The following is a 72089-nucleotide window of genomic DNA, read 5'->3' as shown; positions in this document are numbered from 1 at the left end:
CACGCCATCGTCTACGTCCGCTTCGGTCTCGTACGGAGCGCCATAAGGCTCGTGGCCGTCTTCTCCGTCGATTCCCGACCGGAGCACGGTGCCGGAGGGCCAGGAACATCGCCAAGTTCGTCGTACTCGTCGCGCTCCCACCACAGTGACCACCTGCTCATCTTCTTCCCGGGGTCTGCACGCAACCCTGAGCCGGGCCCTTCCCCAGCAACCCCACGGTGAGCGAAGCTTCCGTTCAACCCCTTCCCCCATCCGCTTCCATAAGTGTGTCGTCTTTGTTTCTGTCCGCCGCGTCCTTGTTCCAGGCCCGCGCTGGCGATGCATCAAAGGGCCGCGCGCGTCGGTGCGTGTAACCATCCAAAACCCAGCTAGCTAGTTGTTAATGTTTTGATCCAGCAGCTTTCTTGCTTCCACAGCTATCTAGATCCACTTGCTAGTCTCGCTTGGTTTAACTAGCTAGGCACGATGCCAGCGATCAATCGATCCAGCACCCTGCTTGCTAGCTTGACGTACTAGCCAGTTGATCTATGTAGTTTACTAAAACCGTTTTGCACCCAATTCTAATCAAAAACAGAACCTTGGCCGAAGTGATTCCTTCATGTGTCCTCATTCAACAAATCCATCAATCAAAATCCAGGGAAGACAAAAGGCCCTGTTTCTCTCTGTCTCACTTCCAGATTCACAGTTGTCTGTGTTCAAGTTTCAGTGAACCTGTGCTCCTTTTTCGTTAGCTAAAATTCAGTAAACTGGGCTATCGCCTTACCTTGTTCTCTCGCTTATTTTAGAAAACCATCGATCAGCTCCACTTGGCTAGCCACTTGATCCATGCCCAATAGACCCCAGTTCCAAAATTCCAGGTGTTCACACGCCCCATCTTTATTTTTCCTTCTACACTGTCGTTGTATATGTCTCGGTATTCGGAACGGTTGCAGTTTCTGCTGTTCAATCTTGCATGTTACTCTATTTTAACATGAACACAATCAGTTTGCTGGCTGTGACATTGTTCCTCATTCTATTCCCAGCATACACTAGACTATATCCCATCCTTCTGTAGTTACAAACTTTCATATCTTTTGGTATCTAAATCTGTTTTATACAAATGTGGTATATTTTTGAATTAGAAAATAATGCGAGTAATTTGAATAGTCCATCCATATACTTGTTTGCATCTAGCATCATGTATTGACGTTGTAGTTTGCATCGCGCCAAATAATTAAATACGGAGTATTTTGGGCACCGACTAAGGTTCCCCGCTCCGTTTAATATTGAAGTAGCTCACCCTTGCTTTGTTTTGCCATGCTAATCAACATTTAAGTTTGTCGGTAGAAATGCAACTCCAACCTTAATTTGTTTGTCCGGGGTTCCGACTCCGATTAATTTGGATAAGTTGCATTGCATCATCTTTGCCATGTCATGCATATCATCTTGATCATGCCGGTTCTTATCCGTAGTAGTAAGACTTGCACCGTTGTTTGTCCAGCATTTGCTTCTTCCCGGTTAGGATCACGAAGTTCTGCGGTGAGCTACGCCAAGTTCTCCGGATGTCCCTCGGCAAGCTTTAACAGGTAAGCATTTTCCCTTATACTCCTGCCCCTGCAGAAGTCGCTCACCTATTTTATTTTGCCTTCTCCCTGATGCTATCTTTGAGTTGCGTTCTTGTCACGTGTCCCTTCCACTTGTTACCTCAAGCAGCCTATATTGCCTCCACCAACCACCTACAGCTATTGTTTGGTTATCGGGTCTGCCTTGCGAGTCGTAGTGCATGCTAGTGCTGTTATATCTCGTTACCGCTACCGCTATCTTATCGGTTATCTGTTGGGAATCATGACACATGCTACATGGTTATATCTGTTGAGGGAATCATGATTACTTGTTAATAGTTGTTAGCGGAGGCATCGGTGGGTCAGCTGATCATTTTGTGATGGCTCACTTGTGTTTCCTAAATATCTTAGGACCCCGAGTTCTTGTTATCTGTTCCGAGACTGAGCGCTCTAACCACACGTGGGTATGTTTCTGGGTCTCCCCTCGACCACTGCCGAATCTACAGCTTTGTCCAAGTGGCCACAACTAGTTTACGATGTTTTACCATTTGTTGTTGCGTTCATGCCGCCTTGTTACTTCTTTATCTTTGGGAAGCCCCTGGGTGCCTTGTATCCCTTGTTCCTGGTAAGCACGTATAGGTGCGGCACGTGCGTTTATCGCATGCTGAAGCGGGTCATTTGCCCCAGTGTGTGTTTTGACCCTCTGAAGCAGTCCTCGCAACAGCTAGGTCCGCTTCGGAGATTCGGCCAGACTTCGATACGGGTTCAACTTAGTTAGGTGGCTTCCTGGACATTGTTGTCGTGAAGGAGAGTGTGAGTCGTGACACTCCACATTTTTGCCATTGCCTTTGGAGTTGATCGTGCGTGTGGGTACATTTGGGCAACCCCTGCAGGGTGTACATCTTATCGATAAGCCGTGTCCGCGGTTATGGACGACTTGGAGCTATATGACTTGACCATAGACAACTTACACTTGTTGTTTATTAATAATAACTTTCGTAGTAAGTTAGTACAACTTCAATAATAAATGTTTAAAACTTGACAACCGTGTGGGTGCCTTTGTAAGTACTTCCTTGCGAGGGGGGAATGCATCGGCTGTGTTATGTTTGTAGAGTATAGAACTGTTAGTTTATGCGCTCTCTCATCTTCTCTGATTAGACGACTGTTGTAGAGTGTCTCTATAGGTTTTTTAGTGCTTGTGCGCTGCCGCTTAACCCCACCATATTGCCTATGACGTTCCTCTTGCGTCCTCTAAGTCCCCTGCGTGCCTCAAGTACAAAAGACGACTGGTTGACGAATGCTTATACGTCTTGAAGTCTTGTTAAGTACGAACCCGTACTTATTGCTGCTTCTACGGGATATAATCGGGCAGGTATGAAGATATGTTCGATGAAGACGACGCTAGCAAGGTTACCCTTCCGGCTTGGCCTGGGCAGGGTTATGGACGCCACTGGTTATCTTCAGGACTCTTAGTCCAAATTTGTATCTTGTCCGTACTCGGATATATTTGATCTTCTGTATGATTTGGATCTTATGTTGTATCTATTTGTATCTTGACTCGTTGGAGTCGTTGTTGTAATATATCTGTTTCTTGTGGGCTCTATTGTAATCCTGTTGTAATGTTACCGCTCGTGATTGATTCCACCCGCATCGCGTGCATGCTTCGGCGTGTACGAGGCGCTTGGTGGTGCGTCTCCTAAAATCGATATCATGCGGATTTCGGCGGATTTGCTGGGATCCTCATGGTACCGGTTTTGGGGCGTCACAAGTTGGTATCAGAGCCTCAGGTTGACGGTACCCCACTAGTCCAGCCTTTAGGATAACCTTGCCAACGGTCGCTCAGTTTAGAGAGTCCAAACTATTTTCTAAAATTCGTTGATAGTTTTGATTAGCTCTGATTTTTCTCCTTACCCTATTCTTTCTCATATTACCTATGCAAGTTTTGAGTCTCCTCTCTTATCTGTGTTTCTGAGTCTTAGGTCTCTACGCGGGATGGATGATCTTTGCCCCTCACCTATTAGGTCCGATCTTTGGAAGTCCCGACGGCAGCGCTTCATCAACAGCGGAACAACGATTTCTTCTTAGTGGTGTCGCCGGTCTATTTGCAGCAAGAACTCTTGTTAGTGGTGTCGAGAAGATCAACACTGCGCCTGAAGATCCGATAGTTTCACCTCTCTTCCCCGTACCCGGACGTGGAACCTCGGGGCGAGGTTCCTTGTTAGTGGTGTCGATTGTAGCGACCCGGAAAATCCCCATATTAGACTTTGTTTGCTATTTTTTCTTTGTGCATAAACATGTCATCATGCATAATTATCCACATGTTTTGACAAAACAAAGTTATTTAAAATAAACTCTATTTTCTTTTCTTCTTGTATGGTTTATAAAACCTCCCTCACTCTTTCCTTACTTAACAAAAACCCCAAATCTAAGTATTTGGAAAAACTTTGCAACTTTCTTTAAACCAAACTGGAGTTTTACAAGTTATAAAATCTTTCCTCTTTTCACTTCAACGCTCTCTTTTTTCCTTCCTGCAAGTCTATCTCAAACTTCCTGGAAATAGTAAGGCCTGAGTCCTTATAATCTAAATATGGCCATCTCCCACTAAGCCCAAATCTTTCGGAGGCCCTTCTTAATATTTCCAGAAGATGTTCCCTGTTTGCACAAGGGAGGCCACAATCATGGCATGAGCTTACTCCCACCTGCTCCCCTCCACTCTGCCTTTCTCCCTGGACGTGGAGCTCTCCTCCCCACACACGCATCTGCATCGCCTACACTCCCTTCCTTTCCCCTTCTCCACGAAAGAAAATGGAGATGGTTTTGCCCGGCTGCAGAACGCCGGCGTCCCGTCGCCTCCGGCCTCCCCTCGCCAAGCCAAGGCCACCAAGAGCTTCCCCTCGTCACTCTGAATCTCCTCGACATACGCACGCGACGAATCGAGCTCAAAATCGTCGACTTCTTCGTCTTTGTCTTCTCCGACCGCCAAGCTCCGGCGAGGTTTCCGGCCGCCTCCCTCGTCCTCTGGACTCCCCGAAATGTTAGATCGATTCCTGGTAAGGTCCTCCTTCTTTTCCCCTCCTCCCCCGACGCTTTTGACCCCCTTTTTGCGACGCCAAAATCTGACGAAGCTGACGGGATGTTTCCTGTATGTGGTCGCCGCCATGTTCGTCTTCCCCTTCACCACGCCATCGTCTACGTCCGCTTCGGTCTCGTACGGAGCGCCATAAGGCTCGTGGCCGTCTTCTCCGTCGATTCCCGACCGGAGCACGGTGCCGGAGGGCCAGGAACATCGCCAAGTTCGTCCTACTCGTCGCGCTCCCACCACAGTGACCACCTGCTCATCTTCTTCCCGGGGTCTGCACGCAACCCTGAGCCGGGCCCTTCCCCAGCAACCCCACGGTGAGCGAAGCTTCCGTTCAACCCCTTCCCCCATCCGCTTCCATAAGTGTGTCGTCTTTGTTTCTGTCCGCCGCGTCCTTGTTCCAGGCCCGCGCTGGCGATGCATCAAAGGGCCGCGCGCGTCGGTGCGTGGAACCATCCAAAACCCAGCTAGCTAGTTGTTAATGTTTTGATCCAGCAGCTTTCTTGCTTCCACAGCTATCTAGATCCACTTGCTAGTCTGCTTGGTTTAACTAGCTAGGCACGATGCCAGCGATCAATCGATCCAGCACCCTGCTTGCTAGCTTGACGTACTAGCCAGTTGATCTATGTAGTTTACTAAAACCGTTTTGCACCCAATTCTAGTCAAAAGCAGAACCTTGGCCGAAGTGATTCCTTCATGTGTCGTCATTCAACAAATCCATCAATCAAAATCCAGGGAAGACAAAAGGCCCTGTTTCTCTCTGTCTCACTTCCAGATTCACAGTTGTCTGTGTTCAAGTTTCAGTGAACCTGTGCTCCTTTTTCGTTAGCTAAAATTCAGTAAACTGGGCTATCGCCTTACCTTGTTCTCTGCTTATTTTAGAAAACCATCGATCAGCTCCACTGGCTAGCCACTTGATCCATGCCCAATAGACCCCAGTTCCAAAATTCCAGGTGTTCACACGCCCCATCTTTATTTTTCCTTCTACACTGTCGTTGTATATGTCTCAGTATTCAGAACAGTTGCAGTTTCTGCTGTTCAATCTTGCATGTTACTCTATTTTAACATGAACACAATCAGTTTGCTGGCTGTGACATTGTTCCTCAATCTATTCCCAGCATACACTAGACTATATCCCATCCTTCTGTAGTTACAAACTTTCATATCTTTTGGTATCTAAATCTGTTTTATACAAATGTGGTATATTTTTGAATTAGAAAATAATGCGAGTAATTTGAATAGTCCATCCATATACTTGTTTGCATCTAGCATCATGTATTGACGTTGTAGTTTGCATCGCGCCAAATAATTAAATACGGAGTATTTTGGGCACCGACTAAGGTTCCCCGCTCCGTTTAATATTGAAGTAGCTCACCCTTGCTTTGTTTTGCCATGCTAATCAACATTTAAGTTTGTCGGTAGAAATGCAACTCCAACCTTAATTTGTTTGTCCGGGGTTCCAACTCCGATTAATTTGGATAAGTTGCATTGCATCATCTTTGCCATGTCATGCATATCATCTTGATCATGCCGGTTCTTATCCGTAGTAGTAAGACTTGCACCGTTGTTTGTCCAACATTTGCTTCTTCCCGGTTAGGATCACGAAGTTCTGCGGTGAGCTACGCCAAGTTCTCCGGATGTCCCTCGGCAAGCTTTAACGTGTAAGCATTTTCCCTTATACTCCTGCCCCTGCAGAAGTCGCTCACCTATTTTATTTTGCCTTCTCCCTTATGCTATCTTTGAGTTGCGTTCTTGTCACGTGTCCCTTCCACTTGTTACCTCAAGCAGCCTATATTGCCTCCACCAACCACCTACAGCTATTGTTTGGTTATCGGGTCTGCCTTGCGAGTCGTAGTGCATGCTAGTGCTGTTATATCTCGTTACCGTTACCGCTATCTTATCGGTTATCTGTTGGGAATCATGACACATGCTACATGGTTATATCTGTTGAGGGAATCATGATTACTTGTTAATAGTTGTTAGCGGAGGCATCGGTGGGTCAGCTGATCATTTTGTGATGGCTCACTTGTGTTTCCTAAATATCTTAGGACCCCGAGTTCTTGTTATCTGTTCCGAGACTGAGCGCTCTAACCACACGTGGGTATGTTTCTGGGTCTCCCCTCGACCACTGCCGGAATCTACAGCTTTGTCCAGTGGCCACAACTAGTTTACGATGTTTTACCATTTGTTGTTGCGTTCATGCCAGCTTGTTACTTCTTTATCTTTGGGAAGCCCCTGGGTGCCTTGTATCCCTTGTTCCTGGTAAGCACGTATAGGTGCGGCACGTGCGTTTATCGCATGCTGAAGCGGGTCATTTGCCCCAGTGTGTGTTTTGACCCTCTGAAGCAGTCCTCGCAACAGCTAGGTCCGCTTCGGAGATTCGGCCAGACTTCGATACGGGTTCAACTTAGTTAGGTGGCTTCCTGGACATTGTTGTCGTGAAGGAGAGTGTGAGTCGTGACACTCCACATTTTTGCCATTGCCTTTGGAGTTGATCGTGCGTGTGGGTACATTTGGGCAACCCCTGCAGGGTGTACATCTTATCGATAAGCCGTGTCCGCGGTTATGGACGACTTGGAGCTATATGACTTGACCATAGACAACTTACACTTGTTGTTTATTAATAATAACTTTCGTAGTAAGTTAGTACAACTTCAATAATAAATGTTTAAAACTTGACAACCGTGTGGGTGCCTTTGTAAGTACTTCCTTGCGAGGGGGGAATGCATCGGCTGTGTTATGTTTGTAGAGTATAGAACTGTTAGTTTATGCGCTCTCTCATCTTCTCTGATTAGACGACTGTTGTAGAGTGTCTCTATAGGTTTTTTAGTGCTTGCGCGCTGCCGCTTAACCCCACCATATTGCCTATGACGTTCCTCTTGCGTCCTCTAAGTCCCCTGCGTGCCTCAAGTACAAAGGACGACTGGTTGACGAATGCTTATACGTCTTGAAGTCTTGTTAAGTACGAACCCGTACTTATTGCTGCTTCTACGGGATATAACAGGGCAGGTATGAAGATATGTTCGATGAAGACGACGCTAGCAAGGTTACCCTTCCGGCTTGGCACAGGCAGGGTTATGGACGCCACTGGTTATCTTCAGGACTCTTAGTCCAAATTTGTATCTTGTCCGTACTCGGATATATTTGATCTTCTGTATGATTTGGATCTTATGTTGTATCTATTTGTATCTTGACTCGTTGGAGTCGTTGTTGTAATATATCTGTTTCTTGTGGGCTCTATTGTAATCCTGTTGTAATGTTACCGCTCGTGATTGATTCCACCCGCATCGCGTGCATGCTTCGGCGTGTACGAGGCGCTTGGTGGTGCGTCTCCTAAAATCGATATCATGCGGATTTCGGCGGATTTGCTGGGATCCTCATGGTACCGGTTTTGGGGCGTCACAAGTTGGTATCAGAGCCTCGAGGTTGACGGTACCCCACTAGTCCAGCCTTTAGGATAACCTTGCCAACGGTCGCTCAGTTTAGAGAGTCCAAACTATTTTCTAAAATTCGTTGATAGTTTTGATTAGCTCTGATTTTTCTCCTTACCCTATTCTTTCTCATCTTACCTATGCAAGTTTTGAGTCTCCTCTCTTATCTGTGTTTCTGAGTCTTAGGTCTCTACGCGGGATGGATGATCTTTGCCCCTCACCTATTAGGTCCGATCTTTGGAAGTCCCGACGGCAGCGCTTCATCAACGAGCGGAACAACGATTTCTTCTTAGTGGTGTCGCCGGTCTATTTGCAGCAAGAACTCTTGTTAGTGGTGTCGAGAAGATCAACACTGCGCCTGAAGATCCGATAGTTTCACCTCTCTTCCCCGTACCCGGACGTGGAACCTCGGGGCGAGGTTCCTTGTTAGTGGTGTCGATTGTAGCGACCCAGGAAAATCCCCATATTAGACTTTGTTTGTTATTTTTTCTTTGTGCATAAACATGTCATCATGCATAATTATCCACATGTTTTGACAAAACAAAGTTATTTAAAATAAACTCTATTTTCTTTTCTTCTTGTATGGTTTATAAAACCTCCCTCACTCTTTCCTTACTTAACAAAAACCCCAAATCTAAGTATTTGGAAAAACTTTGCAACTTTCTTTAAACCAAACTGGAGTTTTACAAGTTATAAAATCTTTCCTCTTTTCACTTCAACGCTCTCTTTTTCCTTCCTGCAAGTCTATCTCAAACTTCCTGGAAATAGTAAGGCTTGAGTCCTTATAATCTAAATATGGCCATCTCCCACTAAGCCCAAATCTTTCGAAGGCCCTTCTTAATATTTCCAGAAGATGTTCCCTGTTTGCACAAGGGAGGCCACAATCATGGCATGAGCTTACTCCCACCTGCTCCCCTCCACTCTGCCTTTCTCCCTGGACGTGGAGCTCTCCTCCCCACACACGCATCTGCATCGCCTACACTCCCTTCCTTTCCCCTTCTCCACGAAAGAAAATGGAGATGGTTTTGCCCGGCTGCAGAACGCCGGCGTCCCGTCGCCTCCGGCCTCCCCTCGCCAAGCCAAGGCCACCAAGAGCTTCCCCTCGTCACTCTGAATCTCCTCGACATACGCACGCGACGAATCGAGCTCAAAATCGTCGACTTCTTCGTCTTTGTCTTCTCCGACCGCCAAGCTCCGGCGAGGTTTCCGGCCGCCTCCCTCGTCCTCTCGGACTCCCCGAAATGTTAGATCGATTCCTGGTAAGGTCCTCCTTCTTTTCCCCTCCTCCCCCGACGCTTTTGACCCCCTTTTGCGACGCCAAAATCTGACGAAGCCGACGGGATGTTTCCCGTATGTGGTCGCCGCCATGTTCGTCTTCCCCTTCACCACGCCATCGTCTACGTCCGCTTCGGTCTCGTACGGAGCGCCATAAGGCTCGTGGCCGTCTTCTCCGTCGATTCCCGACCGGAGCACGGTGCCGGAGGGCCAGGAACATCGCCAAGTTCGTCGTACTCGTCGCGCTCCCACCACAGTGACCACCTGCTCATCTTCTTCCCGGGGTCTGCATGCAACCCTGAGCCGGGCCCTTCCCCAGCAACCCCACGGTGAGCGAAGCTTCCGTTCAACCCCTTCCCCCATCCGCTTCCATAAGTGTGTCGTCTTTGTTTCTGTCTGCCGCGTCCTTGTTCCAGGCCCGCGCTGGCGATGCATCAAAGGGCCGCGCGCGTCGGTGCGTGTAACCATCCAAAACCCAGCTAGCTAGTTGTTAATGTTTTGATCCAGGAGCTTTCTTGCTTCCACAGCTATCTAGATCCACTTGCTAGTCTGCTTGGTTTAACTAGCTAGGCGCGATGCCGCCGATCAATCGATCCAAGCACCCTCGCTTGCTAGCTTGACGTACTAGCCGGCTTGATCTATGTAGTTTACTAAAACCGTTTTGCACCCAATTCTAATCAAAAGCGTAACCTTGGCCGAAGTGATTCCTTCATGTGTCGTCATTCAACAAATCCATCAATCAAAATCCAGGGAAGACAAAAGGCCCCGTTTCTCTCTCGTCTCACTTCCGCATTCACAGCTTGTCCGTGTTCAAGTTTCGATGAACTCCGTGCTCCTTTTTCGTAGCTAAAATTCGATGAACCGGGCTATCGCCTTACCTTGTTCTCTCGCTTATTTTAGAAAACCATCGATCAGCTCCACCGGCTAGCCACTTGATCCATGCCCAATAGACCCCGGTTCCAAAATTCCAGGTGTTCACACGCCCCATCTTTATTTTTCCTTCTACACCGTCGTTGTATATGTCTCGTATTCGGAACAAGTTGCGGCTTCTGCTTGTTCAATCTTGCATGTTACTCTATTTTAACATGAACACAATCGGTTTGTCTGGCTGTGACATTGTTCCTCAATCTATTCCCAAGCATACACTAGACTATATCCCATCCTTCGTAGTTACAAACTTTCATATCTTTTGGTATCTAAATCTGTTTTATACAAATGTGGTATATTTTTGAATTAGAAAATAATGCGAGTAATTTGAATAGTCCATCCATATACTTGTTTGCATCTAGCATCATGTATTGACGTTGTAGTTTGCATCGCGCCAAATAATTAAATACGGAGTATTTTGGGCACCGACTAAGGTTCCCCGCTCCGTTTAATATTGAAGTAGCTCACCCTTGCTTTGTTTTGCCATGCTAATCAACATTTAACTTTGTCGGTAGAAATGCAACTCCAACCTTAATTTGTTTGTCCGGGGTTCCGACTCCGATTAATTTGGATAAGTTGCATTGCACCATCTTTGCCATGTCATGCATATCATCTTGATCATGCCGGTTCTTATCCGTAGTAGTAAGACTTGCACTGTTGTTTGTCCAGCATTTGCTTCTTCCCGGTTAGGATCACGAAGTGCTGCGGTGAGCTACGCCAAGTTCTCCGGATGTCCCTCGGCAAGCTTTAACAGGCAAGCATTTTCCCTTATACTCCTGCCCCTGCAGAAGTCGCTCACCTATTTTATTTTGCCTTCTCCCTTATGCTATCTTTGAGTTGCGTTCTTGTCACGTGTCCCTTCCACTTGTTACCTCAAGCAGCCTATATTGCCTCCACCAACCACCTACAACTATTGTTTGGTTATCGGGTCTGCCTTGCGAGTCGTAGTGCATGCTAGTGCTGTTATATCTCGTTACCGCTACCGCTATCTTATCGGTTATCTGTTGGGAATCATGACACATGCTACATGGTTATATCTGTTGAGGGAATCATGATTACTTGTTAATAGTTGTTAGCGGAGGCATCGGTGGGTCAGCTGATCGTTTTGTGACGGCTCACTTGTGTTTCCTAAATATCTTAGGACCCCGAGTTCTTGTTATCTGTTCCGAGACTGAGCGCTCTAACCACACGTGGGTATGTTTCTGGGTCTCCCCTCGACCACTGCCGGAATCTACAGCTTTGTCCAGTGGCCACAACTAGTTTACGATGTTTTACCATTTGTTGTTGCGTGTATGCCAGCTTGTTACTTCTATATCTTTGGGAAGCCCCTAGGTGCCTTGTATCCCTTGTTCCTGGTATGCACGTATAGGTGCGGCACGTGCGTTTATCGCATGCTGAAGCGGGTCATTCGCCCCAGTGTGTGTTTTGACCCTCTGAAGCCGTCCTCGCATTAGCTAGGTCCGCTTTGGAGATTCGGCCGGACTTCGATACAGGTTCAACTTAGTTAGGTGGCTTCCTGGACATTGTTATCGTGAAGGAGAGTGCGAGTCGTGACACTCCACCTTTTTGCCATTTCCTTTGGAGTTGATCGTGCGTGTGGGTACATTTGGGCAACCCCTGCAGGGTGTACATCTTATCGATAAGCCGTGTTCGCGGTTATGGACGACTTGGAGCTATATGACTTGACCATAGACAATTTACACTTGTTGTTTATTAATAATAACTTGCGTAGTAAGTTAGTACAACTTCAATAATAAATTTTTAAAACTTGACAACCGTGTGGGTGCCTTTGTAAGTACTTCCTTGCAAGGGGGGAACGCATCGGCTGTGTTATGTTTGTAGAGTATAGAACTGTTAGTTTATGCGCTCTCTCATCTTCTCTGATTAGACGACTGTTGTAGAGTGTCTCTATAGGTTTTTTAGTGCTTGCGCGCTGCCGCTTAACCCCACCATATTGCCTATGACGTTCCTCTTGCATCCTCTAAGTCCCCTGCGTGCCTCAAGTACAAAGGACGACTGGTTGACGAATGCTTATACGTCTTGAAGTCTTGTTAAGTACGAACCCGTACTTATTGTTGCTTCTACGGGATATAACCGGGCAGGTATGAAGATATGTTCGATGAAGACGACGCTAGCAAGGTTACCCTTCCGGCTTGGCCTGGGCAGGGTTATGGACGCCACTGGTTATCTTCAGGACTCTTAGTCCAAATTTGTATTTTGTCCGTACTCGGATATATTTGATCTTCTATATGATTTGGATCTTATGTTGTATCTATTTGTATCTTGACTCGTTGGAGTCGTTGTTGTAATATATCTGTTTCTTGTGGGCTCTATTGTAATCCTGTTGTAATGTTACCGCTCGTGATTGATTCCACCCACATCGCGTGCATGCTTCGGCGTGTACGAGGCGCTTGGTGGTGCATCTCCTAAAATCGATATCGTGCGGATTTCGGTGGATTCGCTGGGATCCTCATGGTACCGGTTTTGGGGCGTCACACATGACCCATTGATACGTCTTTTCCTTTGACCGGATATGCTATGAAGTTCGTTAATTGTGAAGTATTCACTCCACATGGCTGACCAAGATAGTTGAATTCAACAATCACTTTGTTATGCGGACCATGCCTGTGCCAAAACTTCTTCGTATCAGTAGGCCCTCTTCTTCTTTTCGGCTTTACTGAAACATTAAAACAGTACAGCGAGTAAGAACCTACAACAGTTATAGCACATGGAATCCAGCAAGCCAGAGCCTACAACAGTTGTAGCACATGGAATCCAGCTAGCCAGAGCCTACAACAGTTGTAGCACATGGAATCCAGCGAACTGACGACCATACCTTGTTGTGCTTCAAGCTGTCCTCTCTCTTCAGGTTGTTCAATTTCCTCCTCCTCCTCTTCTTCAGGTTCCTCCTCTTCTTGTTCCTCCTCTTCTTCACTGTCCTGTTCTTTGTTATCTACTGCTTCATCTTCGGTATTGTCACTGTCATTTTCTTTTTCCCCTTCTGAATCATATATCCTTGCAGACAACAATTTGAACAGTTTTCCAATTCAGTAATTACAGAATGCAAATTGAATGAGTTTTTCTTATCTAAAATGATGCATGAATGAGAACTTACTTCTAGCATATCGTAGTAAACTCCCTTTGCCCTAGCTTCCTTCATAAGAGCTATTCTTTCCATTTCATTGGAGATGAGTTCAGATGGTTGTACATCTCTTGTAGGCAGATTTAATTTCTTTAGTTTGTGGTTGAGCATGCTCATCCTCCTTTCTTGGCTTTCCAGCATTTTTGTTCCTGCATGAATAATAAATGGCATTGTCAACGTATATAAAAAAAATCCTTGTTGACAAAAAAATGGTGCAAAAATCACTCACATTTTTCAACATCCACACTATCCATATCAAAGAAATCTCTAATTGTTGGAGTGATTACAGCGTTCCATTCAACATCAACTGGGTCTTGCACATAGTAAACTTGTATGTCTTGGCTTGCAAGAATAAACGGTTCGCTATGTTCGTCTTGTGCATTGTAGGTATGGTTGAAATTGACTTCAGTTATTCCGAAACCATCCAACTCCCTAACTCCGTTACTTTTTACCCAATCACATTTGAATAACACTACGTGGCCTCCATTTGAGTAATTTAACTCAATTATTTGACTAATTCTACCATAGTATGTGACATACCATAAAGTAGGGTTTTTGTCCTTAGCACTTGCATAACTTGATGTTTTTGCAACATGTGAAACTCCATCACACTATGTTGCTTTTCCTACACTATATGAGTGTGTGTGATAGGTGCAGCCATTTATACTATAGCTATTATAAGATTTCACCATCCTGTATGGTCTTTGAGATAATAGAAAAACTTCATCTGGTACATCAATTCCTTGATCTTTTAGAATTTGTACCTAGTAGAGAAATGAACGAATGTGCAATTTTTATTCACACAACCAGTCTACGAATGTGATGTGGTGAGCATTACTTACATGGTTAGAAAACCAGTCTACGAATGTGCTGTGGTGAGCATTCTCAATATCTCTCTTTGACTTCCTTTTTCCTCTGGCCAATAAATTTTTATGCTCTCTACAAGATTTAAATGAGGTTAGACACTGGTGTGATATCAAAATGATGATGCAAATGGACTCACTACATGATTTTTATGGAATTAGTTTGTGAATGTACTCACTGCGCATATTTTTCAATATCTGGATAGTTCACAAGAACACATCGTTGTGCCTGCGACCAAGCAACGAAATCCAGCTGACTAGAAGCAAAACCTGATAATGGCCTGCCGATGATCCTCAAATAAGGTTGTCTAGCAGAATTAGGTTCAGTACTATCATGTCTACTAGGTCTATTAAACTTTGTAGCACAGCCATTCAGATATCTTGAGCAGAATGTCAGGCATTCATCGAACTGATAATTTTCACGCCAACGACCCTTCTGGATAAGTCATGTTCTGTACAAAGTCCTTCAGTCTTCCTACGAACCTCTCAGTAGACCACATGTCTCTGAATTGAACAGGTCCGGCAATTCTTACTTCACTTGCTAGGTGGATAGTTACATGCACCATCATGTCAAAAAATGATGGAGGAAATATCATCTCTAACTGACACAAGATTTCTGCAATCTCAGCTTCCCAGTGCTCCATCTCATCAACATCTATCACCTTACCATAAAGTACTTTGAAGTACTTGCAAAAACGTATCAGCGGCATAGCCACACTCCTAGGCAGCGACCTACATAGGGCCAACGGCATGAGATCCCGCATTATGATGTGGCAATCCCGGCTCTTGAGGCCAGTTAACCTTTTGTCTTCCAAGTTTACCTTGTGGTACAAGTTTGATGCATATCCATCTGGAAATCTTGCATACTTGATGACGGTGCAAAATATATTCTTGCCCTGAGGAAGCATCTGGTATATTGCCCTAGGTATGATAGGTTTTGGTGCCGTCATATCAGCATGGAGGGCAGTTCTAATATTCATATCCTGCAGATCCAATCTAGCATTCAAGTTGTCCTTCGATCTCTGATCAACATCCAGATTAGTATTCACTATGTTTTCAAAAACATTTTTCTGTACATGCATGATGTCTAAGTTATGTCTTACAAGGAGTGTCGGCCAGTATTCCAACTAGAAGAAGACACTTCTTTTTTTGAAAGTTTGCTCGACACTGTATGTCCTCATTTTCCTCTAATTCCGCAGCACTCCTCTTTTTTCTCCTAGGTGGCTTCTTGTGTTTCTGTAACTTGCCATAATCTGTATGTAGAGTTGCAGTCATTTGAGATATTTCTTGACCTGTAATCTTAGGTGGGGGATCTCTGAATTCATCTTTTCCATTGAAAGATGCACCACTTGTTCGGTACGGGTGACCATCAACCAAAAATCTTCTATGACCCAGGAAAACTGTTTTCTTGCAATGCTTCAACCACCTACTGCATGTGTTTGTGAGGCAATGTGCACAGACAACCAAGCTCTCACCACTTATGCAGTCTCTGCCTAGCCAATCAGTTATAGTCCATAGCAAAGTAGCACGTAGCAAGAATTTCTCACCAGTAACTGCATCATGTGTCCAGATTCCAGGTTTCCACAATTCCCGAAGATCATCTATAGCCAGCTGCATGTAAACATCCAGTTCCTTCCCTGGACCCTTCCTCCTAGGAACAATAACACTTAGGATGAAATTTGATTGTTTCATGCACACCCAAGGAGGAAGGTTAAGTGGAATCAGAATAACTGGCCAGATGCTGTATGATATGCTCATGTTTTCAAATGGATTGAACCCATCAGTAGCTAATGCAAACCTAATATTTCTTGGGTCTTCACTGAACTTGCGATGCATAAAATCAAAGTGTTTCCATGCTGGAGAGTCTGCTGGATGCCTCAATTTTGCATCCTTAGTTCCTTCATCCAACTTTTATCCATTTTAACCAGTAATAATTGTCAGCAATAGAATTTAAGCAAACAAGAATTCAAGCAGTGCCTGCATGTAGAGTAGTTTTCATACATATTAGTGACTGCAGTCAAATTATAGTGTACTTTTGTGAGGTGGGTTCAATTCAATATACTAACAACTGTTACTTGTAACAAGATTAGTAGTACCAATGAGCTGCTATGTATGGTTGCACATCATTAGAGCTAGAGCTACCAACTAGAGCTTAATCAAAAGATCAACACGACCATGTACCAACAACATGACAACACATCACTTGTTGAGGCAATCATCCCTAGTAAGCAATTCAAGCAAGCAAGCCAACAATTCAAGCAAGCAAGCCAACAATTCAAGCAAGCAATTGTACAGAAAAACAACAATTCAAGCAAGCAATTCAAGCAGTTAACATTGGTAATAGAGAGGTACTGCATTTGTGCTCACTAGAGTAGCTTGCATCGGTCTGGTTCACCATGGATGCTGTACTGAGGAAGGATTGGCGCCAATCCATTGAGGAAGTGAGGGCGACCTCGTCCTCGATCACCTCCGCCCTCACGAGCTCGATGAGCCCTCACGAGCTTCTACTGTGACGGAGATCACCTCCGTGACGTAGGGCTCGACGGAGGGCTTCACGGCGAGCTTGACGACGAGCTGGTCGGGAATCGCCTCCCCTTGATCTGCTCCGCGACGGAGATCACCTCGACGACGTAGGGCTTGACGGCGAGTTCGCCGCCGCCGAGCTTGACGGAATCTCCGCCGCGTAGCTTGACGGAGGGCTTGATGGCGAGTTCGCCGCCGCGGAGTTTGACTGAATCGCCGCCGCGGAGCTTGACGGAATCGCCGCCGCGGAGCTTGACGGAATAGCCGCCGTGGAGCTTGACGGAGGGCTTGATGGCGAGCTTGACGGCGAGCTTCACGGTGAGTTCACCACCGCGGAGCTTGACGGATTCGCCGCCGCGGAGCAGATTTCGGGATTTGGGGATTTGGGGATTTAGGGTTTCGCCACCGCGGAGCAGAATAGACGAAGCGGTTGGGGGGTAGTTTTGGAAATGAAGAGACGAAGCGGTGGAGGGACCTTTTCGTAATAACTTTCTTTCGGTGGGAGGAGTGTTTCGTAATAAATTTTGGCGGTGGGAGGAGTGTTTCGCAAAAAGGATTCCCTCCTTTTGAAAGGCAGCCGTCGCCCCTAGCCGAAAAGTTTTCCCTCATTCTCCCCCCTTCAACCAGAAACTAGGGTTCGTCCGGAGAGCATCCGTCGCTTTGTCCGGAGCCGTCACCGACAACCTTCTCCGAGAGAATCGAAGGTAGTATGCAGATCCCAATCTTTCCGTCTGTTTCTCCAGTTTCTCCGTGATCCAAATCTATTGGTTTGCAGATCCAGTGTTCTTTTGACTGTTCCGGTCTTTTCCAAGAATTGATTTGATTTGGCTTCAATAGAAAGTGTTTTCCATGCTGGATTACGGATTGCAAGATACATGCAATGTACATTTCAGTGTGCAATATTTGGTTTTTAAATAAACTAGATTCCTTGCATTTATTTCCAAGGTTTGAATGTTTGGAGGATTTGTCTTTCATTTCCAAGAAATTTGTTTGAATGTATGGAGTTTTTGGCTTAATTTCAAACTAGTTTTTCATATCTGGATTAAAGCATTAGGGTTCTGTTTGCTTTTCAATACAAACTAGAACCCTGTATTAGGGTTCTGTTTGCATGGATGAAGATAATACTAGTTATAAAATTGCATTAGAAATGGAAACCATTACTTGTATTTTTAATTTAACAAAACCAACGAACCTAGCAAATACTCCAACTTGAGTCCTACAACCAAATATTGTTTGGGAGTATTTTGTAAAGCTTGTCGAACATCCAAACAGCAAATCCAAATTCAGTCCTACTACTACAGCCAAATTTTGTAATGTTATATAAACTAGCATAGTGGCCCTCGCATATGCGAGGGCATCAACTTTTGGTGTGTTTAAAGTGACTCATAAATAGATTTTTTTAATTTTAAATCTCATGATAAAAGTAATATGTTTATAACCACCATTATGAATATACAAAGATGTTAATCTATTTTAATATCTGTCCAGTGATTATGAAGGCGCCTACAAAAACATCATACTAACTACCATATATTGCATTTATGCATATGACACATATTAGATTAGTATGTATAACCACACTTCATTCCTTGTTGGTGTTAGTTTTACAATTGAAAACAGTCTACGATGTGATCTAAAGAATAATTTTGTTCTAATGTACATGCATGAGACAACCATATAATGTCTAGATTGGATACAAATAAAAAATAATTTATTTTACAAAGAGAAACGAAAAAAATTCATTAATGGGTAGGTCAACTAAATAGTATTTTCTACTTTACTTGTGTGGATCTTTTTTTCCTCTCATTAAGTTAGAATTTGGGTTTTTTTTTATGAAATATGTGACGTTTTAGGCACGGATAGTCTAGAACACACAACTTTGACCATTGTTTAGCATATCAATGTGTTGCAAACTTTTCTAGCTAAGAACAAATTATATTATCACAGTTTAATGATATAATTTATTTTCTCTTGTTCAACAATACTTATACCAATAATCAAGGTCGGAGAGGCTGAGAAAGTTAGAAATGTCTCATGTCTATAACCGTGAAACGTATACAATATTATTTCTGCTGTATTTATTTTGCATTGCTATCTCCCTGCTTCTCGGCCACTCAATCTACCTGTTCTACACTCTCACTCATTTCCTTTAGTCGTGTCCTGTAACACAATTATGCTAGCGTGGACAACATAGTTGAGACATCTGAATCAGTTGTGGCATGGTTGTCGGTCTACTCCAAATAAAATATATATTAGAGAAAAATTAATCGGGAATTGAATTGCAGATGATTATGAAGACAGCTGGAGCATATGGAATATTGGACTGGTTATTTGTATTCGCGCTTATATAAGTAGATTAAATTAAAGGTCATACTGCTAGCTATGAGTAATCTTTGTGCGTGATATAAAATCATTGAGTACCTACTGGTGCAAACTCAAGTTTAATTTTTTTGACAATAAACTCAAGTTTAAATTAGTAAGTACTTACTGATTTAAATCAAGAAAGAGCTAGGAGTAAGATCATTTTATATAACCGGCTGAGCAGTTTATAGATCTAGCTATTTTCAGATGTATCATACGTTTTGGATTACCATCTGCTACCCCTCGTCAGTAGCGCGTGGACATTATTATCCTGCGGCGTTTCTGACGGATTGCAATTCTAATTCACTTTGGCTTCTCAGAACGGTTTAACTATCTTGTAATTGTGTCTTCACGATACAGGTTCAATCTACTAATTAAGCAACATGTTGAGCAGAAGGTGTTATATTTTCTAATTAGCAGCTGGCGGGTACGGCTATTCATATATATGGAGTCGACTAAGATTTAGAAATGCATGAAAAAGATTAGTTGCTTAGAAAAATACCTGATATGAACATGTGTGTGCCTGAGACAGAATAGGGAGTGTGAAACTATAAAAAAGAATCAATCACCGAACGTTATTTGTAAAACAGTTATTCCGTGCAAAGAGTATAGGACTTCAAAAAATATAGACAATTGGTATTTGTACGAAGCATGCATCTAACTGCTTGCCGTGGTTGAAAAAATTATCTCTCTTCTAATTGCCGACTGGCAGGTACAGCTCTTCATATATACGCAGACCATTAAGTTCTAGAAATACATGACAACAATATTCAGTTTCTTAAGAAGTTAAGATCATGGAAAAATTACCTGATACGTAGATCTGTGCTTGAGACAAAATAAGAAGCATGAAACTATAGAAGAAAACAAAGCGCCAACGTTCATAAAATAATTTTACCCTGCAAAAGATGCACCATACATTAAGACTTAAAAAATACAGGCAATGGTTACACGAAGCATACATCCAACACTTTACCGTGGTTGATTGAACTGCACGTCCATCTCTTGATCCCATGAGGGGAACCTCACAGTGGCCGTCATGGGCTGCAACCGTGCATGTCCCTGAGGGGCGCGTCCGTGAGGCGCGTCCGTGTCCCTGTATGGATTTGCTAGACTACTGAAGTGTTTGGTACATGTCGGTGTAATTTTCCAGAACGATCCCTGCCGATGGCCAGGCAGCACATCACACTCGCCACCATGATCATGGCACAACCGGATACTGCCCAGGTCTAGCTAGACCCAATCAGTACCGTGTACACCTCATCGAGCACCGCGCGCATCTGTTGTCAACAATTTTGATCCAACAATTGATCTACAACAATCTGGAGAGAGAAGCGAAGGTATCGGGATCACATCTGGGCCGCAAGAGAAAATTATACCGTATACATCTCGTCTAGGTCCGCTCATCTGTGTAGACTTTGCCGTAATACTTGGATTGGATTCATCGATCTGGTGGCGGCGGGCAATGAAGATAGAGAGCGCATCTGTCTAGATTGGCCAATCGCATCAGATTTAAAAGAGTCACGTAAAAATAACTCCATGGCATAGGTGGGTAATTATGACATGGTAAAAAGATCTAACGGCAGGTAAAAAGTGGACCACCAAATTGACGATCAGATGTTTCTGATTTTTGTGGGATTTTCTAGTATTTCTCTTTTTTTCTGGTTAACCCTTAATGTACTTTTAATATATAATAGATACTCCCTAGTTCAGATCTTATTTTAAACATGGTAGTGCATTCTTTCACCAGTTCCTGTAATATGCTGACCTAGTTAAGCACATAGTTCTGTAGGAGACATCGTACTCATTTTATGCATAACCAAACAATCAATAATCAACTAGTGAAACTCCTACTGAACCCTAGAAAATTAGAAGATAATGGTATCAACACATGGTCTAGTATTAACTGGTCAATGCTGAGCAACACAACATGTATCATGCTGTCCAATAGTCAAGTTGTTTAAGAAGTCATATGACACACAACTATTTCCACTGTTTGCTTGTGTCCCAATTTAACATGTGTGCACCACTACACAACAACATTCAGAGGATACAAAATAGTGTCGTTTAGCGAGAAAAATAGAGCATGGTAATTAAAAGAGTGGTTCAGTTTTGATGCAAATAATAAGATTGCTTCCTGTGTTTTCACCATTAAATTTATTTTAATGGTGATTCTTTTGAGCATTATATTAATTGTGTTATCATTATTTTTACATACATGTCGTGTCGTGTAATGCAAACATGATGCACTAACTATTTCTAAACTATTCGACAGATGGGGACCTGGAGGGGACCTTGTATGTTTGGGATAGAAGAATTCGACAAGCACTGCATGTTTGGCAACGACATGTACCTTACCGCTGATAACCGTTCATTTCTGAATGAATTCTGTGAGGAATCTGGTCGCAACCATATGAGATTTTATGCGCACATGATGACCTATTCAAACGTCGTCTCAAAGAGGGCCAAAATGGTAATATGCTATGTCTTACTGGAACGATAAGATGGTACGTCAACATAAATGGGAATTCATCGGTGTTAACACTTTCCAAATTTCATGTGCATAGGTTTTTGGAGCTAGGTTCAGAAAGTTGCATGTGCAAAGATACTTAGATGATGCTATCAGGGTGGAGGTTCATTGCACCAGCAGTGATGAGATTTTTGAAGTGAGGATGAAGAAGGGAATGGGAACAAACCAAGCCATCATGACAAGTGGTTGGGATGATGTAGTCAAAGGATACAACTTCGAAGAGGATGACATTGTTCTTTTCTGCTTTGATCCAAAAAGATCTGGAGGTCTTAATCTTCTACTTGTGCACATGCCTCTTGAGGAGGAGGACGACGACGAAGGCGAGCACAACATGAGTGATGACGACACTGAAGATACTGAAGAGGAAGAGGGTCATGAGATCAGTGACGATGTTGCTCAAGATGATCATGACATACATGAGATCAGTGACGATGTTGCTCAAGATGATCATGACATACATGAGATCAGTGATGATGATTCTGGTGAAGGTGAAGTTGCTGATGATGCTGGTCAAGGGGATCCATATTTTCAAGGGACGTGTGTTTTCGGAAACAAGTTCAGCATGAACAATACCCGAATCAAGCACCTTAAAGTTGTTGTTGATTACTACCCCAATGCGCCAATCCCACAATATGTCTACTGCTTGACACAGTCCTCTCTGAACAAGATGGTAAGTTTTCTACTTGGTACCTCAGTTTAATTTAATACTAAATCTCCTAACTGGTAATATTTGATATGAACATAACTTCTACACTTGTGTTTCAGGAATTTTCTGAGGATTTCACAGAGACATACCTGCTACAGTTCTTGCACAAGTCAGTCCTAGTAGTAGTTAACTGCACAACAAGTCTGCAAACTATGTATGCAGAGATGAAACTTGAAGAGAAGAAAGCAGTGATGAAGGCAAACTGGAGTGACACTGTCGAAGCCCACGAACTGCAAGTGAACGATGTCTGCGCCTTCAGTTTCAGGGATGAGAGCAAATCACGTCATAGGGACCCCAGTGCGTTTCTTAGGCTGGTGATAACCAAGCTTAAGAACTGATCCTTAGCAAGCTGAAGCACCTTAGGAACTGATCCTTAGCAAGCTGAAGTCCTTAGTTATGTGGTATTATGTGAACTTGATTATGTATTAAGTACAACCTGGTAAACCTGCAACCACTACTTTTGGTGAGATGTATGCTGAACTACTTATGTAATGTAGTACCTACTGGTGATAAGTATGCTGAATTATGTGGTTGTTTTATGTTACTGCTTCTTACAGTATTGATTGTATTCTGTTTGGAGCTGGATTGTTTCTAAAATGCAAGACATCCTAATGCAGTTGTGTTTGTTGATCACAACTGCTTGGAAAATTTCTTGCAAAAATCTTGGTTATTTCCACTTTGAAATGGCATTTAATCTTTTGCTCTTTTTCTGGAAGTTATGAACGCAAGACATCCTACTGCATTTGTGCTTGTTGATCACAAATGCTTGGAAAATTTGTTGCAACATACGTTGGTTATTTCCTGTTTGCAGTTGTGCCATATTCATCTTTGGTTGTTTTTGTTGATCACAATTGCATGTAATTATGTAATTATTCTTGCAAAATCCAAAGTTTTTCTTTATTATAGGATATTTTGTTGCCATAACAACCAATCTGGGCCGGCCTAACCAATACAGGCCGACTTATCCAATACGGGCCGACCTAACCAGTATGGGCCGGCCTCACTGTTTGGAAAGGAAGAGGCAGTTGGTCTTGAGATAGTGGAGCATTAACCCTCTCGTTGGAGAAACCGAAGAGACGGGCCACTCATTTCTCCCACCGTGTTCTCTCTAGACGGAAGAAACCGAAGAGCAGTTCTAGGTCTTCACATTTCATCTTCTCTCCATCCTTGTACTACTGATTCAACTTGTTCTTCTTCTGGTGATTATGGTAATGTTTCTTCTTCTTCTTCTTCTCATTTCACTTCATCTGTTGCTTCTTGTTGTACTTTTTCCTGAATCATCTTGATCTAGTTCTTCTAGTTCTTCTTCTTCTTCTTCCTCTTCTTCTTCCTCTTCTTCTTCTCATTTCACTTCATCTGTTGCTTCTTCTTGTACTTTTCCTGAATCATCTTGATCTAGTTTTTCTTCTTCCTCTTCCTCTTCCTCTTCCTCTTCCTCTTCTTCTTCTTCTTCTTCTTCTTCTTCTTCTTCTTCTTCTTCTTCTTCTTCTTCTTCTTCTTCTTCTTCTTCTTCTTCTTCTTCTTCTTCTTCTTCTTCTTCTTCTTCTTCTTCTTCTTCTTCTTCTTCTTCTTCTTCTTCTTCTTCTTCTTCTTCTTCTTCTTCTTCTTCTTCTTCTTCTTCTTCTTCTTCTTCTTCTTCTTCTTCTTCTTCTTCTTCTTCTTCTTCTTCTTCTTCTTCTTCTTCTTCTTCTTCTTCTTCTTCTTCTTCTTCTTCTTCTTCTTCTTCTTCTTCTTCTTCTTCTTCTTCTTCTTCTTCTTCTTCTTCTTCTTCTTCTTCTTCTTCTTCTTCTTCTTCTTCTTCTTCTTCTTCTTCTTCTTCTTCTTCTTCTTCTTCTTCTTCTTCTTCTTCTTCTTCTTCTTCTTCTTCTTCTTCTTCTTCTTCTTCTTCTTCTTCTTCTTCTTCTTCTTCTTCTTCTTCTTCTTCTTCTTCTTCTTCGAGTTCTTCGAGTCAAGTTAGATCTGTTTGATTATTCTTATCTGCATTGCCTTCGTTTTCATGCTGTTCTTGTATCTTGTGTTTTCTAGCGTCTTATTCTTCCAGAGATTTGCGGATTTGCTTCATCAAAGTCAAGGTATTTGTAAACCACCAGGGTTACTAAGTTGTGTATTTGTAAACCACCAGGGTTACTAAGCATAGCATGGTAATATGAGTTAAGTAATATATGAGTTAGTGTTACTTAGATAGTGTTTTTTACTGCCACATTAAAGCATGTTACTTAGTTAGGGTTTGGTACTCCACATGAAAGCATGTTGCAGTTGTTTACTTAGTAGGGTTCAGTTGGATTCAGTTATCATTGCATGCAGTTGTTTACTTATTAGGGTTCAGTTGCATGCAGTTGTTTACTTAGTAGGGTTCAGTTGGATTCAGTTTTCATTACATGTTTCAATTGCAAGCAAGTTTCCTACTAATGAAGTTGATATTGCAAGCAAGTATCCTACTAATAAAGCTATTCTATGTTGTTCACTAATTTTACAATGCCATGTATGTTGAAAACTAAATATGACGTTGATTCAGTTTGGAATTCCATCAAAGCCGAACTGTAAACCACCAGGGTTATAACATGGTAATATATGAGTTGTTGTTACTTAGTTAGGGTATATTCGTATTAACAAATTGAAATGCTTTGTAGGGAAATATGGAAGGAGAAGCGTGCCGTGTCTGCAAGCAGCCGATCACCAACTGTCGACGTTCTGACAGGCGTGCCTCAAGCTTCAAGATCATCGTGTCAAGTACCTACGAAGAATATGTGGTGAGTAATCACAGCAATTGTTCATGGTCATGATGCCATCTACTAGCCTAACTGTTTCTTCATTTTTGGCAGCAATTGTTTGAACTAAATTATTCTGCTTTCACATTTTTGTCAGACTATACCTTGTTATTTCAAGGAACAACTGAACAAGTACGCAGACAAGTGGTTGCATGGTTTGGTTGGAGGCCAGAGGTATGCATTTTACCTGGAGAAGAAGGAAACTTGCACTACTCTATATGGGCCATTTTGGTACTACTTTGAGAGGGCACACCATCTCGAGGTCGACGATGTTGTGACCTTTAAATTACCATCTGAGGATGAAAAAGCTGATGATACTGATGAAGAAGATTCAGAAGAAGATTATGAAGAAGAGATTACTGCAGATGTGTTTGAAGTAACTATAACCAACCCTGATGGAATAATTAAACCATATGACATGAGGGATGGTATGTTCATGCTTTCAATTTTCTACTCCTTGCATTACAACAATTGGTTCTTTTATTCTTGTATATAATTAGATCTTACTAGTCTTCAACCCGTGCGCTAGCGCACGGCTAATTATTTAACAAAATGAGAAAACATTATAATATTTTTTGAAAAGAAAATACAAATGAAGCTTTGTAATGCCTTTCTCATAAATAATGAGAAGCTTGAACAACACATACTTGATCGTTCAATCTCCGAAAGTAGTGGAAATTCCATAACAACAACCATAATTATTATTTTGATTATTTCGGTCGGTATAAAAAGCCCTGCAAAAAGCAAGATATTATACCTTGTGGTCCAACTTGCTTGTGACAGTGTTGTACGTCAGAGAGGAATATAATACAATAATAAATCTTGGCATAGAAGTTTATATGTATGGCTTATATATCCGGACTGAATTTGACAAATTATCATGTGAGTACATATGCGTGCCATGGTCTGACGCCCCGGAACCGGTACCATGAGGATCCCAACGAACCCGCCGAAATCCGCACGATATCGATTCAGAGCCGCCCTCCGACACGACGTGCGCGACGAATCACACACGTGATGCCAGAGGAATTAACACGAGCGGTAACATTACAACAGGATTACAATAGGGCCCACAAGAAACAGATATATTACAACAACGACTCCAACGAGTCAAGATACAAATATACAATACAAAGATCCAAAATCATACAGAAGATCAAATACATCCGAGTACGGACAAGATACAAATTGGACTAAGAGTCCTGAAGATAACCAGTGGCGTCCATAACCCTGTCCACGCCAAGCCGGAAGGGTAACCTTGCTAACGTCGTCTTCATTGAACATATCTTCATACCTGCCTGGTTATATCCCGTAGAAGCAGCAATAAGTACGGGTTCGTACTTAACAAGACTTCAAGACGTATAAGCATTCGTCAACCAGTCGTCCTTTGTACTTGAGGCACGCAGGGGACTTAGAGGACGCAAGAGGAACGTCATAGGCAATATGGTGGGGTTAAGCGGCAACGCGCAAGCACTAAAAAAACCTATAGAGACACTCTACAACATTCGTCTAATCAGAGAAGGTGAGAGAGCGCATAATAACAGTTCAATACTCTGCAAAAATAACACAGCCGATGCTTTCCCCCTTCGCAAAGAGGTACTTACAAAGGCACCCACACGGTTGTCAAGTTTTAACCATTTATTATTGAAGTTGTGCTAACTTACTACACAAGTTATTATGATAGAAACAACAAGTGTAAGTTGTCTATGGTCGAGTCATACAGCTCCAAGTCGTCCATAACCGCGGACGCGGCTTATCGATAAGATTGTAACCCTGCAGGGGTGCCCAAATGTGCCCACACGCACGCTCAACCCACTTGCGACAGGTGGATATCACGACTCGCACTCTCCTTCACCACAACAATGTCCAGGAAGCCACCTAACTAAGTTAACCCGTTTCAGAGCCCGATCGGAACTCTGAGGCGGACCTAGCTGTTGCGAGAACGGCTAAGAGGATCAGAGCCCACTAGAGGATGACCTCTTAACAATACGTGTCGCACCTACGGACGTGCAAGAGACAACGGGGATACAAGGCACTCACGGCTTCCCCAAAAGTAACATCATATCATCTGACCATAAAGAAACAAGCTTGCACGCCCGAGAGAAACAAAGCATTCAAACTAATTGTGGCCACTGGACAAAGCTGTAGATTCCGGCAGTGGTCAAGGGGAGACCCGGTAAGCATACCCACGTGTGGTTAGAGCGCTCAGTCTCGAAACAGATAACAAGAACTCGGGGTCCTAAGATATTTAGGAAACACAAGTGAGCCATCATAAAACGATCAACTGACCCACCGATGCCTCCGCTAAACAAATGTCAACAACTAAAGTAACCATGATTCTTCCCAACATACAACCCGATAAGATAGCAGTAACGGTAACGAGATAAAACAGCACTAGCATGCACTACGACTCGCAAGGCAGACTCGATAACCAAACAATAGCCGTGGGAGGTGATGGTGGCAATATGGCTGCTTAAGGTAACAAGTGGAAAGGACACGTGACAAGAACGTAACTTAAGGATAGCATGAGGGAGAAGGAAAAATAAAATAGGTGAGCGACTCCTGCAGGGACAGGAGTATAGGGGAAATGCTTGCCTGTTAAAGCTTGCCGAGGAACATCCGGAGAACTTGTCGTATCTCACAACACCACTTCGTGATCCTATCCGGGAAGAAGCAAATGCTGGAACACACAACGCATGCAAGTCTTACTACTACGGATAAAGAAGATCCAGCATGTTCATGATGATATGCATGACATGGCATAGATGGTGCAATGCATCTTATCCAATTTAATCGGAGTCGGAACCCCGGACACACAAATTAGATTGGAGTTGCATTTTATATCGTCAAATTTAAGGTTGGATTAGCATGGTACAACATGGCAGGGGTGCGCTACTTCAAATTTAAATGGAACCGGGACAACATTTATATAGTATCCCACATATTCCATATGTTACAAATTAGGTGATAATGCAAACTGCCATGAAATTTTATGATGCATGGTACAACAGCAAGCATGGATGGCATATTCATGTCCTCATATTTTTCTGATCAATTTTCATATATAACACTTTTTATTTCGAGTTACCAAATAAAAGATATGATTTTTAGAAGATTTTGCAAAAGGATTAGAAGCAGATGGAGACACGGGCTGGACCTGCGATGACATGGGCCAGAGCTAGGCCTGCGTTGTCGACGGGAGCTTCCTGGACGCACGGGCAACGGGCCTCGTCGGAGAATCTGGGCTGAGGCCCAGATCTAGCAGATCTGGCAAAACAGAGCAAAAATGAGCTAGGCTTAAAATTGCCACAGGTGAGAATTGAACTCAGGATCTCCACGGGTTGTAAGGGAACGAACCGGTTAGAGCCGCTTGCTGATGTTGATACTAGGAAGACTCCGTATAAAAAGAAGTATATCTCTCCAGTGGATCTGAACCAAAAGAAGAAAAAGGAAGGATTTAATTGGCCAACGTGGGGATTTGATCCATGGATCTCATGGGTTATGATTCAACCTGCTTACCACTGGGCTGCTGGTTCAGATGGTGATGGTTCTGGGTCGCCCGACAAAAAGAAGCAGATAGAGGCGGAGCTCGAGCATGGCGGCCATGGCGGACGGCCCTGGTTGGAGAAGAACTCGACGGCTGCGAGCGAAACAGGACGAGAGCGAGGGCGTCGAGGGTGCGCCTGAACATGGGGAAGCTGGAGATGTGCTCGGTTTGGCCGGAGGAGGACAAGGGCGGCCGGAATCGGAGAAGAAACATGAAGTCCGGCGCGAAGAATCGGCGACCTTGCGCTCAACTCGGGGCCTCTCGGGACGATTCCGCGCACCAGGAGGTAGAGGACGACGAGGCGCATCCGCCGGTGCCCTCAGAACGGCGGGGGATGGTCTGTGGAGGCGGAGCCATGGTGAGGACGGTGGAGGCAGTGGGGGTTTTCTCTGTACGTGAAGAAAATGGACATGGAGGGTAGAGAGGATGGCGGCGCGAGGGAAAAGAGGAGGAAGGGAGGCTAGGGTTTCCTGGGCAGCTTAAAAGGGAGGGGAGGAGCAGGTGAGAGGCGCGGCGGTGGTGCGCTGGTGAGGACCACGATGGGTTCACGCTCCTCGCGTGCTCTCTGAGCTGGACAAGACGATGATAGAGGGGATAAGATTGAAGGGGTATGCGGGCTGAGAGGAGAGAAAGGGAGGTGGGCCGAGCTGGCTTGGGCCTGTTGGTGGAGGGAAAGAAAAATAAGGTGGGCTGGGGAGAGAAAAGATAGAGAGAGATTGGGCTGAGAGGGAGAGAGGGGGCCCAGGTGGGTTTTTCTGTTTTTATTAAATGAAAAGGAGGAGGAATAGGTTTTATTAAACCACATGAGAGGAAAAACACAAAGTAGTTTAGGGTTTATAAAATAATTTTTATTTGTTAAAAACATGGATGTGATGATGCAGGATGCATGATGATGCACAAAATAAAAACAATAAACAAATCTAATAGGGGTGCTACCCGGGGCCGTTACAATCGACACCACTAACAAGGGATCGCGCCCCGAGATCCCACGTCCAGGTACGGGGGAGAGAGGTGGAACTATCGGGTCTTCAGGTGACGTGTCGAACTCCTCGACACCACTAACAAGAAGTCTTGCTCCAGCTTGATCGGCGACACCACCAACAAGAAGTCGTTGTTCCAATGACGATGATGACTCCTGAGAAACAAAGGAAGGAATAACAGTCACACGGATCCACCAATTCAGGTAACAAGAGCGAATAATAAGAGTAGTCGGTATGGTGATCAGCCCATCCCGCACTCAAAGTATTACTCTGCACATGAACAGGAGAGTCGTGTAACAGCTCCCAGAATTATGATTGACGATATCGACAAGCATTGTCAGCGAAGATTCGACAGAGCCAAAGAACAAAGAATTGTAGAAAGATCAGAGAGGCATAGATGACATCGATAGAGAAGACGAAGGTTAGCCGCCGGTGATGTTCTTCTGTCAGAAAGGTCTTAAGAGATTGGTCCTAATAGGTTCAGGCAGAGATCGTCCAACCCACGTCAGAACCTAAGACTCGGAGAAGGAGATAAGAGAAGATTCAAAACTCGCATAGATAAGAGGAGAAAGAATATAGGTAAGGAGAAAAATCAGAACTAATCAGATCTATCCAACGAATTTGCGAAATTAGTTTTGACACTAGACACAACAACGTCCGTTTGCAAGGTTATCCTACAGGCTGGACTAGTGGGGTCCGTCAACCTGAAGCTCTGATACCAACTTGTGACGCCCCGAAACCGGTACCATGAGGATCCCAACGAACCCGCCGAAATCCGCACGATATCGATTCAGAGCCGCCCTCCGACACGACGTGCGCGACGAATCACACACGTGATGCCAGAGGAATTAACACGAGCGGTAACATTACAACAGGATTACAATAGGGCCCACAAGAAACGGATATATTACAACAACGACTCCAACGAGTCAAGATACAAATATACAATACAAAGATCCAAATCATACGGAAGATCAAATACATCCGAGTACGGACAAGATACAAATTGGACTAAGAGTCCCGAAGATAACCAGATGGCGTCCATAACCCCGCCTGAGCCAAGCCGGAAGGGTAACCTTGCTAACGTCGTCTTCATCGAACATATCTTCATACCTGCCCGGTTATATCCCGTAGAAGCGAGCAATAAGTACGGGTTCGTACTTAACAAGACTTCAAGACGTATAAGCATTCGTCAACCGATCGTCCTTTGTACTTGAGGCACGCAGGGGACTTAGAGGGCGCAAGAGGAACGTCATAGGCAATATGGTGGGGTTAAGCGGCAACGCGCAAGCACTAAAAAAACCTATAGAGACACTCTACAACATTCGTCTAATCAGAGAAGGTGAGAGAGCGCATAATAACAGTTCTATACTCTGCAAACATAACACAGCCGATGCTTTCCCCCTTCGCAAAGAGGTACTTACAAAGGCACCCACACGGTTGTCAAGTTTTAACCATTTATTATTGAAGTTGTGCTAACTTACTACACAAGATATGATCGAAACAACAAGTGTAAGTTGTCTATGGTCGAGTCATACAGCTCCAAGTCGTCCATAACCGCGGACGCGGCTTATCGATAAGATTGTAACCCTGCAGGGGTGCCCAAATGTTCCCACACGCACGCTCAACCCACTTTCGACAGGTGGATATCACGACTCGCACTCTCCTTCACCACAACAATGTCCAGGAAGCCACCTAACTAAGTTAACCCGTTTCAGAGCCCGATCGGAACTCTGAGGCGAACCTAGCTGTTGCGAGAACGGCTAAGAGGATCAGAGCCCACTAGAGGATGACCTCTTAACAATACGTGCCGCACCTACGGACGTGCAAGAGACAACGGGGATACAAGGCACTCACGGCTTCCCCAAAAGTAACATCATATCATCTGACCATAAAGAAACAAGCTTGCACGTCCGAGAGAAACAAAGCATTCAAACTAATTGTGGCCACTGGACAAAGCTGTAGATTCCGGCAGTGGTCAAGGGGAGACCCGGTAAGCATACCCACGTGTGGTTAGAGCGCTCAGTCTCGGAACAGATAACAAGAACTCAGGGTCCTAAGATATTTAGGAAACACAAGTGAGCCGTCATAAAACGATCAACTGACCCACCGATGCCTCCGCTAAACAAATGTCAACAACTAAAGTAACCATGATTCTTCCCAACATACAACCCGATAAGATAGCAGTAACGGTAACGAGATAAAACAGCACTAGCATGCACTACGACTCGCAAGGCAGACTCGATAACCAAACAATAGCCGTGGGAGGTGATGGTGGCAATATGGCTGCTTAAGGTAACAAGTGGAAAGGACACGTGACAAGAACGCAACTTAAGGATAGCATGAGGGAGAAGGCAAAATAAAATAGGTGAGCGACTCCTGCAGGGACAGGAGTATAGGGGAAATGCTTGCCTGTTAAAGCTTGCCGAGGAACATCCGGAGAACTTGTCGTATCTCACAACACCACTTCGTGATCCTATCCGGGAAGAAGCAAATGCTGAAACACACAACACATGCAAGTCTTACTACTACGGATAAAGAAGACCCAGCATGTTCATGATGATATGCATGACATGGCATAGATGGTGCAATGCATCTTATCCAATTTAATCGGAGTCAGAACCCCGGACACACAAATTAGATTGGAGTTGCATTTTCTATCGTCAAATTTAAGGGTGGATTAGCATGGTACAACATGGCAGGGGTGCGCTACTTCAAATTTAAATGGAACTGGGACAACATTTATCTAGTATCCCACATATTCCATATGTTACAAATTAGGTGATAATGCAAACTGCCACAAAATTTTATGATGCATGGTACAACAGCAAGCATGGATGGCATATTCATGTTCCTCATATTTTTCTGATCAATTTTCATATATAACACTTTTTATTTCGAGTTACCAAATAAAAGATATGATTTTTAGAAGATTTTGCAAAAGGATTAGAAGCAGATGGAGACACGGGCTGGACCTGCGATGACATGGGCCAGAGCTAGGCCTGCATTGGCGACGGGAGCTTCCTGGACGCACGGGCAACGGTCCTCGTCGGAGAATCTGGGCTGAGGCCCAGATCTAGCAGATCTGGCAAAACAGAGCAAAAATGAGCTAGGCTTAAAATTGCCACCGGTGAGAATTGAACTCAGGATCTCCACGGGCTGTAAGGGAACGAACCAGTTAGGCTGCTTGCTGATGTTGATACTAGGAAGACTCCGTATAAAAAGAAGTATCTCTCTCCACGGGATCTGAACCAAAAGAAGAAAAAGGAAGGATTTAAATGGCCAGCGTGGGGATTTGATCCAGGGATCTCATGGGTTATGATTCAACCTGCTTATCACTGGGCTGCTGGTTCGGATGGTGATGGTTCTTGGTCGCCCGACAACAAGAAGCAGGTGGAGGCGGAGCTCGAGCATCGTGGCCATGGCGAACGGCCCTGGTTGGAGAAGAACTCGACGGCTGCGAGCGAAAGAGGACGAGAGCGAGGGCGTCGAGGGTGCGCCTGAACATGGGGAAGCTGGAGGTGTGCTCGGTTTGGCCGGAGGAGGACGAGGGCGGCCGGAATCGGAGAAGAAACATGAAGTCCGGCGCGAAGAATCGGCGACCTTGCGCTCAACTCGGGGCCTCTCGGGACGATTCCGCGCACCAGGAGGTAGAGGACGACGAGGTGCATCCGCCGGTGCCCTCAGAACGGCGGGGGATGGTCTGTGGAGGCGGAGCCATGGTGAGGACGGTGGAGGCAGTGGGGGTTTTCTCTGTACGTGAAGAAAATGGACATGGAGGTTAGAGAGGATGGCGGCGCGAGGGAAAAGAGGAGGAAGGGAGGCTAGGGTTTCCTGGGCAGCTTAAAAGGGAGGGGAGGAGCAGGTGAGAGGCGCGGCGGTGGTGCGCTGGTGAGAGCATCTCCACTCGTCCCCCCGACGAGGCCCCCGGCGAGCGTTTTTTCCATCCGGACGGCGTAATTCGGCCCAGTCGCGCCCCCGGTTCCTCGTTTTCGTCCGGATTTGGGCCTAAATTCATCCGGCGATCCCACGCCACCCCGGCCCCCGGGGAGCTCTCGGGGACTCCGGACGAGTGAAAAGCGGGGAAGGGCCCGATCTGTCGGTGACTCGACGCACGAACCCCACCGCCACGTCGCTCAAAATCTCCCCCACCCCTCGTATCTCTCTCGCCGCCGACACCACCCCGCCGGCTTGTTGCCCAGATTCCGCCGCCCCTCCTTCCCCACCTGCCTATATTCCGCCGTGTTTGGATGACGGCCTATCTGGCTGCTCTTCCGTCGGCCTGTTTTCCGGCCTGCTTGCTCGTCGTCGCTCGCGGCTCGGGTTGCCTCGACCACGCCCGTCAGGTGTACGTTCGTCCATTTGCCTCGCCGGCCATGGACTCGGACGAAGAGGAGGAGCAGATGTTCGTCGAGCTTATGCAAGAAGAGATGGCAGCAGCCGCCCAAGACGACGAGCACATGATGATCCTTGGTTGCTTGGCAAGCATGTACGCCGGACCGGCAACTCGTCGACGTGGTGGGTCGGCACGAGGTCGCCGGAAGTGCAAGCCGAGACAGACGAATGGAGGGCTACCGCATGTTGTACGCCGACTACTTCGCCGACAATCCATTGCACGGTGAGAGTGTTTTCCGGCGTCGTTTCAGGATGAGCGAAAGCTATTTCTGCAAATTGTGTATGCCATCCGCCGGCTTGATCCCTACTTCGGATGCAAGGCGGATTGCACTTGGTTTGGTTGGATTTTCGTCAACTGCGAAGTGCATAGTGGCTATGAGGATGCTGGCGTATGGAGCTCCCGGTGATACTGCAGATGACTATCTTCGGATGGCGGAGTCCACCGCCCTTGATTGTTTCTACCGGTTCTGCGGGGCCGTCATAGCGGTGTTCGGGGACTATTACTTGAGATCACCCACTGTCGAAGACACTCGGAGGATCCTTGCAACAAATGAAGCTAGAGGTTTTCCGGGGATGCTTGGAAGCATTGACCGCATGCATTGGCAATGGAAGAACTGTCCGTTTGCGTGGCGGGGAATGTACAAGGGTCACAAAAAGGCTGCACTTGTGATACTTGAAGAAGTGGCTACCCATGATCTCTGGATTTGGCACTCTTTCTTTGGTATGCCCGGATCCAACAATGACATCAACGTCCTAAACTGCTCCCCGGTCTTTTCCAAGCTTGTTGAGGGTCATGCTCCCCCGGTGGACTATGTGATCAATGGTCGGCACTACAACAAAGGATACTACCTTGCAGACGGTATCTATCCAAAGTGGGCAACATTTGTGAAGACTATCTCGAACCCTAGCACCCCCAAACTTTGCGAGTTTGTCAAGAAACAAGAAGCTTGCCAAAAAGACGTCGAGCGAGCATTTGGTGTCCTCCAGCAGAGATTTGCTGTCGTCCGGTTCCCGCTATGACTTGGTCCAAAGATCAGATGTGGGAGGTGATGAACTACCGTGTGTGCCTACACAACATGATTATTGAAGATGAGCGAAAGCATCCGGTTCCTCCGGGCTGAGCAAGAAGCACCATATGAGAGAGAGGGTCCTCTTGCACAGCCCTAATCACCGAGTGCCTCCATCATGGGCCGCCTTCATTGCTATGCGCCAGGAGATTCGAGACTCTACAATGCATCGGCTGCCGCAAGATAATCTGGTGGAGCACATATGGAGGCTCCGAGGCAACGCCAACGCCGACGCCAACTAGTCTTGTCTTAATTTGTTTGAAAAATTCTGTGCTTCATTTGTTTCGAGCACTTGTTAAACATTGTACTGATTATCGCCGAATTTGTTTCAGCAATTTTCGTACTCTTGTTTGCCGAACTTGTTAAATTTTATGTTGAATTTGTTTGAAATATGTCAAATGGTCGAGGTTGGGGGTTTCCTGCCGGGGGGACGGCTGGAACTTCGGCGCTCCCCACGCCAAATCTTCATCCAATCCGGACGAAAATTTCGCCGGATTTGGGCGTGGGGAGCGCCAACGAGTGGGGATGCTCTGAGGACCACGATGGGTTCACGCTCCTCGCGTGCTCTCTGAGCTGGACAAGACGACGATAGAGGGGATAAGATTGAAGGGGTATGCGGGCTGAGAGGAGAGAAAGGGAGGTGGGCCGAGCTGGCTTGGGCCTGTTGGTGGAGGGAAAGAAAAAGAAGGTGGGCTGGGGAGAGAAAAGAGAGAGAGAGATTGGGCTGAGAGGGAGAGAGGGGGCCCAAGTGGGTTTTTCTGTTTTTATTAAATGAAAAGGAGGAGGGATAGGTTTTATTAAACCATATGAGAGGGAAAACACAAAGTAGTTTAGGGTTTATAAAATAATTTTTATTTGTTAAAAACATGGATGTGATGATGCAGAATGCATGATGATGCACAAAAGAAAAACAATAAACAAATCTAATAGGGGTGCTACTCGGGGCCATTACAATCGACACCACTAACAAGGGATCGCGCCCCGAGATCCCACGTCCAGGTACGGGGGAGAGAGGTGGAACTATCGGGTCTTCAGGTGACGTGTCGAACTCCTCGACACCACTAACAAGAAGTCTTGCTCCAGCTTGATCGGCGACACCACCAACAAGAAGTCGTTGTTCCGATGACGATGATGACTCCGGAGAAAGAAAGGAAGGAATAACAGTCACACTGATCCACCAATTCAGGTAACAAGAGCGAATAATAAGAGTAGTCGGTATGGTGATCAGCCCATCCCGCACTCAAAGTATTACTACGCACATGAACAGGGAGAGTCGTGTAACAGCTCCCAGAATTATGATTGACGATATCGACAAGCATTGTCAGCGAAGATTCGACGGAGCCAAAGAACAAAGAATTGTAGAAAGATCAGAGAGGCATAGATGACATCGATAGAGAAGACGAAGGTTAGCCGCCGGTGATGTTCTTCTGTCAGAAAGGTCTTAAGAGATCGATCCTAATAGGTTCAGGCAGAGATCGTCCAACCCACGTCGGAACCTAAGACTCGGAGAAGGAGATAAGAGAAGATTCAAAACTCGCATAGATAAGAGGAGAAAGAATATAGGTAAGGAGAAAAATCAGAACTAATCAGATCTATCCAACGAATTTCCGAAATTAGTTTTGACACTAGACACAACAACGTCCGTTTGCAAGGTTATCCTACAGGCTGGACTAGTGGGGTACCGTCAACCTGAAGCTCTGATACCAACTTGTGACGCCCCAAAACCGGTACCATGAGGATCCCAACGAACCCGCCGAAATCCGCACGATATCGATTCAGAGCCGCCCTCCGACACGACGTGCGGACGAATCACACACGTGATGCCAGAAGAAATAACACGAGCGGTAACATTACAACAGGATTATAATAGGGCCCACAAGAAACAGATATATTACAACAACGACTCCAACGAGTCAAGATACAAATATACAATACAAAGATCCAAATCATACAGAAGATCAAATACATCCGAGTACGGACAAGATACAAATTGGACTAAGAGTCCTGAAGATAATCAGTGGCGTCCATAACCCCGCCTGAGCCAAGCCGGAAGGGTAACCTTGCTAACGTCGTCTTCATCGAACATATCTTCATACATGCCCGGTTATATCCCGTAGAAGCAGCAATAAGTACGGGTTCGTACTTAACAAGACTTCAAGACGTATAAGCATTCGTCAACCAGTCGTCCTTTGTACTTGAGGCACGCAGGGGACTTAGAGGACGCAAGAGGAACGTCATAGGCAATATGGTGGGGTTAAGCGGCAACGCGCAAGCACTAAAAAACCTATAGAGACACTCTACAACATTCGTCTAATCAGAGAAGGTGAGAGAGCGCATAACTAACAGTTCTATACTCTGCAAACATAACACAGCCGATGCTTTTCCCCTTCGCAAAGAGGTACTTACAAAGGCACCCACACGGTTGTCAAGTTTTAACCATTTATTATTGAAGTTGTGCTAACTTACTACACAAGTTATTATGATCGAAACAACAAGTGTAAGTTGTCTATGGTCGAGTCATACAGCTCCAAGTCGTCCATAACCGCGGACGCGGCTTATCGATAAGATTGTAACCCTGCAGGGGTGCCCAAATGTGCCCACACGCACGCTCCCCATTTGCGACAGGTGGATATCACGACTCGCACTATCCTTCACCACAACAATGTCCAGGAAGCCACCTAACTAAGTTAACCCGTTTCAGAGCCCGATCGGAACTCTGAGGCGGACCTAGCTGTTGCGAGAACGGCTAAGAGGATCAGAGCCCACTAGAGGATGACCTCTTAACAATACGTGCCGCACCTACGGACGTGCAACAGACAACGGGGATACAAGGCACTCACGGCTTCCCCAAAAGTAACATCATATCATCTGACCATAAAGAAACAAGCTTGCACGCCCGAGAGAAACAAAGCATTCAAACTAATTGTGGCCACTGGACAAAGCTGTAGATTCCGGCAGTGGTCAAGGGGAGACCCGGTAAGCATACCCACGTGTGGTTAGAGCGGTCAGTCTCGGAACAGATAACAAGAACTCGGGGTCCTAAGATATTTAGGAAACACAAGTGAGCCATCATAAAACGATCAACTGACCCACCGATGCCTCCGCTAAACAAATGTCAACAACTAAAGTAACCATGATTCTTCCCAACATACAACCCGATAAGATAGCGATAACGGTAACGAGATAAAACAAGCACTAGCATGCACTACGACTCGCAAGGCAGACTTCGATAACCGATACGTCTCCAACGTATCGATAATTTCTTATGTTCCATGCTACTTTATTGATGATACCTACATGTTTTATGCACATTATATGTCATATTTATGCATTTTCCGGAACTAACCTATTAACAAGATGCCGAAGAGCCGATTGCTGTGTTTCCGCTGTTTTTGGTTTCGTAAATCCTAGTAAAGAAATATTCTCGGAATTGGACGAAACTTTCGCCCGTGGTCCTATTTTTGCACGAAGCTTCCAGAAGACCGAAGACCTAACGAAGTGGGGCCACGAGGCGGCCGGGAGGGAGGCCGGCGCGGCCCGGGCCCCGGCCGCGCCGACCTACCTCCTGGGCCCCTCGTGTGGCCCCCGCGTTGACCCTCCGCCTACTTAAAGCTTCCGTCGCGAAACCCCCGAGTACCGAGAGCCACGATACGGAAAACCTTACGGAGACGCCTCCGCCGCGAATCCCATCTCGGGGGATTCTGGAGATCGCCTCCCGGCACCCTGCCGGAGAGGGGATTCATCTCCCGAGAGGACTCTACACCGCCATGGTCGCCTCCGGAGTGATGAGTGAGTAGTTCACCCCTGGACCATGGGTCCATAGCAGTAGCTAGATGGTCGTCTTCTCCTTGTTGTGCTTCATTGTTGGATCTTGTGAGCTGCCTAACATGATCAAGATCATCTATCTGTAATACTATATGTTGTGTTTGTCGGGATCCGATGGATAGAGAGTACTATGATTATGGTGATTATCAATCTATTGTTCATGTGTTGTTTATGATCTTGCATGCTCTCCGTTACTAGTAGAGGCTCGGCCAAGTTTTTACTCTTAACTCCAAGAGGGAGTATTTATGCTCGATAGTGGGTTCATGCCTCCATTGAATCGGGACAGATGACAGAAAGTTCTAAGGTTGTGGATGTGCTGTTGCCACTAGGGATAAAACATTGATGCTATGTCTAAGGATGTAGTTGTTGATTACATTACGCACCATACTTAATGCAATTGTCTCGTTGCTTTGCAACTTAATACTCGGAGGGGGTTCGGATGATAACCCGAAGGTGGACTTTTTAGGCATAGATGCGGTTGGATGGCGGTCTATGTACTTTGTCGTAATGCCCTGATTAAATCTCACTATATTTATCATATCATGTATATGCATTGTTATGCCTTTCTCTATTTGTCAATTGCCCGACCGTAATTTGTTCACCCAACATGCTTTATCTTATGGGAGAGACACCTCTAGTGAACTGTGGACCCCGGTCCTATTCTTTACATAGCATTCAATCTACTGCAATTGTGTTTTACTGTTTTCTTTGCAAACATCTTCCACTCGATACGTTTAATCCTTTGTTACAGCAAGCCGGTGAGATTGACAACCTCACCTGTTTCGTTGGGGCAAAGTACTTGGGTTGTGTTGTGCAGGTTCCGCGTTGGCGCCGGAATCCCGGTGTTGCGCCGCATCACATTTCGCGACCATCAACCTTCAACGTGCTTCTTGGCTCCTACTGGTTCGATTAAACCTTGGTTTCATACCGAGGGAAAACTTGCCACCGTGCGCATCATACCTTCCTCTTGGGGTTCCCAACGGACGTGTACATCTACGCGCATCAAGCACTTTTTCTGGCGCCGTTGCCGGGGAGATCAAGACACGCTGCAAGGGGAGTCTCCACTTCTCAATCTCTTTACTTTGTTTTTGTCTTGCTTTATTTTATTTACTACTTTGTTTGCTGCATCTAAACAAAACACAAAAAAATTTAGTTGCTAGTTTTACTTTATTTACTGTCTTGCTCTCTATATCAAAAACACAAAAAAATTAGTTACTTGCATTTACTTTATCTAGTTTGTTTTATTTACTGTTGCTAAAATGGCCAACCATGAAAATACTAAATTGTGTGACTTCACAAATGCAAATAATAATGATTTCCTATGCACACCTATTGCTCCACCTGCTACTACAGCAGAATTCTTTGAAATTAAACCTGCTTTACTGAATTTGGTCATGAGAGAACAATTTTCTGGTGCTAGTTCTGATGATGCTGCTTGCCCATCTCGATAATTTTGTTGAACTTTGTGAAATGCAAAAGTATAAAGATGTAGATGGTGATATTATTAAATTAAAAGTGTTTCCTTTCTCATTAAGAGGAAGAGCTAAAGATTGGTTGCTATCTTTGCCTAAGAATAGTATTGATTCATGGACTAAATGCAAGGATGCTTTTATTGGTAGATATTATCCTCCCGCTAAAATTATATCTTTGAGAAGTAGCATAATGAATTTTAAACAATTAGATACTGAACATGTTGCTCAAGCATGGGAGAGAATGAAAACTTTGGTAAAGAATTGCCCAACCCATGGACTCGACTACTTGGATGATTATCCAAACCTTCTATGCAGGACTAAATTTTTCTTCGCGGAATTTATTGGATTCAGCTGCTGGAGGTACCTTTATGTCCATCACATTGGGGCGGCTACAAAACTTCTTGATGATATGATGATAAATTACTCCGAATGGCACACTGGAAAGAGCTCCACAAGGTAAGAAGGTAAATTCTGTTGAAGAAACCTCTTCCTTGAATGATAAGATTGATGTGATTATGTCTATGCTTGTGAATGGTAGATCTAATGTTGATCCTAATAATGTTCCTTTAGCTTCATTGGTTGCTCAAGAAGAAAATGTTGATGTGAATTTCATTAAAAATAATAATTTCAACAACAATGCTTATAGGAACAACTCTGGTAATAACTATAGGACATATCCTTCTGCTAATGGTAATGGTTATGGTAATTCTTATGGGAATTCTTACAATAATAATAGGAGTGTACCCTCTGGTCTTGAAGCCATGCTTAAAGAATTTATTAGTACACAAACTGCTTTTAACAAATCTGTTGAGGAAAAGCTTGATAAAATTGATACTATTGCTTCTAGAGTTGATAGACTTGCCTCTGATGTAAATCTTTTAAAATTGAAAGTTATGCCTAATAATGATATTGATAATAAGATTACTACTACAGCAAATGCCATCCAAGTTAGAATTAATGAGAATATAAGATTAATGGCTGAACTGCGTGCTAGGTGGGATAGAGAAGAAAATGAAAAACTAGCTAAAGAGAATAATGTAGCTAAAGTTTGGACTATTACCACCACTAGTAATGCTAATTCTTCACATGTTGCTGCACCTCCTACTATCAATGGTAAAATAATTGGTGTTGGCAATGTTTCTACTCCTAGTGCAAAGCGTACAAAACCGGCCTGAAATTGCTAAAACTGCTGAAACTGATTGTGATAAAACTGCTGAAATTTTTTCCAACCTTGGGAACAATGATCCCATTGCTGTAGCTCATAATGATTTAGATTTTGATGATTGCCACATCTCTGAAGTTATAAAGTTCTTACAAAAACTTGCTAAAAGTCCTAATGCTAGTGCTATAAATTTAGCCTTTACAAAACATATTACAAATGCTCTCATAAAAGCTAGAGAAGAGAAACTAAAACTTGAAACTTCTATTCCTAGAAAGTTAGAAGATGGTTGGGAGCCCATCATTAAAATGAAATTCAATGACTTTGAATGTAATGCTTTATGTGATCTTGGTGCAAGTATTTCGTTATGCCTAAAAAGATTTATGATATGCTTGACTTGCCACCATTGAAGAATTGTTATTTGGATGTTAATCTTGCCGATAATGTTAAAAAGAAACCTTTGGGGGGATTGATAATGTGCACATTACGGTTAACAATAACCTTGTCCCCGTTGATTTTGTTGTCTTGGATATCGAATGCAATGCATCTTGTCCAATTGTGTTGGGAAGACCTTTTCTTCGAACTGTTAGTGCTGTTATTGATATGAGGGAAGGTAATATTAAATATCAATTTCCTCTCAAGAAAGGTATGGAACACTTCCCTAGAAAGAGAATGAAGTTGCCTTTTGATTCTATTATTAGAACAAGCTATGATGTTGATTCTTCTACTCTCGATGTTACTTGATTTGCACTTTCTGCGCCTAGCTGAAAGGCGTTAAAGAAAAGCGCTTATGGGAGACAACCCATGTTTTTACCTACAGAAATTTTTTGTTTTGTTGAGTCTTGGAAGTTGTTTACTACTGTAGCAACCTCTCCTTATCATGTTTTTGTGCCAAGTAAAGTTTCTATGTCAAAGTTGATGTTATATTTGGGATTGCTGCGCAGAAACAGCATTGCTGTCTGTCACGAATCTGGGCACAATTCTCTGTAGAAAATTCGAAAAAATCTGCCAATTTACGAGCGTGATCCTCAGATATGTACGCAACTTTCATTAGTTTTGAGTTTTTCCATTTGAGCAAGTCTAGTGCCAGCTTTAAATTCGTCTTTACGGACTGTTCTGTTTTTGACAGATTCTGCCTTTTATTTCGCATTGCCTCTTTTGCTGTGTTGGATTTATTTCTTTGATCCACTAATGTTCAGTAGCATTATGCAATGTCCAGAAGTGAAAATAATGATTGTGTCACCTCTGAATGAGTGAATTATTAATGATGCACTAACCCTCTAATGAGTTTGCTTGAAGTTTGGTGTGAAGGAAGTTTTCAAGGGTCAAGAGAGGAGAATGATATACTATGATCAAGAGGAGTGAAAGCTCTAAGCTTGGGGACGCCCCGTGGTTCACCCCTGCATATTTTAAGAAGACTCAAGCGTCTAAGCTTGGGGATGCCCAAGGCATCCCCTTCTTCATCAACAACATCATCAGGTTCCTCCCACGAAACTATATTTTTATTCAATCACATCTTGTGTTCTTTACTTGGAGCGTCGGTTTGTTTTCGTTTTTGTTTTTGTTTGAATAAGATGGATCCTAGCATTCACTTTATGGGAGAGAGACACGCTCCGCTGTTGCATATGGACACATGTGTCCTTAGGCTTTACTCATAATGTTCAAGGCGAAGTTTCTTCTTCGTTAAATTGTTATATGGTTGGAATTGGAAAATGCTACATGTAGTAATTCTAAACTGTCTTGGATAATGTGATACTTGGTAATTGTTGTGCTCATGTTTAAGCTCTTGCATCATATGCTTTGCACCCATTAATGAAGAAATACATAGAGCTTGCTAAAATTTGATTTGCATATTTGGTTTCTCTAAGGTCTAGATAATATCTAGTATTGAGTTTTGAACAACAAGGAAGACAGTGTAGAGTCTTATAATGTTTACAATATGTCTTTTATGTGAGTTTTGCTGCACTTGTTCATCCTTGAGTTTGCTTCAAATAACCTTGCTAGCCTAAACCTTGTATCGAGAGGGAATACTTCTCATGCATCCAAAATCCTTGAGCCAACTACTATGCCATTTGTGTCCACCATACCTACCTACTACATGGTATTTCTCCGCCATTCCAAAGTAAATTGCTTGAGTGCTACCTTTAAAATTCCATCATTCACCTTTGCAATATATAGCTCATGGGACAAAATAGCCTTAAAAACTATCGTAGTATTGAATATGTACTTATGCACTTTATATTTTATTAAGTTGCTTGTTGCGCGATAACCATGCTTCGGGGAACGCCATCAACTATTGTTGAATATCATGTGAGTTGCTATGCATGTCCGTCTTGTCCGAAGGTCTATCATTTTAGTGGTTGGAGCATGCAAAATTGTTAGAGAAGAACATTGGGCCGCTAACTAAAGCCATGAACCATGGTGGAAGTTTCAGTTTTGGACATATATCCTCAATCTCATATGAGAACAATAATCATTGCTACATGCTTATGCATTTAAGAGGAGTCCATTATCTGTTGTCCATGTTGTCCCGGTATGGATGTCTAAGTTGAGAATAATCAAAAGCGAGAAATCCGAAATGCGAGCATTCTCCTTAGACCTTTGTACGAGCGGCATGGAGGTACCCCTTTGTGACACTTGGTTGAAACATGGCATGCAAAGATCCGGTAGTCCAAGTTAAGTAGGACGAGGTGCGGGCACTATGAGTATACTATGCATGAGGCTTGCAACTTGTAAGATATAATTTTCATAACTCATATGCTTTATTACTACCGTTGACAAAATTGTTTCATGTTTTCAAAATAAAAGCTCTAGCACAAATACAGCAATCGATGCTTTCCTCTTGAAGGACCATTCTTTTACTTTTATTGTTGAGTCAGTTTACCTATCTCCTTCCACCTTAAGAAGCAAACACTTGTGTGAAGCTGTGCATTGATTCCTACATATTTGCATATTGCACTTGTTATATTACTTTATGTTGACAATATCCATGAGATATACATGTTATAAGTTGAAAGCAACCGCTGAAACTTAATCTTCCTATGTGTTGCTTCAACACCTTTACTTTGATTTATTGCTTTATGAGTTAACTCTTATGCAAGACTTATTGATGCTTGTCTTGAAGTACTATTCATGAAAAGTCTTTGCTTTATGATTCAGCTTGTTTACTCATGTCATTACCTTTGCTTTGATCGCTGCATTCATTACATATGTTTACAAATAGTATGATCAAGATTATGATGGCATGTCACTTCGAAATTATCTTTGTTATCGTTTTACCCGCTCGGGACGAGCGAGAACTAAGCTTAGGGATGCTGATACGTCTCCAACGTATCGATAATTTCTTATGTTCCATGCTACTTTATTGATGATACCTACATGTTTTATGCACATTATATGCCATATTTATGCATTTTACGGAACTAACCTATTAACAAGATGCCGAAGAGCCGATTCTTGTTTTCTCGCTGTTTTTGGTTTCGAAATCCTAGTAAAGAAATATTCTCGGAATTGGACGAAACTTTCGCCCAGGGTCCTATTTTTGCACGAAGCTTCCAGAAGACCGAAGACCTAACGAAGTGGGGCCACGAGGCGGCCAGGAGGGAGGCCGGCGCGGCCCAGGCCCTGGCCGCGCCGACCTACCTCCTGGGCCCCTCGTGTGGCCCCCCGCGTTGACCCTCCGCCTACTTAAAGCTTCCGTCGCGAAACCCCCAGTACCGAGAGCCACGATACGGAAAACCTTACAGAGACGCCGCCGCCGCGAATCCCATCTCGGGGGATTCTGGAGATCGCCCCCGGCACCCTGCCGGAGAGGGGATTCATCTCCCGGAGGACTCTACACCGCCATGGTCGCCTCCGGAGTGATGAGTGAGTAGTTCACCCCTGGACCATGGGTCCATAGCAGTAGCTAGATGGTCGTCTTCTCCTTGTTGTGCTTCATTGTTGGATCTTGTGAGCTGCCTAACATGATCAAGATCATCTATCCGTAATACTATATGTTGTGTTTGTCGGGATCCGATGGATAGAGAGTACTATGATTATGGTGATTATCAATCTATTGTTCATGTGTTGTTTATGATCTTGCATGCTCTCCGTTACTAGTAGAGGCTCTGGCCAAGTTTTTACTCTTAACTCCAAGAGGGAGTATTTATGCTCGATAGTGGGTTCATGCCTCCATTGAATCCGGGACAGTGACGAAAGTTCTAAGGTTGTGGATGTCTGTTGCCACTAGGGATAAAACATTGATGCTATGTCTAAGGATGTAGTTGTTGATTACATTACGCACCATACTTAATGCAATTGTCCGTTGCTTTGCAACTTAATACTGGAGGGGTTCGGATGATAACTCGAAGGTGGACTTTTTAGGCATAGATGCAGTTGGATGGCGGTCTATGTACTTTGTCGTAATGCCCCGATTAAATCTCACTATATTTATCATATCATGTATATGCATTGTTATGCCTTTCTCTATTTGTCAATTGCCCGACTGTAATTTGTTCACCCAACATGCTTTATCTTATGGGAGAGACACCTCTAGTGAACTGTGGACCCCGGTCCTATTCTTTACATAGCATTCAATCTACTGCAATTGTGTTTTACTGTTTTCTTTGCAAACATCTTCCACTCGATACGTTTAATCCTTTGTTACAGCAAGCCGGTGAGATTGACAACCTCACTGTTTCGTTGGGGCAAAGTACTTGGGTTGTGTTGTGCAGGTTCCGCGTTGGCGCCGGAATCCCTGGTGTTGCGCCGCATCACATTTCGCGACCATCAACCTTCAACGTGCTTCTTGGCTCCTACTGGTTCGATTAAACCTTGGTTTCATACTGAGGGAAAACTTGCCACTGTGCGCATCATACCTTCCTCTTGGGGTTCCCAACGGACGTGTACATCTACGCGCATCAATAACCAAACAATAGCCGTGGGAGGTGATGGTGGAAATATGGCTGCTTAAGGTAACAAGTGGAAAGGACACGTGACAAGAACGCAACTTAAGGATAGCATGAGGGAGAAGGCAAAATAAAATAGGTGAGCGACTCCTGCAGGGACAGGAGTATAGGGGAAATGCTTGCCTGTTAAAGCTTGCCGAGGAACATCCGGAGAACTTGTCGTATCTCACAACACCACTTCGTGATCCTATCCGGGAAGAAGCAAATGCTGAAACACACAACGCATGCAAGTCTTACTACTACGGATAAAGAAGATCCAGCATGTTCATGATGATATGCATGACATGGCATAGATGGTGCAATGCATCTTATCCAATTTAATCGGAGTCAGAACCCCGGACACACAAATTAGATTGGAGTTGCATTTTCTATCGTCAAATTTAAGGGTGGATTAGCATGGTACAACATGGCAGGGGTGCGCTACTTCAAATTTAAATGGAACCGGGACAACATTTATATAGTATCCCACATATTCCATATGTTACATATTAGGTGATAATGCAAACTACCACGAAATTTTATGATGCATGGTACAACAGCAAGCATGGATGGCATATTCATGTTCCTCATATCTTTCTGATCAATTTTCATATATAACACTTTTTATTTCGAGTTACCAGATAAAAGATACTCCCTCCGTTTCAATCTATATTGCCTATAGATTTTCTGCACGGTAATTAGCGCAAGTCATTTTTTAACACAAAACCGCCTAACGAGTCCATCCACAATCTCAGAAATAGGAGAGAAATAAGGAAAGTTAAAATAGAATCTCGGAAACCTCTCTGTCGTTAAAGAAAATCCCCTGATTTTCTCCCGATCCCTCCATCCCGCGTATCCCCGCCATACTTTTTTCTTATATTATGAAACAAATGCAAAAAATCTATAGGCATTATAGATTGAAACGGAGGGAGTATGATTTTTAGAAGATTTTGCAAAAGGATTAGAAGCAGATGGAGACACGGGCTGGACCTGCGATGACATGGGCCAGAGCTAGGCCTGCGTTGGCGACGGGAGCTTCCTGGACGCACGGGCAACGGGCTGCGTCGGAGGGTCTGGGCTGAGGCCCATTCAGCATAAGATCTAGCAGATCCGGCAAAACAGAGAAAAAATGAGCTAGGCTTAAAATTGCCACCGGTGAGAATTGAACTCGGGATCTCCACGGGCTGTAAGGGAACGAACCGGTTAGGCTGCTTGCCGATGTTGATACTAGGAAGACTCCGTATAAAAAGAAGTATATCTCTCCAGTGGATCTGAACCAAAAGAAGAAAAAGGAAGGATTTAATTGGCCAACGTGGGGATTTGATCCGAGGATCTCATGGGTTATGATTCAACCCGCTTATCACTCGGGCTGCTGGTTCGGATGGTGATGGTTCTTGGTCGCCCGACAACAAGAAGCAGGTGGAGGCGGAGCTCGAGCATCGTGGCCATGGCGAACGGCCCTGGTTGGAGAAGAACTCGATGGCTGCGAGCGAAAGAGGACGAGAGCGAGGGTGTCGAGGGTGCGCTCGAACATGGGGAAGGCCGGAGGTGTGCTCGGTTTGGCCGGAGGAGGACGAGGGCGGCCAGAATCGGAGAAGAAACATGAAGTCCGGCGCGAAGAATCGGCGACCTTGCGCTCAACTCGGGGCCTCTCGGGACGATTCCGCGCACCAGGAGGTAGAGGACGACGAGGCGCATCCGCCGGTGCCCTCATAACGGCGGGGGATGGTCTGTGGAGGCGGAGCCATGGTGAGGACGGTGGAGGCAGTGGGGGTTTTCTCTGTACGTGAAGAAAATGGACATGGAGGGTAGAGAGGATGGCGGCGCGAGGGAAAAGAGGAGGAAGGGAGGCTAGGGTTTCCTGGGCAGCTTAAAAGGGAGGGGAGGAGCAGGTGAGAGGCGTGGCGGTTGTGCGCTGGTGAGGACCACGATGGGTTCACGCTCCTCGCGTGCTCTCTGAGCTGGACAAGACGACGATAGAGGGGATAAGATTGAAGGGGTATGCGGGCTGAGAGGAGAGAAAGGGAGGTGGGCCGAGCTGGCTTGGGCCTGTTGGTGGAGGGAAATAAAAAGAAGGTGGGCTGGGGAGAGAAAAGAGAGAGAGAGAGAGATTGGGCTGAGAGGGAGAGAGGGGGCCCAGGTGGGTTTTTCTGTTTTTATTAAATGAAAAGGAGGAGGAATAGGTTTTATTAAACCATATGAGAGGAAAAACACAAAGTAGTTTAGGGTTTATAAAATAATTTTTATTTGTTAAAAACATGGATGTGATGATGCAGGATGCATGATGATGCTCAAAAGAAAAACAATAAACAAATCTAATAGGGGTGCTACCCGGGGCCGTTACAATCGACACCACTAACAAGGGATCGCGCCCCGAGATCCCACGTCCAGGTACGGGGGAGAGAGGTGGAACTATCGGGTCTTCAGGTGACGTGTCGAACTCCTCGACACCATTAACAAGAAGTCTTGCTCCAGCTTGATCGGCGACACCACCAACAAGAAGTCGTTGTTCCAATGACGATGATGACTCCGGAGAAACAAAGGAAGGAATAACAGTCACACGGATCCACCAATACAGGTAACAAGATCGAATAATAAGAGTAGTCGGTATGGTGATCAGCCCATCCCGCACTCAAAGTATTACTCTGCACATGAACAGGAGAGTCATGTAACAGCTCCCAGAATTATGATTGACGATATCGACAAGCATTGTCAGCGAAGATTCGACGGAGCCAAAGAACAAAGAATTGTAGAAAGATCAGAGAGGCATAGATGACATCGATAGAGAAGACGAAGGTTAGCCGCCGGTGATGTTCTTCTGTCAGAAAGGTCTTAAGAGATCGGTCCTAATAGGTTCAGGCAGAGATCGTCCAACCCACGTTGGAACCTAAGACTCGGAGAAGGAGATAAGAGAAGATTCAAAACTCGCATAGATAAGAGGAGAAAGAATATAGGTAAGGAGAAAAATCAGAACTAATCAGATCTATCCAACGAATTTTTGAAATTAGTTTTGACACTAGACACAACAACGTCCGTTTGCAAGGTTATCCTACATGCTGGACTAGTGGGGTACCGTCAACCTGAAGCTCTGATACCAAGTTGTGACGCCCCGAAACCGGTACCATGAGGATCCCAACGAACCCGCCGAAATCCGCACGATATCGATTCAGAGCCGCCCTCCGACACGACGTGCGCGACGAATCACACACGTGATGCCAGAGGAATTAACACGAGCGGTAACATTACAACAGGATTACAATAGGGCCCACAAGAAACAGATATATTACAACAACGACTCCAACGAGTCAAGATACAAATATATAATACAAAGATCCAAATCATACAGAAGATCAAATACATCCGAGTACGGACAAGATACAAATTGGACTAAGAGTCCTGAAGATAACCAGTGGCGTCCATAACCCTGCCCAGGCCAAGCCGGAAGGGTAACCTTCCTAACGTCGTCTTCATCGAACATATCTTCATACCTGCCCGGTTATATCCCGTAGAAGCAGGATGCATGATGATGCACAAAAGAAAAACAATAAACAAATCTAATAGGGGTGCTACCCGGGGCCGTTACACATGGTAGTTCAACAAAGAACTGGCAACCGAATAAATATGAATTATTAGTCAGCCTGCAGCAGAGTAATATGTAAACACCAGGAATATGCATCTATGAAATCTAACCTGTTAGGACATGAATGTACCAACTCCTGGCAGGTTATGGCTTGCTTTTTTTTTGGAAGATAGAGCGGATATCAATGTACGGTCGATCCAATAATTTATAATATGAACCAATCCTTGTAATTATAGATGGCCAGGATAACCACTTCATTTTGTGGCACAATTAGGATTTAAGTGGAGCCCATTAGAAGCATGCACATCGTGTTAATCCAGATCCTGGATCCTATTAATAGGCCGAGGACTCAACAAAACTACTATGGTTCTAGCTATGAAACTACCCTTCCATATAAGATACGGCCTTGTGCTCCTAATTGTTAAGTTTCTCCGTACTTACATTATTACGGAAATAAATTAGCTTGAGTATATGCATTTTTTCTTTGAAAGTGGAAGAACTTTTAAGAAATCTCATGTTGCGAATGTTACCATGACAACAATTTTTTTGAACATACTGAAAATATAATATTACACAAATACGATTTTAATTTTTGAGACATGTATATAAAACTTATTGAATTGCTTATACTCCCTCGGCCCTATGAAGATATTCAAATTTTCAGACAACCTTGGGACGGAAGAAGTAGTAATTCTTTAAAAAGAGTATAAGGCCGTTGCAATCTGAGCTTCCTCAGCGTTTGGACGGTGCCATGGGGCCCGTTGTCGGTGTATGGGCTTCTATTCGGGTCGGGTCCTCTTCTGCATGGTTGCCGCGTGTTCTCTTTGGGCTGGCTTATCTTTTCCATCGGCGTGGGCTGGGGGTTTGACCGACCCTGTTCTTTCCTCTCGCGTGGTAGATTTCGTTTCGATTCCCGTCGATTCTCCGCTGTTCTTGCCTGCTTTGGTGCCTTTGCTTTTCGATTTGGTGTTTCCTTTCTTTTGCCTGGCGGATCTTGCCTTATCCCTGTGCTAATCGCGTTGCTGTTTCGGCGATCTAGGTCTGGAGGGGCTGTTCGTGGGATCTCTTCAGCTGTTCGTTCGGCCGGCGCGGCCGGCGAGGCCGGCTGGTTTCCCTGAGGTGTCTGGAGGGGCTGTTGGTGGGATCTCTTCGGGTGTTCGTTCGCCCGGCGCGGCCAGCGCGGCCGGCTGGTTTCCCTGAGGTACGTACGTATCTTCGTTCTTCTTTAGCTTTTTCTCTTTGTTTTTTGGATGGTTTATCTGGGTGCTGCTCTCTGTGCTTTGTAATAAGATTTTTTTTCCCTCTGAGATGCTGCTACGTTTTTGCTAAAGTTTCCTGGAAAATATATTTTTGCATGATGTATCACTTAGATCTGAAACTAAATGTGTGATTGCTATCTACGAGAGATGCTTAAAGTGAGTTACTGGGGGCTTGAATTGTGAAATCTATAAAATTCATGTCTATTAATTATTTAAGGGAAATGTTATTATTCTAAGTAGGGGCTGTTTATAATACTTGATTGCACTTCACATGGATGCTTTTCGTGGGGACAATGATCATCTACTGTGGAGCTATCAACTTGCAACCTCAAAGCCGGAACACAAATCCAATAAAACCATTTTTATACTACAGCTACCTATTGCATAATAATGTCAGTAGATGGCCTAGATGCCAGGATGCTACAATTTTTTGGTAGAACCAGAATTACTAAGAGAGTATGGTGCTGCTAAATGAGATGTGATTCGTAGAATCGTAGTGCCTCATGTCATCATTGAAGCGAGGAAAGGCTGATTAAGTTACGAGTTGCACTGTAGGGCGGCACCTGTATCGATCTGGTATTAGTATTTTGGTGGCTCTCTGCCTGATGTCCTGTTGTTGACCGGCTTAGTTGGGTTTGTGTGCTGATCTGCTTGTATTTCTACCCTTAATATAATGCATGTCAGATTCGTGTTTTTGTTGTTCATCTGCTACATTCTAAGCTGTCCTAATAGAATGCACATGTGGTCAGGTATTGTGTGTTTTTATGAAAATAAATATGCTACTTTTTGTTTCAAAAAAAAATGCTACTTTTTGTTCTGCTGAATTTAGGTTGCAGGTTGGTGATTATGGTTTTGCTATGTTTATTTGGAGAGGTAGAAATTTGGTTTAGATTCAGATTCGTATCCTCATTGGTGGTTTGTTATTTTTGAAGCTATTTTAGTGCTAATTGACTTCTTATTTATTTGGGTGGGTGGCGATGTGGTTGTGTACGTTTAGTTAAAGTGGGTTGGTAATTGGAGTGCATGTTAGTGATGGTGGTTGTAGAATTTGTTGTTCCTCTCTTTGCTGGTTAGGAGAGGGATTGGATCTAGGCATGTCTTTTTGGGTTGGTTGATGGTGGGTTAGTTTTTTTTTAGTTTCTCGGGGGTAGCTGTTTTTCTGTATGCAATGGGCGACGGTGCAGGTGGGTCGCGGGCGTCGGGGAGGAAGCGTCGGGGTATGTTTCGTGTGCTGTTCTTTTTCTGTTTTATTTTGGCTCTGTCTTATTCGGTTTGTGTTCTCCGTAGCGGATTTGGGCGGTGGTACGGAGCGGCGTGTGGCTCCCCGGTTGGTTTCATCTTCTGCAAACTCGGGTGCTCCGGGTATTGTTTCTAGGTGTTCGCCGTGTAGGCGTCGGAGGGCTGTTCCTTTGGTTTCGCCTTTGCCGCACTTTTTGTTACTGTCCCTTCGTCCCGCCCTCCTGGTATTATTCTTTGATTCTTTCGTCTTTCATTTTGTTTGTTGTCTTAGTTTCTTAGGGTTTGGTGTTTGTTGTAGGGGATCCTTTTTTCCCGTATTTGTCCGTAGAGATGGCGCGTGAGAACCGAAGGCGTCGTCGTGTTCGGAGGAGGCCTCATTTTTTGGTGAATTCTGTGTTTTTCCTGTTTTGCTTTTCGTTTTGTTTTGGATTTGGCTGCTAAGCGTGCGCTGTACATGAATTTTAGGTGTCCGGCCTCCCGTTTTGATAAATGGTCGTCCAGCTAGAATGTCTCGAGATTATATTGCGTATTTGAAAGGTTTATTTGTCACTAATTGTTTTTGGTTATTTTTATTTTGGGATGCTTTCTATTTTGTGCCTGCTTTACTGTGTTCGTTGTTGTGTTCGTTGTTCGTTGTCTTTTTTTGCAGCTTCTTTTTGTTGGAGGTTGTATCTCGGTAGTCCTGAATATACATGTACTTATTGCAATGCTTTTTTTTGGTATAATGAGCGGGCTACTCAGTTGAGTAAGTTCCATAAAAGGAAGATGTTTACTAATCGTTGCTGCAAGGGTGGTAGGGTATGGTTGGAACCGTATAGGCAGTGGCCGGCTCCTCTTGATCGCTTGATTGGGTTTGGTGATGGAGCTGGGTCGTCTCAGTTCATGCGGTTGATCAGGTCTTACAATAGCATGTTTGCCTTTTCTTCTCTGGGGGTGAAGGTTGATGATAGTATAAATACGGGGCGGGGTCCTTATGTTTTTCGTATTAATGGCCTTCCTTCGCATCGTATTGGTTCTCTGGTTCCCGCGCCTAATAAATCGCCGAAGTTTGCTCAGCTGTATATTTATGATACCGATAATGAAATTGATTGTCGAATGGCTGTATTTGATGGTGAGGGTGGAAGTGGGGTTGAGGGGTTAGTCGTGCCGCTCCTGATCGGGATATTGTTGTTTCTCTTACTGCTATGCTTGATAGTTGTAATGTGTTGGTCAGACAGTTTAGAATGATCCGGTTTCTCGGGAGCGGGTTGAGCTTGCTGGTGCGCCGTTTAGGCTTCGAATTGTTGGTTCATCTTCGGATGATCCGAGGGTTTATAGTCTCCTACCGCTCTTGAGTTAGCGGCTCTTATTGTGGGTGATCTTGATGCTGATAGGTGTAAGTTTGATATTGTCGTTGAGCTGGAGGATGGTCAGTTGAAGCGGATATCTCCTTTGCATCCTGCTTTGATGTCTCTCCAATATCCTCTGCTTTTTCCTTATGGCGACAAGGGTTTTTATTTGGGTATTAGTTATATGGGGCCTGAAGACGCTTCGGCAGGGGGCAGGTCAGAAGTCAGTATGCTGGAATTCTATGCTTACCGATGTTGTTATAGGAAGGGTCAGGCAAATCCGTATCTTTGTTGTCGACGGCTTTCTCAGCAGGCATGTGTTGATGCTTTTGCATGTGTTGAATCGAATAGGCTTTCTTTTATCCTTAAAAATCAGGACAAGCTGCGTAGTGAGACATACCAGGGGATTACTGATGATGTGGGGTAGGGGTCGGCCAGTGGCAGGAGTGTTGGTGTTAAGGTTGTTTTGCCTTCTGGTTTCGTTGGTTCTAAGCGGTATATGGCACAGAATTATCAGGATGCGATGGCCATTTGCCGTTCTTATGGCGCTCCTGATTTATTTGTGACCTTTACCTGTAATCCTAAATGGGATGAGGTTGCGGATGCTCTTAGGTCTGAGCCTGGCCAGAAGCCGGCAGACAGGCCGGATATTGTTTCCAGGGTGTTTAAGATGAAGCTTGATCAGCTGTATGGTGAGATAAAGAATGGAACGACATTCGGGAAAACGCGTGCAGGTGCTTTTTTTTTGGTGTCTTGCATTGTTTTTTTTATGTAATGGTCTTTGCTGATTGGTTTTGTTTGGTATTTGTTGCAGTTCTGTATACCGTTGAGTTCCAGAAAAGAGGTTTGCCTAATGCTCACATCTTGGTTTGGTTGGATCGTCAGCAGCAGCGGACTGATGAGATTATTGGAGAGGCTTCAGCACAACTTATCGATGGTATTGTGTCAGCTGAGTTGCCTGATGTGTTGGAAGATCCTCTAGCATATACTCTGGTCGATGAGTTCATGGTGCATGGTCCTTGTGGTAGGATGAACGGGAAATGTCCGTGTATGAAAGATGGTGTTTGTTCGAAGAGGTTTCCGAAGTCTTTTTGTGAGGAGACACATGTTGATCAGTCTGGCTATCCTATTTATAGGAGGCGTGTTGATGGACGGACTGTTGTGAAGGATGGTCACGTTTTGGATAATAGGTGGGTTGTTCCGCATAATGTTGCTTTGCTTAAGAGGTACCAGGCGCATATGAATGTTGAGTCGTGCCAGCCTATATAAACAAAGGCGTGCGCACCTCATCTTCTCCCACACTAAACTCTAGCCGCCGCAACCTCCACCATAGAGTCACTGTCACTCAACCTCCACCTTTGCCACCATGAACAGCGTCGGTCGCGGCTAGGCTGCCGCGCCTCCACCTACGACTCCGCGTCCCCCGGCCCCGAGCTCCAATAAGGAGTTCGACGATGACAACATCGACGACCTCCTCGATCCCGTCAGGGACACAACTTTCCCGTCTGACACGAAGAAGGAAGCAGATGAGGAGCGAGCGGCCCATGCTGTGTTTAATGCCGAGATGAAACGCTGCAAGGTGGTGGCCGCCACAGCCGCAGAGGACAACGACTCCGGCATCTCATGTTCTTCTGATGATCCTGATACGCCTACTCAGGAGGAGAAAGCGGCGGAGCAGACGGCGTTAGTCCACTCCTTCCAGACACTTAGGAAAGCTGAGGACGTCGCGAACAAGAAGCTGCGGCTTTGCCTGCTAAAGGACTCGGCGACGCACCGAGCCCTAACGGCCACGCGCAGACGAGGGAGGGACGCAACGACGGGACCAGGCTGTAAGGGAGCAAGTAGTCTAGGTTTCTACAATTATTTTGTACAATTTCTATGTAGTACATTATACATTTCAAATATGTTGAAAAATAAAAAATGTATCGCCCCGCTAGAAGCACAACCAGACGCAAACGAATGCACGTTCAAAATATGTCCTCGACGCAACGTAAACAGACGCTCACGATCATTTTTAACCGTCCAATGTACGTCGCCCGTTGAAGATATCCTCACACATAAACGCACGGACGAAACTATGAACACACATGTGGAAAACGTAAAGAGGAGGCACGGAAGCACGCCTGGCAGCCGGCGCAGCGAAGCACGCTGCCCATCTAGTAATCTTAATGAGCATAGGAATTCTCCTTATGTGAGGTCAATTTTCTAGAAGCTATGGTTTCGCACCTGCATTACTCACACCTTAAATAATTGAGGCCACCGGGGCTTGCAAGATTAAATAGTTTGATGTTGAATATAAAATATCATCCCGTCAGTGTATTGGTCTGCAAAATTAGCCGCCACAATTTGCCTCATAGTATATCACCATAAAAAATGTAGTTCCTGTGATGCATCAGTTTAATCATCCCAGATTAGACATTGAGTCGAGTATATCCGGACAATCGGTAAATACATTAATAAATACTGGTTGAGCAGCTCATGAATCTCATTTGAAAAAAATCGTAGATTGCTTACATGTGTATGGCGCTACTACTCCCAGCGTTACTGATGACCATCATTGCCTCTGCCTGCATGATGCTAGTAGGGAGAGAGACATAGTGTGGCCTCTCCAGGTTACACCACCATAAAGCCAAATCGGCAGCAGTTTAGGAGATCGCGCGTGGAAACCGGATCGAGAGCACGCCCGGCCAGAGAGATGAGATCTCCTTTTTTTTACGGCGGCGGTATCACGATTCACGACTACAGAGCATATAGAACTCTTCGTTCGGTTGTTTAATCATGACCGCGTGATTTAGATCCTATGGTAATTTTCAGACTATTATCTAGGATTAACGTGGTGGCTTACAGGGAGTCTCCAATTAGTAAATATAAGATACTATTTTCGCAGCCGCCCTACATGTCCCTGAGTCCGTTAGAGTCCCATTTTACAAGACTATTTACACAGACATGCTATCTGTTGGTGAGGTAGACCTGGCAGCAATAACATTTCAAATGTTAAAGGATGTGAACAACCTTGGACATGATGAGGAAGCAATTGCGTACTTTGTGCACATAGTTGGTCTATCTGACCTCTTTTTTAACCGCTTCATAAGTTCTTTCGGCAGAAAGCTCATCTTCTGAAATGTACTTTAGCATGACCTAATAAATATGGTTTACTTTCGCAGATGATGCCATCCCACATCCTAAGTGGTTACCAGTACAAACCTAGGGGCATAGATGTATACTCAAGCAGGATGAAATATCTGGACAGTATATTCTGCACCGTGGCAACCAGAATAAGGTGGAATTTCGGATGAACCAGGAACAAATGAGCTATATCTGCAGAGAAAACTACATCAAGCATGGTTCACTGATTCTTGTGAGGTTGATAAGTGGGAGGACAGCATTCACCTCTTTCTGGAGAAGATTGACGACTGAATGAAGCAGTAAGACTGCTGTTGCTGTAGGTTGTTACGGATTAGGTTGTTATGGATTAGGTAGTAAGACTGATGTTGCTGTAGGTTGTTGTTTATCTCGTAAGACTGTTGTTCTAGGTTGATGTTTATTTCTGTTATGAATGCTGCTTGCAAGGAGACTGGTATTATTATTTTGTAATGTGCTTGTACTAGTTCATGTAATGTTGTGGTTCATGTAATGTTGTGGTTTATGTAAAGTAACCATGTATATCACTAGTTGATAATTGGGTTTTCAAAAAATTGCAAAAACTACCCATGGAGATGTGTTGTTCATCACATCTACCTGGGTAAGTACTTGCAATATTTTTTCCATTGCATTATTGTAAAGCTTTTTCAAATTGCAAAAATGATTGCTGCACATGTTTGCTGCCAAGTAGATGCAAAGGGATGCCTGGTTATATACCTGGTTATATCTACAGGTATTTTTACAAGATGCATGAACTACCCATGGAGATGTGTTGTTCATCACATCTACCTGGGTAAGTACTTGCAAAAATAATTACCATACATAATTATGAAGCTTTTTCAAATTGCAAAAATGATTGCGAAGTACTTGGCCTGCTCATATTTGCATGATAAATAAAACTGAAAAAAATAACAGACGCCGAGTGTTTTTTTTGCAAAAATGACTGACGTGAGGGGCTATTCTGTTCAACTTAAAAATATCTTGGGTTATTTCGTAAAAGGTCCAAATACATAAAAATCACGACATCTCATCCTTTCACTTGCAGTTCGTTGTCTTCCTCCCTTCGTTAGGGTTTCCCACCTCAGTGACGGATCTAATAGAAGACCAAGAACGACGGATCCAGATTAGCATCCCATCTTCCTTCCCATCTTCCTTCCCATCTTTCCAGATCTGGACCAACAACGACAGACCAGCAACAACGTTTCTTTGATTTTTATTTGTTTTTTCAAGGCAGGGAGAAGCAGGGGTCATGGTGGACACGAGGTGGTGTGTTACCTACACCACGTTCGTCAACAGCCGTAAGAAGGCCAAGCACAAGGGCTCGATGGTCCTACGGGCCGACGTGAGTCGCATCGTCCTGTACGACCAAGACGACCATGTCGTCGATGTACGTCCTCTACATGCTGGGGAACTGATGTATCACGGATCAGTTGTCCACTTCCCTTCGCACATAGTTGACGTTGGCGAGCGCATCACGCCCAGCCGTGGAATTAACAGTCAGGTAATTCATTTAACTTGTGCAGTTACTTGGCCTGGTGTTGTTAACTTGTGTACTGACTTGGCCTTCTATCTAATGATGAACTGCAGTAGAAGCATGCTGTTACTGACAGTATGCTCTCTAATTGCTTCTAACTAGTATGAACTGCAGTAACAACTTGATGTTGCTGATATGAATAGGCATATGTTCCTTTCAATGCTTGCATACTCAATTTTACTCAATTTGTTTCTGAAAAGTTCCAAATTATTACTGTCAACTTGCATAGTCATATACTATATATATGACTGTGTTTCTGTGTGCTGATTGCAATTTGACCTAGCTAGTACTAGTTGAGATATTGGTGAATGGCTGGTTTGCAGTAGGTGGTCTTGATTAATTGCCACAGCTGTCCCTTTTGATCCTGAAATCTGTTGTATAGGCAAAACCTATAATACATAGGTTGCATATTTTTCTGATGGTTTCCAACCAAAGTAGTCTAGGCATTATATGTTGATAATTTAGAGGATATGGTGCTTGCTTAATTAAGTTTTCCCTTTTTGTGCTTCTTGTCTCGAAGTATAATATGCTTCATTGGCTACTATCATCTATCTAATGATGATTTAGAGTGGCACGTGGTTTTGGTTTAGACAAAATGATGCTACACCATTTTGATCAGCTCGTGCTATTTAATGCAATGCTTTGGCTGCCTAATTGTTAATCATTAGCTGCAATTCTCATAGTTGGTGTACCTTACTGCAAATCTTTGTTTAACAACTCTTTCCTTCAAACAAAGTTGACATTGACGAGCGCATCAGAACCAGCCGAGTAAGTAACCGTCAGGTAATTCATTTTTGTGTGTCTGCCTTAACTGCAAGTCTCATAATTGATGTCCAATCCAGAAAATGCTTGTGTACCAGAGTAGGGCTAGAGAAGGACATTTTTGGTTCGTATTTTATAACCTGCCTTAACTGATTTTTTTAACCTACATTTCTTTCTCTAGTCAACAGAGAAGGACACCAGCCACAAGGAGAAGCCCCTGTTGAAAGATAACCGAGACAATGAGAAGCGCCTGGCTGAAGATAAAAAATACAAGAAGAAGCGCCTGAGAGATGCTAACAGAGACAGGTAATTAAAACAGAGAAGGACAATTTTGTATCATAATACAACTTACTGTACTTCGATTGTGTATTTAATCTTGTAGATATTTTGTCCTAGCTTGATTTGGTGTTTGCAATTCAAACAGTTGCTTGATCTGGTTCAGTCTCAAACAATTTCTTGATTTGGTGTTTGCAATTAAAACAATTGCTAGGTGTGTTTGCATTTCTAACAATTGCTTGTTAAATGCAGGGATGAGGTAGATGACGCTGTTAGCATTGGGAATACATAAGTGTTTGCGTACATGAAGAATGAGAAAATCCCTGCTCATGACCAAGAGGAGGACACCAGCCACAAGGAGAAGCCACTGTTGAAAGATAACCGAGACAATGAGAAGCGCCTGGCTGAAGATAACAAATACAAGAAGAAGCGCCTGGGAGATGCTAACAGAGACAGGTAATTAAAACAGAGAAGGATAGTTTTGTATCATAATACAACTTACTGTACTTCGATTGTGGATTTAATCTTGTAGATATTTTGTCCTAGCTTAATTTGGTGTTTGCAATTCAAACAGTTGCTTGATCTGGTTCAGTCTCAAAATTTTCAACCAATTTCTTGATTTCGTGTTTGCAATTAAAACAATTGCTAGGTGTGTTTGCATTTCTAACAATTGCTTGTTAAATGCAGGGATGAGGTAGATGACGCTGTTAGCATTGGGAATACAGAAGTGTTTGCGTACATGAAGAATGAGAAAATCCCTGCTCATGACCAAGAGGAGGATGAGTACATCTTTTCCGATGATGATGACTACACACCAGCACATGAGGAAGATGACGAGGAGGATGACTACATACCAGCAGATGAGGAAGATGATTACATCTCTGCTGATGACGAGGACTACATCCCTGGTGACTACAATGATGACAGCAATGATGAGAAGAAAAAGATAACAATAAGAGGTTAGATTACTGTGTACCTTTGGTTCATACAAATATTAACTAAGCTTGATGCTAACACAAGATTATGTTGGAATGTAGGACCTGGCTGTATAGGTGAGGAGTCATTTGATAGGCACTGCATTTTCGGCAATGAGGTAGAAATGAATTATCACCAAACAAAGCAACTGGCAAGCTATGTTGAGGAGTTGGCAAACCAACCTGAGAAAGAATACTTTGATGGCTACCAAAGACCATTTGTGAAGAGATATGTATGCAGACTCACCAAGAGTATGGTCAAATCAGATGGTGAAATGGTCAATACATTTGTTGTACTGATGCTTGATTATATATCAGGTTTGCAGTTACCATATCACATGGATCTTTCACTATTCTGTTATGTTTGGTATTACCATAGTGCATCTTCCCGATAACAACTTCTGACTGGGAATGCAAGAATTTTCACAAGTGTATACAAAATCACAGTTGCTGAAGTTCCTCATGACGCACAATGCTATGAGGCGTGGTGTTCCTTTTAAGACAGAAGTTGTTGGTGTGGTGGTGAACTGCACTGAAGGATGCTTAGGATCATCTGTCGAAAAGTATTGCTTTATGTACCTTGATGCAACTGGAATGGCCAAGATGACAGAAGGATGGCCAAGAGTTGTGAAAGGATTCAGCTTGAAGGAGGGAGACATTTGGATGTTCACATTCGACGACGAGAGGGGGCTGCTTCCCATGAAGAAAAGGGATAAATTTGGAGCATGGCTTAGGATCACTATGATGAAGCTTCAGATGGACTGATGGATTACTTAGGATCACTAAGTATTACTAGATATGGTTTAACTTAAGAATGTCTGCTCTGAATTTTTGTTAGACTATTATGACTAGTCGGAATTATGTATGTGTGAATGTTGTCATGTATTTAAGACGATACAACGATCTTGAATGTTGTCTTGTGTTTAACTGATGCCTACTTTGTTATAGTTGTGCACTTCGTCCGCAATTGAGCATTTGTTTTTTATGTATGTTTAAAAAATGACTAGCATGTCATAATTGTTCTGACCTAACCTATAGTCAGAACAAAGGCATGTAGTCAACATTTTGTTGTACATTTGTTTTTTATGTGTTGAAGTGATGCCTACTTTGTTATAATTGTGCACTTCGTCCACAATTGAGCATTTGTTTTTTATGTATGTTGAAAAAATGACTAGCATGTCATAATTGTTCTGACCTAACCTATAGTCCGAACAAAAGGCATGTAGTCAACATTTTGTTGTACATTTGAAGTTGTAAATCATATGGTTTTAAATAATTTTGAAGTGCAACTTTATGATTCGTGTGCTGATGTTTTGCATCCGTAATAGTGAACATGGTTCTTATTGGCAGCTTGCCACATTTGCTACTTCTTTACTCTTCCACCTCTTCTTGTACAGCCTATATTTGGCCTATATGTGTAAAGTGGATGGGAAATTCATTTTTATAGCCCATTCATTGTGAACTTATTGACAGAGATTACATAATAGCAGTGGGCTCCATTTTTGCATGAGATACTTTGTGTTTGACTTTTGAACTTACAGGATAGCAACCACCATCTACCCCACAGCCTCATTAAATAGGTTGTAGGAAGTTACTACTACTTATTGTATTTATAATGCCCCTGGTTGGTTTTGCCTTCTGCCCTCCCTTGTTCATGCGGTGAAGCAAGTCTCCTTCATCTTCCTTCTCTCTCTTTTGTGCTGAAAAACTCTTTTCTCTCTGAAGATTTTCGTTTGTTTTGAGAGGTAGGAAAATATGTTTTTACATGTCACTACTTCACCTCACCTCCTTTTTCTCTGTTTGTTGAAAATCCTTTTTGTCGTCTGAATAATCTTGTTTGTTCAGATCTATGGATATATGTGTATGGTTTCAGATCTATGGATAGATTTCTATGAATATGCCCTACCTACCTGTATTTTTTACTAGCTTTGGTAATTGCTAAATATACGCAGGATGAACTGTGTTGTTTGTGGTTCGATGGGAAATCATTGTCATGAGAGGCGGGAGACTCTCAGTTCATTTTGTTGTTATCTTGGAAGCAGATTTGATGACTTTATGGTATATATCCTTTTTTAGAATGTATCTTTTTTGTTGACAAATTGTAGAGTATATCCTTATTTTCTGCATTTTTGTTCTACTGTTTTTTCAGACGTGCCTTGTTTTGTGAGGAGGCAGTTCAACAACCTTGTTGGTAATATCTTTTTTCTCGTTACATCGGATGAAGTGAAGTACAAATTTCATGTTAAGAAAGGCAGTTCGAAGACACATGTTTTTGGAAGTGGATACCAAAAATTTCTTCATGACTACGACCTGAAAGTTGGTGACTGTATCATGTTTGGGTTTGATAATGCTCCTGAACTGTTTGGGATTTTTGCAGAAGGTCCTGATGGCACTGAAAAGCATCGTGTCGATGGTAATTCTGTTTTCTCCTTTACCATGTCTTGCCCATTTTTGTAATATAACTGATGTTATATCTCCTCTTTTTTTGATTCTTTTATTAATTTTTAATTTGTATGCAGAAATTCCAACTGCAGTTGTCCACACTAAAGGTGTTATGCTTACTACTGCTCAAACATTGAAGAAGGAACAACTTCTCCGTGAGCGTGGTCTTGGTCTTGGTGTTGTTTTTGTGCACACCTTGACGAATACTGATTTGAAGGGCAATGGACTGGTATAATTGTCCTTTTCTTTATGTAATCTTAGTTATCCTCTATATCCTTCCCATATATAATTTAATTTTTATTATTCAGCGTATACCGAAGGAAGTTGTTAGGTCCTTGAATATCTCTGAAAGCGGGGAGGCATGTTTTTTGTTGATGACTATGGCTACCGCCCTCAGGGTGCATACTACACTACTACTGATGGAAGGCTGAAGTTCGATTCCTGCTGGTCGGAGTTTGCTAAGGAGTATAACTTTGAATCTGGGAATGTTGTTCTCATTCTTTTCAACCAGGGCGGCCGTGGTGGTATTGAAGTTTCAGTTGATATCATATGATATAATCTTTATCATATGATATAATTGTTTTAGTCTACAATTTGTGTGTGTCCATTGTGTGTTTATGTCATTTCGCTACCCTGGCCGCTTGTTTGACTATATATGTCGCAGTATCTATTATGCAGACTATATTTCTGATTTTTTTTGATTTGGGTTTTGGGGGTAACTCCGCCTACCATATTCTCGGTAGCCGGTCCCAAGCCCGGATAAAGGAGGAGGGTCTCTCTGTTTCTTTCTTCTCAGTATTGAGCGATATTTTAAGTTTTTTTGCTCTGATTCTCGGTATCTGTAAATTTCTTGATAAAGGAGGAGTGTCTCTGTTCCTCAATCATTTGTCTTTCTTAGTCTTAGTTCATGTGTGCTAGGATAAAATTTGTCAATCTGGCAGTAGGAGGGTACACTGGCTCTTGTGTGAAGGGATTGTATAGTGGGATTGTGCAGGGGGTACACTTTATGATTGACTATTTGGTCCTGCATTTTTCCTACTGCCAGTTCAATTTTCACTGATTTTAATTGTTCATTTTTTGCAAAGTAATATGTACTTCCCTGGGCCTTGGGAAAAACAGAACAAGCCCACTAGGCTGGAAGTTAAGTGTTTTACTTCCCTGGGCCTTGGGAAAAACAGAACAAGCCCACTAGGCCGGAAGTTAAGTGTTTTATTTCCCTGGGCCTTGATACGTCTCCAACGTATCGATAATTTCTTATGTTCCATGCTTCATTATTGATGATACCTACATGTTTTATACACATTATATATCGTATTTACTCATTTTGTGGAACTAACCTATTAACAAGATGCCGAAGAGCCAGTTGTTGTTTTCTGCTGTTTCTGGTTTCAGAAATCCTAGTAAGGAAATATTCTCGGAATTGGACGAAATCAACGCCCAGGGTCCTATTTTGCCACGAAGCTTCCAGAAGACCGAAGAGGAGTCAAAGTGGGGCCACGAGGCGCCGCCACCATAGGGCGGCGCGGCCCGGGCCCCGGCCGCGCCGACCTATGGTGTGGGGCCCTCGTGTGGCCCCCCACGTTGCCCTTCCGCCTACTTAAAGCCTCCGTCGCGAAACCCCCGTACCGAGAGCCACGATACGGAAAACCTTCCGGAGACGCAGCCGCCGCCAATCCCATCTCGGGGGATTCGGGAGATCGCCTCCGGCACCCTCGCCGGAGAGGGGATTCATCTCCCGGAGGACTCTACACCGCCATGGTCGCCTCCGGAGTGATGAGTGAGTAGTTCACCCCTGGACTATGGGTCCATAGCAATAGCTAGATGGTTGTCTTCTCCTAATTGTGCTTCATTGTTGGATCTTGTGAGCTGCCTAACATGATCAAGATCATCTATCTGTAATTCTATATGTTGTGTTTGTCGGGATCCGATGGATAGAGAATACTATGTTATGGTGATTATCAAGTTATTACTTATGTGTTGTTTATGATCTTGCATGCTCTCCGTTCTGGCCAAGTTTTTAGTCTTAACTCCAAGAGGGGGTATTTATGCTCGATAGTGGGTTCATGCCTACATTGATACCTGGGACAGTGACAGAAAGTTCTAAGGTTGTGTTGTGTTGTTGCCACTAGGGATAAAACATTGATGCTATGTCTAAGGATGTAGTTATTGATTACATTACGCACCATACTTAATGCAATTGTCTGTTGCTTTGCAACTTAATACGGAAGGGGTTCGGATGATAACCCGAAGGTGGACTTTTTAGGCATAGATGCAGTTGGATGGCGGTCTATGTACTTTGTCGTAATGCCCAATTAAATCTCACTATATTTATCATGCCATGTATGTGCATCGCGGTGCTCTCTCTATTTGTCAATTGCACGACTGTAATTTGTTCACCCAACATGCTTTTATCTTATGGGAGAGACACCTCTAGTGAACTGTGGACCCCGGTCCATTCTTTTATATTGAAATACAAATCTGCTGCAATACTTGTTTTACTATTTTCTTGCAAACAATCATCTTCCACACAATATGGTTAATCCTTTGTTACAGCAAGCCGGTGAGATTGACAACCTCACTGTTTCGTTGGGGCAAAGTACTTTGTTTGTGTTGTGCAGGTTCCACGTTGGCGCCGGAATCCACGATGTTGCGCCGCACTACATCCCGCCGCCATCAACCTTCAACGTGCTTCTTGGCTCCTCCTGGTTCGATAAACCTTGGTTTCTTTCTGAGGGAAAACTTGCCGCTGTGCGCATCATACCTTCCTCTTGGGGTTCCCAACGGACGTGTACATCTACGCGCATCAAGCACTTTTTCTGGCGCCGTTGCCGGGAAGTTCAAGACACGCTGCAAGGGGAGTCTCCACTTCTCAATCTCTTTACTTTGTTTTTGTCTTGCTTTATTTTATTTACTACTTTGTTTGCTGCACTAAATCAAAACACAAAAAAAATTAGTTGCTAGCTTTACTTTATTTACTGTCTTGCTCTCCATATTAAAAACACAAAAAATTAGTTTATCTAGTTTGCTTTATTTACTGTTGCTAAAATGAATACTCCTGAAAATACTAAGTTGTGTGACTTCACAACCACTAATAATAATGATTTCCTATGCACACCTATTGCTCCACCTGCTACTACAGCAGAATTCTTTGAAATTAAACCTGCTTTACTAAATCTTGTCATGAGAGATCAATTTTCTGGTATTAGTTCTGATGATGCTGCTGCCCATCTTAATAATTTTGTTGAACTATGTGAAATGCAAAAGTACAAGGATGTAGATGGTGATATTATTAAATTGAAATTGTTTCCTTTCTCATTAAGAGGAAGAGCTAAAAATTGGTTGCTATCTTTGCCTAAGAATAGTATTGATTCATGGACTAAATGCAAGGATGCTTTTATTGGTAGATATTATCCTCCCGCTAAAATTATATCTTTGAGAAGTAGCATAATGAATTTTAAGAAATTAGATAATGAACATGTTGCTCAAGCATGGGAGAGAATGAAATCTTTGGTAAAGAATTGCCCAACCCATGGATCGACTACTTGGATGATCATCCAAACCTTCTATGCAGGACTAAATTTTTCTTCGCGGAATTTATTGGATTAAGCTGCTGGAGGTACCTTTATGTCCATCACATTGGGGGCGGCTACAAAGCTTCTTGATGATATGATGATAAATTACTCTGAATGGCACACGGAAAGAGCTCCACAAGGTAAGAAGGTAAATTCTGTCGAAGAATCCTCCTCCTTGAGTGATAAAATTGATGTGATTATGTCTATGTTTGTGAATGGTAGATCTAATGTTGATCCTAATAATGTTCCTTTAGCTTCATTGGTTGCTCAAGAAGAAAATGTTGATGTGAATTTCATTAAAAATAATAACTTCAACAACAATGCTTATAGGAACAATTCTGGTAATAACTATAGGCCATATCCTTCGCTAATGGTAATGGTTATGGTAATTCTTATGGGAATTCTTACAACAATAATAGGAGTGTACCCCTGGTCTTGAAGCTATGCTTAAAGAATTTATTAGTACACAAACTGCTTTTAACAAATCTGTTGAGGAAAAGCTTGATAAAATTGATATTCTTGCTTCTAGAGTTGATAGACTTGCCTCTGATGTCGATCTTTTAAAATTGAAGGTTATGCCTAATAATGACATTGATAATAAGATTAATACTACAGCAAATGCCATCCAAGTTAGAATTAACGAGAATATAAGATTAATGGCTGAACTGCGTGCTAGGTGGGATAGAGAAGAAAATGAAAAACTAGCTAAAGAGAATAATGTAGCTAAAGTTTGGACTATTACCACCACTAGTAATGTTGATTCCTCACATGTTTCTGCACCTCCTACTAACAATGGTAAAATAATTGGTGTTGGCAATGTTTCTACTCCTTTTGCAAAGCGTGCAAAACTGCCTGAAATTGCTAAAACTGCTGAAGCCACTCGTGATAAAGCTCGCTGAAATTTTTTCCAACCTTGGGGACAATGATCCCATTGCTGTAGCTCATAATGATTTAGATTTTGATGATTGTAACATCTCTGAAGTTATAAAGTTCTTACAAAAACTTGCTAAAAGTCCTAATGCTAGTACTATAAATTTGGCCTTTACAAAACATATTACAAATGCTCTCATAAAAGCTAGAGAAGAGAAACTAAAACGTGAAACTTCTATTCCTAGAAAGTTAGAAGATGGTTGGGAGCCCATCATTAAGATGAGGGTCAATGATTTTGATTGTAATTCTTTATGTGATCTTGGTGCAAGTATTTCTGTTATGCCTAAGAAAGTCTATGATATGCTTGACTTGCCACCATTAAAGAATTGTTATTTGGATGTTAATCTCGCTGATAATGCTAAAGAGAAACCTTTGGGGAGAGTTGATAATGTTCATATTGTGGTTAACAATAACCTTGTCCCCGTTGATTTTGTTGTCTTGGATATTGAATGCAATGCATCTTGTCCCATTATATTGGGAACACCTTTTCTTCGAACCGTTGGTGCTACTATTGATATGAAGGAAGGTAATATTAAATATCAATTTCCTCTCAAGAAAGGTATGGAACACTTCCCTAGAAAAAGAATGAAGTTACCTTATGACTCTATTATTAGAGCAAATTATGATGTTGATGCTTCATCTCTTGATAATACTTGAATTACACTTTTCGCGCCTAGGCGAAGGCGTTAGAAAAGCGCTTATGGGAGACAACCCATGTTTTTACTACAGCACTTTGTTTTACATTTGAGTCTTGGAAGTTGTTTACTATTGTAGCAACCTCTCCTTATCATGTTTTTGTGCCAAGTAAAGTCTCTATAGTAAGGTTCATACTAGATTTGGATTACTGCGCAGAGACAGATTTCTTTGCTGTCACGAATCTGGGCCTAATTCTCTGTAGGTAACTCATAAAATTATGCCAATTTACGTGAGTGATCCTCAGATATGTACGCAACTTTCATTATTTTTGAGTTTTTCCATTTGAGCGAGTCTGGTGCCATTTTAAAATTCGTCTTTACGAACTGTTCTGTTTTGACAGATTCTGCCTTTTATTTCGCATTGCCTCTTTTGCTATGTTGGATGAATTTCTTTGATCCATTAATGTCCAGTAGCTTTATGCAATGTCCAGAAGTGTAAAGAATGATTGTGTCACCTCTGAACATGTAAACTTTTATTGTGCACTAACCCTCTAATGAGTTTGCTTGAAGTTTGGTGTGAAGGAAGTTTTCAAGGATCAAGAGAGGAGTATGATATACTATGATCAAGAGGAGTGAAAGCTCTAAGCTTGGGGATGCCCCCGTGGTTCACCCCTGCATATTCTAAGAAGACTCAAGCGTCTAAGCTTGGGGATGCCCAAGGCATCCCCTTCTTCATCGACAACATCATCAGGTTCCTCCCTTGAAACTATATTTTTATTCCGTCACATCTTATGCACTTTGCTTGGAGCGTCGGTTTGTTTTTGTTTTTGTTTTGTTTGAATAAAGTTGGATCCTAGCATTCTTTGTGTGGGAGAGAGACACGCTCCGCTGTTGCATATGGACAAATATGTCCTTAGGCTTTACTCATAATGTTCAAGCCGAAGTTTCTTCTTCGTTAAATTGTTATATGGTTGGAATTGGAAAATGCTACATGTAGTAATTGCTATAATGTCTTGGGTAATGTGATACTTGGGAATTGTTGTGCTCATGTTTAAGCTCTTGCATCATATACTTTGCACCCATTAATGAAGAAATACATAGAGCTTGCTAAAATTTGGTTTGCATATTTGGTCTCTCTAAGGTCTAGATAATTTCTAGTATTGAGTTTTGAACAACAAGGAAGACGGTGTAGAGTCTTATGATGTTTGCAATATGTCTTTTATGTGAGTTTTGCTGCACCGGTTCATCCTTGTGTTTGTTTCAAATAAACCTTGCTAGCCTAAACCTTGTATCGAGAGGGAATACTTCTCATGCATCCAAAATACTTGAGCCAACCACTATGCCATTTGTGTCCACCATACCTACCTACTACATGGTATTTCTCCGCCATTCCAAAGTAAATTGCTTGAGTGCTACCTTTAAAATTCCATCATTCGCCTTTGCAATATATAGCTCATGGGACAAAATAGCCTTAAAAACTATTGTGGTATTGAATATGTACTTATGCACTTTATCTCTTATTAAGTTGCTTGTTGTGCGATAACCATGTTTCCTGGGGACGCCATCAACTACTCTTTGTTGAATATCATGTGAGTTGCTATGCATGTCCGTCTTGTCTGAAGTAAGAGAGATCTACCACCTTATGGTTAAGCATGCATATTGTTAGAGAAGAACATTGGGCCGCTAACTAAAGCCATGAATCATGGTGGAAGTTTCAGTTTTGGACATATATCCTCAATCTCATATGAGAACACTAATTGTTGCTACATGCTTATGCATTAAAGAGGAGTCCATTATCTGTTGTCCATGTTGTCCCGGTATGGGTGTCTAAGTTGAAGAATGATCAAAAGCGAGAAATCCAATGCGAACTTTCTCCTTAGACCCTTGTACAGGCGGCATGGAGGTACCCCATTGTGACACTTGGTTAAAACATGTGCATTGCGATGATCCGGTAGTCCAAGCTAAGTAGGACAAGGTGCGGGCACTATTAGTATACTATGCATGAGGCTTGCAACTTGTAAGATATAATTTACATAACTCATATGCTTTATTACTACCGTTGACAAAATTGTTTCATGTTTTCAAAATAAAAGCTCTAGCACAAATATAGCAATCGATGCTTTCCTCTTTGAAGGACCTTTCTTTTACTTTTATGTTGAGTCAGTTTACCTATCTCTCTCCACCTCAAGAAGCAAACACTTGCGTGAACTGTGCATTGATTCCTACATACTTGCATATTGCACTTGTTATATTACTCTATGTTGACAATATCCATGAGATATACATGTTCTAAGTTGAAAGCAACCGCTGAAACTTAATCTTCCTTTGTGTTGCTTCAATACCTTTACTTTGATTTATTGCTTTATAAGTTAACTCTTATGCAAGACTTATTGATGCTTGTCTTGAAGTACTATTCATGAAAAGTCTTTGCTTTATGATTCACTTGTTTACGCATGTCATTGCCATTGTTTTGATCGCTGCATTCATTACATATGCTTACAATAGTATGATCAAGATTATGATGGCATGTCACTTCAGAAATTATCTTTGTTATCGTTTTACCTGCTCGGGACGAGCAGAACTAAGCTTGGGGATGCTGATACGTCTCCAACGTATCGATAATTTCTTATGTTCCATGCTTCATTATTGATGATATCTACATGTTTAATACACATTATATGTCGTATTTACGCATTTTCTGGAACTAACCTATTAACAAGATGCCGAAGAGCCGATTCTTTGTTTCTGCTGTTTTTGGTTTCGGAAATCCTAGTAAGGAAATATTCTCGGAATTGGACGAAATCAACGCCCGGGGTCCTATTTTGCCACGAAGCTTCCCGAGAAGACCGAAGAGGAGTCGAAGTGGGGCCACGAGGCGCCGCCACCATAGGGCGGCGCGGCCCGGGCCCCGGCCGCGCCGACCTATGGTGTGGGGCCCTCGTGTGGCCCCCCACGTTGCCCTTCCGCCTACTTAAAGCCTCCGTCGCGAAACCCCCGATCCGAGAGCCACGATACGGAAAACCTTCCGGAGACGCCGCCGCCGCCAATCCCATCTCGGGGATTCGGGAGATCGCCTCCGGCACCTGCTCGGAGAGGGGATTCATCTCCCAGGAGGACTCTACACCGCCATGGTCGCCTCCGGAGTGATGAGTGAGTAGTTCACCCCTGGACTATGGGTCCATAGCGGTAGCTAGATGGTTGTCTTCTCCTAATTGTGCTTCATTGTTGGATCTTGTGAGCTGCCTAACATGATCAAGATCATCTATCTGTAATTCTATATGTTGTGTTTGTCGGGATCCAATGGATAGAGAATACTATGTTATGGTGATTATCAAGTTATTACTTATGTGTTGTTTATGATCTTGCATGCTCTCCGTTATTAGTAGAGGCTGCGGCCAAGTTTTTACTCTTAACCCCAAGAGGGAGTATTTATGCTCGATAGTGGGTTCATGCCTACATTGATACCAGGACGGTGACGAGAAAGTTCTAAGGTTGTGTTGTGTTGTTGCCACTAGGGATAAAACATTGATGCTATGTCTAAGGATGTAGTTATTGATTACATTACGCACCATACTTAATGCAATTGTACATTGCTTTGCAACTTAATACCGGAAGGGGTTCGGATGATAACCTGAAGGTGGAATTTTTAGGCATAAATGCAGTTGGATGGCGGTCTATGTACTTTGTCGTAATGCCCAATTAAATCTCACTATATTTATCATGCCATGTATGTGCATCGCGGTGCTCTCTCTATTTGTCAATTGCCCGACTGTAATTTGTTCACCCAACATGCTTTTATCTTATGGGAGAGACACCTCTAGTGAGCTGTGGACCCCGGTCCATTCTTTTATACTTGAAATACAAATCTGCTTTGTAATACTTGTTTTCTTGTTTTCTTGCA

At 43.4% G+C, this 72089-nt stretch overlaps 1 protein-coding gene and 1 long non-coding RNA gene across 3 annotated transcripts; one reads left to right on the top strand and one right to left on the bottom strand.

The window, feature by feature from the left end:
• Nucleotides 1-27776: 27776 nt before the first annotated feature.
• Nucleotides 27777-47586, bottom strand: LOC124677071. Of its 2 annotated transcripts, XR_006993939.1 has the most exons (5): nucleotides 32999-33326; nucleotides 32846-32916; nucleotides 32646-32755; nucleotides 28301-28410; nucleotides 27777-27823 (listed from the first exon to the last, which is right to left on the bottom strand). It is a non-coding gene; the product is annotated as an uncharacterized LOC124677071 (long non-coding RNA). The 2 variants fall into 2 exon arrangements; XR_006993940.1 differs by lacking the exons at nucleotides 32846-32916; nucleotides 32999-33326 and adding an exon at nucleotides 47507-47586.
• A 3314-nt stretch (nucleotides 47587-50900) lies between these two features.
• LOC124671498 lies at nucleotides 50901-57495 on the top strand. The gene is made up of 3 exons (XM_047207865.1): nucleotides 50901-51041; nucleotides 51136-51297; nucleotides 57087-57495. The coding sequence occupies exons 1-3, from the start codon at nucleotides 50901-50903 to the stop codon at nucleotides 57216-57218; spliced, it is 435 nt and encodes a 144-aa protein (XP_047063821.1). The 3' UTR covers nucleotides 57219-57495.
• Nucleotides 57496-72089: the final 14594 nt, after the last annotated feature.

This window comes from Lolium rigidum, chromosome 7 (assembly GCF_022539505.1).
Source record: "Lolium rigidum isolate FL_2022 chromosome 7, APGP_CSIRO_Lrig_0.1, whole genome shotgun sequence".
NCBI classification, from domain to species: Eukaryota; Viridiplantae; Streptophyta; class Magnoliopsida; order Poales; family Poaceae; genus Lolium; species Lolium rigidum.
The sequence above is the reverse complement of the archived record's forward strand: the minus strand, read 5'-3'. Positions and strand labels throughout refer to the sequence as shown.

What these genes read in the sequence shown, in the direction of transcription:
- LOC124671498 (XM_047207865.1), top strand. Translation starts at nt 50,901, where the DNA reads ATGGTTGCCGCGTGTTCTCTTTGGGCTGGCTTATCTTTTCCATCGGCG. An exon ending in CGCTGTTCTTGCCTGCTTTG is followed by an intron (nt 51,042 to 51,135) that starts GTGCCTTTGCTT and finishes TCGGCGATCTAG; the next exon opens with GTCTGGAGGGGCTGTTCGTG. An exon ending in GGCCGGCTGGTTTCCCTGAG is followed by an intron (nt 51,298 to 57,086) that starts GTACGTACGTAT and finishes TTACTTTCGCAG; the next exon opens with ATGATGCCATCCCACATCCT.